We start from the raw sequence: 72,089 nt of genomic DNA on the forward strand, positions 1-72,089 counted from the left end.
CCTGTTTATTCACATTATTTGACTACCATTACAAGTGCTTATGATAAATCTTAAGGTCTTTTATTAAGTTACCAGTTCAACTTGGAGTTAAAAAAAATAATAATAAAAACACACATATCCAGGCCAAATGTCCTCTATTTAAATGTCACTAGCTAGGTGTTTAATCCACTGTTGTAGTTATTGTTTTCTTTTCTACCAATCTTTTTATGAGATAGAATATGAATTACTCAGTTCTTTCAGCACCTGAGTTAACATCATTTTATATTCATGAGACCAAGAGGTCAAATGATACCCAGAAAAGTTAAGTGATGTCTACACTTTCAGGCTTTCTGACCGAGTTATGGATGAAATTTGAAACTCCGTCCCTCGGTGTCCTTTGCCTTGACAGTAGAGAAGCACTATGAATTAAGTTTTCATGATGTCATAAAACAACAGTTTTGTTATCTACATTAACGTCATGATTCCTGACGGAATAATCACAGCCTATTTAATGTCATTGTGAGACATTCATGTTATTCATGATCTATTTATAACTTGCAGAGGTATAAATATAGCAGAGTTCATTTCATTAGTCATGGGAATCATCTAAAGGCAGCTTGGCTTAATTTTTTCAAACTTCCAAAGTTTTATGTAATTATTGAGTTTTTTTCTCCCCTAATTCACCTTACACTGTGAGCCCAGTGCTGTTAATAATCAATTCAACAGAAGCAGAGTGTAGCCACGCTAATACTGAGGGGAATTTAGACTTTCAGTTCATTAAACTACTTTATGGTAAGGATAGATTGAATTTAGACTAAGATGGGAAAGTCTGGGGCAGCCCGGGTGCCTCAGAGGTTTAGAGCCACCTTCAGCCCAGGGCCTGATCCTGGAGACCAGGGATCGAGTCCCACATCAGGCTCCCTGCATGGAGCCTGCTTCTCCCTCTGCCTGTGTCTCTGCCTCTCTCTCTCTATGTCTCTTATGAATAAATAAATAAATAAATCTTAAACAAAAGAAAAGAAAGAAAGATAGGAAAGTCTGGAGGATACAAGTGGATAAGTTTAACTAGTGACCAAGAGGAGGAGAGAGGGAGAGTTTCCCCTACTTAATTGATTTCAGCAATCAAACAGTTAATGGAAACAGGGAAAAATAAAAATAATATTCTGAAAAAAATTGTTCAGTTGGGAGGAATGTAGCCTCAAGCAAAACAAATGAAAGACAGAACATTGCTAGAGAGCAGACTTTAAAGATTTGATATATTTATGAGAGGAGGGGGAGAGAGGGAAAGTAAGGAGGACGAGAGGGGGAGGGAGAAGGAGAAAGAATCTGAAGTAGACTCCCCACTCACACAGAGTTGAAAGAGGACTTTCTCTCAAGACCTTGAGATCATGACCTGAGCCAAACCAAGAGCCAGATGTTTGACTAACTGAGCCATCCATGCTCTCCGAGAACAAACTTTAAAAAACACTTCTCTTGAGTTCTGCCAAATTCTGAAGATCCTGTGTGTTCTTTTATTTAGAGTTACATGAGGTTTTGGAATAAGGAAATAAAGCTAAGTGTGATCTCATATTTAAGTTATCACATGGAAGATCTTTTGCAAAATACAAAGCATCATCAAATGGACCACACCTTCTCCTAGGTATAAACCTTCTGTATGTCTTGACATTGACATTCATGAAAGGCATGAAAATGATCTCCCTTGACAAGCCTTTGGAGACCATCACCATATAAGTTAGCAGTTGAAGTCATGCTACCTACATGTTCTAAAAATCATTGTGGGAATGATGATTATGGTCCTGCATTAGAAGAGCTCTCAGGCAACAGGCAAAAGAAAACACAGTTTGTTTCTGGAAAAAAGTCCAACTTTAACCCTTAGATAAAAGTCTTGGTAAAATGTATGCATTGTAACTAATAAGAATAAGAACAAGAATACATAGTAGAAGCATACCACAAATGAAAACCGGCAGAATCAGACAAATGAATGCTTCAAATATTGACCTTATCTTTCACAGATAAGAAAAATGGAATCCCATGTTTCATGATATAAAAATGAAGCTTGAAAATAAGGCAGAAACTGAGCAAGTAAAAATCACCACGAGGATTTAAAAGCACAAAAGTGAGAAATGGAAAATATAATATTGAAAGTAAAAACTAAATGAATATGTTAGTCATTGTATTATACATACCCAAAGATAGGATTATTGTAGCTGGAAGAAAGGTTCAAATATTTTATTTTGAATGGATGGTAAGACAGATATAGAAAAGAGAGATTAAGAAACACATTTTTTTTCATATCAGAAAGTCAAATAACATGATTTCATATATATTATGCTATAACCATATGGATTTGCCATTTTTGAGGGGAAAAATGGTTAAATATCCAAGAGTTTTTGTAATTACCTCTTTAGGAAACTCCAAGTACTCAGTTATTGAGCATTAGTAAGTGAAAATAGCAAGATAATTGGATGCAAATCATTATGCAACAGATAACTGTATATATAACAGCATCATTCAGTGCAAGATTATAATTAAATAAATTATTATACAAATGGAAAGAAAACAACAAAAACATACTTGAAGATAAATTTGACAGAAAAGGAACAGATTTTAATGGAAAAAGCATTAAACTTTATTAGAAAATATTAATGAATTTCAAGATAAATGGAAGGGCAAAATTTCTAAACTGATCGCTCCTTCCTATCTCATTCACCTCTACACACCTACACACACACACACACACAGAGTACAGGCCACATTAACATTAACAGGTGAGAAAATATTATCTTGCCTTTTACATAAAATCTAGTCACTTCTTCCCACTAAAAAAGTATATAGGTAGGTTGTGTTAAATAATTAGATATTAGGCTACTTATGCACTCAAGCTTAGGATCCCAGGATCCTGGGATCACCACCTGAGCCAAAGGCAGACATTCAAACTGAGCCAACCAGGTGCCCAAAAAACCTAGATTTTCTAAAAGTATGTTTTAGACAGGAAAGTTTTAAAAAGTAAGAATAAACATATGGAGAAAATAATTTTAAAAACATTCAGAGTATACTTGTTCATATACTATAGATACAAATACCATATGGTCTGGGAAAAATAGTTAACCAAACAATAACATGCTTAAAAATTTACTTTTCGGGAATACCTAAGATATATGACAGCTATATTTAGGAAGTTGCTAAGATTTTCTTCTTTTAAATGTGTTATTTTCTAAAAGGGGCAAAACAATCTTAATGGTCATATCTCTCAGCTTTTGAATTTAACATAATTTAGTTGTCAAAGAATACTAATTTATTGTTATGAGAAGGCCCTCAATTGAAAGAAATGCTTGAATCCAATTTTGACAGCCAAAAACCTAATAGGGGAAATACATAAGCATCCACATGATTGAGATTATACCATCATTTTAAACGTGGCTCACTTATAAACTTACATTTTTCCTGTGTTTTTCCAGCTAGAGTGTGCAATTGTTTAAATAGACATAGCATCCCTGATAAAGCACAATGCAGAATCTAGGTTTCCATCATATGGACACTTAACAGTCTTTGTAAGATATAATTCAATAGGTGATCCTACCTACTGTACTTGAAGTCTTCTCCCAACCTTCATGAACTTCTCTAACTTCCTTTTAAATAAGATACAATGTTTGCTAAGCAATGCTCTCCAACCATGAAATTCTACTTGAGCAAAACTCAGATATAAAGTGTTATGTGCAGCTCTATAAAAAGTTTCCTGGCAAACAGTAACAGAATAAAATTTCTGAAGGTAAAATCAACAACTGTCTGTACCTCATGTGTGTGAGACCTCTTTCAGAGGTAGGTCACAAAAAGCTCATAGCTGGTAAGCTCTGTATGACTGAGGCTCACCAGACCCCATAGGTACATGGAATATAGGTGTTGGGAAGGTTTAATTGGCTAGTCATAAGTATTAAAACTTTGTAGAAATCACCCTTGTTTTATTTTTCTTTATACTTACAAAAGCACAAAATGAAAGAGGCATCTGGGTGGCTCAGCAGTCAGGTGTCTGCCTTTGGCTCAGGTCGTGATCCTGGGGTCCTGGGATCGAGTCCCATACTGGGCTTCCAATAGGGAGCCTGCTTCTCCCTCTGCCTATGAATCTGCCTCTCTCTGTGTCTCTCATGAATAAATAAATAAAATCTTTTAAAAAAAAAGCATAAATGAAGGAAAAAATGTGCCATTTGATCAGAACCAATCTTAAATTTCTATATAATCTGAAAATAGGATAAACAAAATGATACCTCAAACTGTAGTTTATTTTTCTTTATATTGATGTTTCCCAAAGTGGCACTGTTGACATTTTAGACTGGATAATTCTTTGTTGCAGGGAGTTGTCCTGTGCACTGTAAATGTTTATCAGTGTCCCTGGCATTGCTAATTCATTGTGCAGTTAGTTGCACATTCCCAATCCTGTGGAAACAGTCAAAACTGACTACAGATGTTAGCAAATGTCACTCAAATAAAGTCTAGCATATAGATTTTCTTTTTACAACATAATAGTTCCAATATGATTTGGAGATCATGGCTATACATATAAATAAGCAATTAAGAATTTTCTTGTTTGATAAGGAGACCTCTCTGCAGCTCCGCTATGGACTGAATGTTTGGATCCCACCCCTACCTCTCGAATTCCTATGTTGAAATCTTGATTCTCCAAATGATATTTTGGGAAGCAATTAGATTTAGATGAAGTCATGCAGGTGGAGCATCCATAATGGGATTAGTGCCCATAAAAGAAGAGGAAAAGACAAACCTTCCCTCCATAATGCGAGGATACAGAGAAAAGGTGGCCATCTGCAAACAACGAAGAGGGCTCTCTCCAGAATCAAATTCAACCAACACTTTGATCTTGTACTTCTCAACCTCTAGAATTATAAGAAATAAATCTTTGTTGTTTGAGTTCCCAAGTCTACAGTATTTGGTTATAATGCCCACAGTGACTAAGATGAGGCCTTCTTACGTAAAATATAAAAAAGTCATAGTTATAGGCTTTATTACAGGATGGCAGTTTATTATCAATAATGTAGATCACAGTAGAGCAAAGAAAAATCAGTCAAGTTAATGATTTCAAAATATTGATTCAACAATCAATACAATTTCTACATCTAAATAAAATATGCGTTAATTCATACTGATCATAGTTGGTCAATTCTATTGATCATGTTTTTTTTTTTTTTTCCCTACTCTGTAGTGAAGGATATAAAAACAGAACAGGAGATAACAAAAAGTATTCTCTACTCATAAAAGTATTAAAACTTCATGTCTTAAATGCATATATTCTTGATTTTTAAAAATGGCTACGCAATTGGGAATAGAAATATTTGTATAGTATGTAAATAAACTTATCTCAAATCAACAGCAAATATTGAAATTGCTATGAAATCATAATTTCATTATCATTATATTGAGAATAAAGTTGCTTCATTATATATATTTCATCTAATATTATTCTCAAAAGTCATAACACTGAAGTAAGAGACACATAACTAAAATAAGCTTAGATGAAGCACAGTGGAAACTCAAACAACTACAAAAAAACAGACTTGTGAATTTAGAAAAGATGACTACAGAATAAATATATGAAAATATATATTTTTTCTTTATATTAACATTAACCAACTTGAATACATAATAAAAACCTACATTTACAGTGACAAACATAATATAAACTAACTAGAAATAAAGATAAAAATAAATGTGTTGGGGGATCCCTGGATTGCTCAGCGGTTTAGCACCTGGCTTCAGCCCAGGGCATGGTCCTGGAGTCCCAGGTCAAGTCCCGTGTGGGGCTCCCTGCATGGAGGCTGCTTCTCTCTCTGCCTCTCTCTCTCTCTGTGTTTGTCATGAATAAATAAATAAATCTTAAAAAAAAAGAAATATATTGTTCCTAAAGAAAATAAGCAATAAAACTGCTAATCTACAGAAGAGAAGTTCTTCAAAGTAAGGAGAGTGACTATTTTCATGGATAGGAAAACTGATAACACAAGAATTATATACAATAGTAGCTAGTACCTATTAAATACCTGATATATGCTATACATTTTAAATATTTTATATAAATTTTCCAAAAAAAATGTTTATAAAAATTCTACCAAGTTGCTACTATGATGAAAGCTGAGTTTGGAGAATTATATCTATAAAATCACTAAGAACCAATCTATGAATTTAAACAAAGTCTGAGCTGCTAGCCACTCTTTTGTTGTTTCCATTTCAGTTTTTTTTTTTTTTTTTAATTTATTTATGATAGTCACAGAGAGAGAGAGAGAAAGAGGCAGAGACATAGGCAGAAGGAGAAGCAGGCTCCATGCACCGGGAGCCCGACGTGGGATTCCATCCCGGGTCTCCAGGATCGCGCCCTGGGCCAAAGGCAGGCACCAAACCGCTGTGCCACCCAGGGATCCCTTCAGTTTTTAATTATAAGATTAACCCTGGGAATTGGGAAAGGAATAGCTTTAACTAAATTCTGTCATAACATGATATTCATTTTCACATAATCTGAAAATAATTATAAATTTGTAGTCAACATATATTCAGTGTCTAATATGACCAGAACTGGGCTGAGCTTTGGTGATATTTAAAAAATAGCTGTGATTTGCTTTCTCATTTTTAAGTAATGGTTGTTTAGGAACCACATTTATTATATACAGATTTAATTTAATTAACCATAACTTTTACCAGTTAGAATAAAAACAAGCTGAATTAAAGGTAAATATCTAATATTATATATAAGATACATTAAATTGAAAATTCCACTTGTTGGGATCCCTGGGTGGCACAGTGGTTTGGCGCCTGCCTTTGGCCCGGGGAACGATCCTGGAGACCCGGGATTGAATCCCACATCAGGCTCCCGGTGCATGGAGCCTGCTTCTCCCTCTGCCTGTGTCTCTGCCTCTCTCTCTCTCTCTGTGACTATCATAAATAAATAAAAATTAAAAAATAAAAAAAAGAAAATTCCACTTGTCTATTTCAGCTTTTAAATATATTCTTATTTTCAACTCAATATTTAGTCATAAAAATCCCAAATATATGCTTCTGTTACTGATTCTTAAAAAATCATATATTCATTAACATTATAACTTCTTTTTTAATTAAAAAAATTAAGATTTATTTATTCATGAGAGACACAGAGAGAGACAGAGACATAGACAGAGGGAGAAGCAGGATCCCTGCGGGGAGCCTGATGTGGGACTTGATCCCAGGATCCCAGGATCATGACTTGAGCCAAAGGCATATGCTCAACCACTGAGCCACCCATGTGCTCCCATAACTGCTTTTTTTTAACTGAAAGATTAGAAGATAAAAATACCAATGAAGCAAAACTTGTGGAGAAAGCTTGAACACTTCCATAGTGATAAGTACCAATAAAATAATTGGCTTTCATATATCTCTCATTTAATCTGCAGTTTTCCTTGTGCTCATGAAATATATTCCTGGAGAAAGTGGGTACTTAAAATAATGGTCATTATGCAAGAAAACATGAGGGGAAAAACTGAGAAATAAAATAAGCCCTCCAAGAAATATAAATTTTCACTTTAATTTGAAAATTGTCTGAGATACATTTAGTGTCTTTTGCCTTATACCTTAATGTGGTCCTGAGGAATATTCTGTTGGATTTATTTATTTTTTTTAACCTTTTTTTAAAGATTTTATTTATTTATTCATGAGAGACACAAAGAGAGAGAGGCAGAGAAATAGGCAGAGGGAGAAGCAGGCTCCCGGCAGGGAACCCAATGTGGGACTCCATCCGGATTCCAGGATCACGCCCTGAGCCAAAGGCAGCCACTCAACCACTGAGCCACCCAGGCATCTCTATTCTGTTGAATTTAAATATGACATTATTTATGTCATTGTTGCTACAAATGTTGTTTTTAAGTGCTTTAATTAGTTTAAAAATGTGTCTCTAAAACCAATGTTTTACATAATTAAAATAACAATATGCAAATACATATAATGTTTCAAAATTTATACCAATCTCAACACTTCAAAATCCATACTAAAGAAGATTTTGTAAGTGGAAACCTATCAATCAGGACTTTAAAGGCTAAAACAAGTTTTTACTAAAATGATAATTACATTTTTAAACTAAGTTATATCAGAGACCAAGTGACAATAAAGACAGAATTTGGCTTTCTGTGTCACTTTGATCATCTACAATTGATGCCAGCTCAGCTGCCAGAAGAGAGAATGCTGATGGATAATCCGAAGTACTGCTGATGCCATTTTCAGCCACTTAAATATGGAAATGGAAAGACACAGTATAGTCCCTGATATTTAAAGTGTGGTTTACTTCTTATACTAATTCAGTCCAATGGCATTCTTCCTTGGATGGTCAAAGCTAATTCTGGGTTTCTCAGAAAGTTCACCTGCCTCTCAACAGGCAATACTCAGGAAACTTCAGGCATAGAGAGAGCTAATGGACTCTTTCTTGTGAGGTCAATGCTTTCGATTATGGTCACTGAGTGATATTGCTGTTAAGAAATAAATTCTTGCATTTTCTTCTCTGTATTGTTGTTTCCAATCTATTTGGAAAAACTTTTCAAATATCTTGGTAGAAATCATACTACAGTATTTATCTGTTCTAACTCCCCCCAAAATTTATTTGGCTGAATGTTTTATAAATTACCAAGCATTAGTTTGAAATCTGGTGCTAAATAAAAAACACCCCAAACTAAAGTAAAGTAATAGAAAAGATAGAGACAGAAAAACAGAAACAGATATCTATAGGGAGAGGCTTAATAAAACACAATTATAATTTTGAGGAAAGTAGATTTCTCGACTTCTTTCCATATCTTTGTGTAAGGTCATTAGTAAAATATGTAATGGATTAAACAATGATTATTAGTTCATGATAAATAGTAGTAAGTTCAATAAAGTAATTATATTTATAATTATGAAAGTATAAGTAGTTAAATTTTATTTTTAATTTTAATTTGGAATAGCTTTGTAATTGACAATCCTTTAAAGTTAGTTTTAATTCTCGAGATATTTGAATACAATATTTTTTCCAGTTTCTGAGATCGCTTGCTCATGACAAAATTGGTTGTGATAAACTCATTTTTTTATATTTAGATTCCCAAGATTTTTAAACATCATTGGAAATATCTTTGTTTTGTAAAATTTAAGTCTGTATGCAGATCAGAAAGTATCACACTTACTATATCTTTGACTTACCTGATTCCAAAAGAACGAAGTTTATTTCCCTATTAAAGCTACTACTATTATTATCATTTTGCATATATAGAGTCAAAGCAGAGGAGAGTAAGTGATTTTACCATGGTAAAACAACTAGTACAAGGAGGATCTGATTTAGACAAAAACTAATCAGGTTCCAAGCTGTATGCTCTTGGCCATTACACTATGCTACCCCACATTTTGTAAGTAGGCTGCTGAGACCCAGTGGAATCAAGTTACTTATCAAAGTTCGCTGAGTAAGGAAGTGACTTATTTGATACAAAAAGCAAGTAATTCTGATCCTCCATTATGCATGCATATGTTCTTAAACATGGTCAACTAGTACTGGTTTCAGTATTGTATATATGCTATAAATATGCTATCTCTCATTCAACATCTTTTCTCGTAATGGTTGTCATACCATTTCATACCAGGAAATATTTCTACAATATAATTTAAGTTTATTTAGCACATTCTTTATGAGAGTTGGGAAAGTTGACAGAAAAAAGTAAACATCAAAATGATTTCATGCGTTTAGCTGTTGTGAGAGTGGAATGGGTTTCTGGGAATACCTCCCAAGGTATCTGGGAGAACTTTGGTTCACATCATACCTATATGTCTGTTGAAACTGAAACTGTCACGAGAAAATGGTGTTTCTCTTACTTATTTAACAGGAGATGAGATTTGGTGTACTTTATCGAAGTGATTTTTGCAAAATTAAACAGTGTGATTTTGGCCTCCTAATGCAATTGCACTACCCACTCCCAATCCCCCCAAAAGAATTCTTTGTGGAATTTCTCCTTTCTGGAAAAAAAAAAAAAAAAAAAAAAGATACTAATTTAAGAGTTTTATTTTTAGCGACCATCCCTAAATATTATAGTAAACACCACTGATAAATCCATTGCATTTTGTGATTATTCCTATTCCTAAATGATAAATGTGTTTTTTTAAAAAAAGAAGTGATGGGGCAAGATTTATAAAATCTATGCATCCCCCGATTCTAATACCCCCCTAAATGATTCCATAATCTGAGCCCAAATCCTGCTCTTTTCACTTGCACCTGCCTGTCAATTGTCAGTTTAAACGAGTCAGCTATATATATTTTTTTCTATTCTCCCCATGAAAAACGATGGAAATTCTCGCATGACAGTTAGTAATTGCAGAAGTTCCACAGGGACTAATATTCAATGTGCTAGTTGAAGCAGGAAAGTCTGGATACAATTATTGAAGTCATTTCCCAGTGCACTGCAGGTACCCTCTAAAGATGAGGGGTGAATAGATTTATTTATTGCTCTCATCCAAAACTTCAGTTTGATGAATAAACCAGTTTGCATCCATGTGAAGCTCTCTTCCACATTGGATTCAGCCTCTGCGTACTCCATTGTCTAAAAATAGAGAAAAATTATCTTTCCCTTTCCCTTTGGCCAGACATTAAGGCCTTTCAAAGTGTAATACTTCCCTCAGATGCATATTTATTACGATTTGATATCACTACAACATATTAGAGAAATAGCCTATGCATTCTAGTTTATTTAAATAACACAATAAAAAAATCAGAGATCCAACAGTTATGGTTGGGTTAAAATAAACTGAAGAAACTTGATAGATGGAGATTTTTAGGATCACGATCTGATGTTGATTAGACTATAAACTTGGAGGTAGGGTGGGGTGAAGATGAAGAGTACAGATATTCCATGTTATGACATCCATTGGATGAACAAGATGTTTCAGATATTGCTAAGGAGTTTGATTATCTAAGCAATTTCATTAAATCTAAGCCATCTCAAGATAGGAAGAAAGAAAGAGAAAGAAAGAAGAAAGAAAGAAAAAGAAAGAAGAAAGAAAGAAAGAAAGAAAGAAAGAAAGAAAGAAAGAAAGAAAGAAAGAAAGATAGATTAGGGATGCCTGGGTGGCTCAGTCAAACATCTGCCTTAGGCTCAGGTCATAATCCCAGAGTCCCAGGATCCTGCTCTACTTTGGGCTTCTTGCTCAGCAGAGTCTACTTCTTCCTCTGACCCTCTCCCCTCTCATGTTCTCTCTCTCTAACTCACTCTCTCAAATAAATAAACAAAATCTTCCAAAAAGATAAAAGGAAAATAAGATGTATCCTACAGAAACTATTCTTTAAAAAAAAAAAAAGATTTTATTTTTTATTCATGAGAGACACTGAGAGGCAGAGACACAGGCAGAGGGAGAAGAGGCTCCATGCAGGGAGCCTGATGTGGGACTGGATCCGGGGACCCCAGGATCTCGCCCTGGGCTGAACACAGGCGCTAAACCACTGAACCACCCAGGGATCCCAACAGAAACTATTCTAATTCAAGACGTGTGTTGGCACATGCGACAAAACCCATGCAAATTGAAATCAAATCAACAAAACCAAATAGGACAAAGATATCTTAACCCAAACTATAACTTATGATATAATTTAGAATACAAAAACTAGATAAATAATGAACAGAATTAACATGCACTTTAAAGTATGCTACGTGTTGTTCTTGGTTCCTTTGTAAAAAATGTAATGGGGCAATAACCACTTTCCTTAACTTTTTCCTACATCATTCTCTTCTAAAAAATAATAGGTAAATACTTATTCTTGGAGTACATAAAATGTATAAGGCATCTGAAGTTTACTAAAAATTGAATGTAGATTAAAACTGTTTCAAATCTAGTTTCAGTATTAGACCCGACCCTAAAACTAACTTACTTAGCTTCTACTGTATCAGACAATTCCAAGTTCCACAAAAAGGGCTGAAAAATAAATTTTCTATCCCCCTCTGTCAATAGGGTGGGCTTTGAAGTAGTCTCAGATCTTATTTCATCAATCTCTTGTCCCTTCTCTCTGCCTCCACTGGTTACTCATTATTGCCATCACTACTTCTGCTGAGATCATTTATTTTCCTGGATTTCAGTTTTGTTAAAAAGCAGATCCGTATCAGCTTAGGAGTTAGTATGGTTTTTGGGAGCATGCTAATAATCAAAATACCTGGTTTCTAGACATGCTACTCGTCCCTGGAAGGCCAGGTGTTGCCGGAACTCCATTTAGGGCACACACTATATTCCAAGGACCTGGCATCATTCTTGGACCATAGAAACTCCTCAACATACATTTAAAAGGATGAACAAGGAAAGGAAGAAGTTGGATCTTGGAAAGTAATTTGATTCTTTTCACAAATTCATTCTAGTTGAGAAGAAATGAAATGATAAAAACAAATATACAGACAGGTAAGTTAAGAGCTAATGTAATATGTCATACAAAAAATAAGGAATCAACAAAAACTTAATAGGATAGGATAGGATTTCACAGGAAAGCAAGCCCTTCATTTACAGGGGAATGGAAGTAATATCTCTCGCGGCCTATTATATCTCTTTAAATGTCAACAAAAGACTCAGATCATCCCAGACCGAACCCCAGATCTCTCTCCCATTACCTACCACAAAATGTCCCTCCTCCTATTTTACCTATCTTAGGAAATGGCTCTCCTATTCATACAGTTATGGAAGCTAGAGACTAGAAAGCCATCTTTGCCACCTCATCCTCATTCAACTAACGTCCCCAGTGTATCACAAAGTACTAATGATTATTATCTCCCAATATTCATTTCCTTATATTTCCACTCTTATAACAATGTATGTCACCATTTTAGAAATTCACCTACATTTACAAAAATTCTTCTATGTATCCACTTTTTCCTCTTCTGATACTTTACCCCCACAGTAGCCAAAGTAATCTCCACAAAGGCAAATCTAATGATAACGACTTCCTCCCTTAAAACTTTCAGTGCCATCCTATTCTTCTTCATATAAGAAAAAAAAAATCTCTATACAGGGAACCATAAAGAACCACCATTCTACTCTACTTCTATGGGCTGACTATATCAGATATCTTACATATGTGGAATCATGCAGTATCTGTCCTTCTTAAACTGACTAAGGCAGCCTTCAAAAGGTGACGGGCACTGAGGGGGGCACTTGACAGGATGAGCACTGGGTGTTATTCTGTATGTTGGTAAATTGAACACCAATAAAAAATAAATTTATTTAAAAAAAAAAAACAAAAACAAAAGGTGCATCTCTTCTCCAAACTCACTTTCACAGAGACTAAGTTGCTCGGGCTTTTCAGGGAAAGATATCTGTCCATTGTCTTTGGGAAGCTCCCAAACACATTCCAAAGTATTTTCCCTTAAAATTGGAAAATATCGTGGTAATATAGAAACACTTGTAGCACAAAAGTTAGTAACACTTCTTTTTAATGCTGGCTATTAACAGGGGTGAGGGGGGAGCTGAATCATTTAGGAATTTAGGATAACTTTAAGGCTTGTTTTCTTTGGATTCAAGAAGAGTAAAAGTCACTCTTGGATTTCATCCATATGTTCCTTAAAATGGTTATCTAACACATTTTAATATTCTAATGCAGTGTTTTTGTAAACACTACTGACAGGCCTAAGCTAAGATACATATGGTCATATTTTTTGTTTTAAAAAGAGAGGAAAGAAAGCAGGCAGGAAGTGATTTAGTAGGTGGTCAGGATGGAATGAGTGTCAAATTACAATTAAAATACTCAATACTCCTACCCGACACTCTTATACGTGTAAACTGAACACAAAATAAATATGTGTATGATTTTTTTTAACTTTAAATAGTATATGGGATATATGTAAGTCACTTGTGAAGAGGTAATATATCTAATTTTTGCTGACGCTTGATAATTGTGAATGGTATGAATGGAAATACACTGGTTTATAAACATGGGTGATGAATAAATAGGAGATATTTTTCTTATAAAATTGAAGAATCTTTTTTTTTAAGTTATATGCAAATTTCAGGCACATTGTGTTTAAAATAGTTATTGAAATATATAGATTACTTAGATAACATGGGTTCTATTTTTATTCAGTTGGCTTATAATTACAATGGGGGTGATTTGTCCTAGCTTCAAAGACATAGCTTAAAAATTTTAGGAACTTAGAAAATTTTCTCAGATAAAAATCAATTCAACTTAGAGGATATGAACTGTTATTCTAATTATGTTTACTTAATTGGATTATTATTTGTATTATATTTCAAATTTCTGAAGGATTAGGTGCAGCATTGTACAGATTTTATTTAAATCAAACAACAGTAAGAGTTTAGCAGAAGGTTAGTCAAATCTAGTAAACTGCAGTAAGAAACACAAAAAGTCCAAGAAAAGTTGGAAAGTCATGCACATTAAGAAAAAATGAACCATAATGAGAGTTCTAAGTCCTTTAGGATAATTTTCAAAAGTTGCTAATAGAAAGGAGAAGAAAGAAAATGGTTTTCGTATTAGAATACTTGAGACAACTTTGGGGAAATCTCTATTCCTAAGGCAGTTTTCATAGAGCATCAGATGGTGCCCTTGACAAAGATTGACGTCTAAAATGAGAAAGTTATAGAGCAAGTAGAGTGATTCAAGTCCAATAAATCACCAGGACCATATGGTATATATCCAAGATTTCTGAAGGAAATAAGTGTGAACTAGCATAGATACAGGGGGAAAAAAAAAACAGTGTGAAACACAGTCTTAATGGTAGCATCTGTTTTTAAAGATTGGAAGATTACTAATTTGGTATCTAGACAATAAAGGGAAAATTTTTTGAAAAGTGTCATACAAGAATTTAATATATTCTGCCTTTATTAACTAGTGATGCTGAGTAATCTTGATTATTTCTATACTGTTCTTTCGTTATCTTTCCCTGATCCTTCGATAATAAAGCTCTTCAGTCATGTCTCTTTCTGATCTTGGCTGTTCTTCCAACCATGCATTGCTTAATAAACCAGCGGTTAACCACCCTGGATCTTCAAATTTATGCTCACCTGTCGAGGACAAAAACTGATATCATACCTGTCCCTCCTCAGAGAATTTGCAGGGGTTTTATTCTTGTGGTTATTTGCTTTTTGTAGTTGTTTTGCTTTCTTTCTTTCCTTTTCTTTCTTTTTTTTTTTTCTGTTTTGTTTTGATGACAATAAATTGGAATATACTGGCCTACAAATAGATCTGGTGTTGTTCCATTTTGTTTTTCAGCCATTAGCTCACCCTCTTACATAGCTATGAAATCCAGGTAGGGTTATTCAAAAGATCTGTTGAGTTCTAATTTGAGAAAGTGAAGATTCAAATGGGTTGGCTTATTTTTAATTGAAGTATCGAATACATACAGAAAACTGCACTAATCATAAGTGCATGTTCTCAGTGAATGTTTACACATACGTGCACTAATGTAAGCCCTAGCTAAGTCTTCATATAGTACATCAGAGCCCTTAATAAGTTTTCCTTTACCCTCTGCCAATCAATATTACCCCCAAATTAACCACTAATCTGAACTATAATACTATCAATCAGAATTGTCAGTTCTTAAACTTCAACTACATAAAAGCATACTGATTATTTTCTGGCTTCTTTTGCTCAAATTAATGTCTGAGATTTGTCAGTGCTGTAGTGCCAATCAGTAGATGAGTTTTATTTTATTTCTAAGTATAGCTTCATTTTAGAATATACCATATTTTATTTATCCACTGTTCTATTGATGGAATTTCAGGCTATTCATTTTTGTGTCTTAAGTGTAAAGAGACTGTATCATTATTCTTATTTTCATGTCTTTGCTGAACATATGCACTGTTTTTACTTGTTAATAAACCTAAGAGTGAAATTGTTAGTCATGGAGTAAGCACTCAAATAAATTCAGTAAATAATGCCAAGCTGTGTCCCAAAGTATTGATACATTTAACACTCTAATAGCAATACGTATGAGTCCAATTGCTTCACAAATTCACCACCACTTGGTATCAATAGTCTTGTCCTTTTTTTAGCTATTGGGTAAGTGGGTGAAAGAATCTCATTGTGGTATTGATTTGCATTTCACTGAGGGGTAATGATGCTCACACAGTTTATAATGTTTATTGGCTATTTGAATACCCTCTTTTTTGATGTATTAAGTTTTTTGCTCATTGAAAAAATCAGATCTTTTATCTTTTATCTTTCTCTGGTTTTTAGGAAATCTTAATATATTCTGTATTTGAGTCCTTTGTCAAATCTATCATCTATCTTTCCATTTATTTTTCCATATAAATCAATATTCTTAATGTTTGAGGTTCAATGAAGTTTCTTTTATGCTTGTGCTTTTTGAATTGTGTTTTAAAAATCTTTGCCTCCATCAAAGATCATACAGATATTTTCCTATAATTTAATTAATTCCAAAGCTTTATTGTTTTGCATTTCACATTTAGATGTATGATTCTTTTAAAAATAATGTTGAGGTCCAGAATGAGGAAAAGGTTAATGTTCATGTTTTTCCAAAGGAAAGTCAAATTTCTCCTGCACCATTTATTGAAGATACCATTTTCCCCTCACTGAATGTCTCTGGAATCAGTGAGAAATGAAACTGAACAGAATTTTTATAATATTCCATTACTCTATTGCCTATCCAGTGCCTATTGAGTATTCCACTGGAATTTGCAAAGATTATTCAGGAAAACAGCATACGCCCAGACACCCAGACATGCATACACATGCAATAAGAGAGACATTGAGAAAAAAGGAGAAAGATTGCATTCATAGGAATGCATTTGCCAGTTTATATCAACCATATGAAAGAAAAGTGAAAATGTCCATATGCAGCCAGGGTGATCTTTCAAAAGCACGTATTAGATAATAATACTTTCCTGATCGCACATCTCCTACGGCTTTCCATTTCACTTGGCCCAATATTTTACCATAACCAGTTAGTTTGTACGTATTGTGGCCTATGACAAACTCTCCAATCTCATCTCAAGCCACCTTCCCCTCTCCCTCTCTTCTTCTATCACTCGCAATGAGATATCCACAGTAACATTTTTTCTCCAACAAGGCATGCTTTTTGTTCATCTTAGAGCCTTGGAAATTCATATTTCACCTGGAATGCTGATACCCAGGTTTGTGCTTTGCTGAATCAGTTCCATCATTCCAGTCTCAAAATACATGTCCAGGTCATAGATACCATGGTTCATCAAATCTAAAATTTCAGCCCTCATATGTACCAGCCCAACCGCACTCTTCCCACCCCAGTATCTCTCTATTGCATCTTTTCATTTATTGTGTTAAAGAATCTGTCAGCCTCTGACATGATCTCATTCATGTATTTATCTTAAACTCACATATTTTTATTGTTGTCTGTGCATTTGCCTAGTTTTATTTTAGTATAGTAATATTTCCTGTAGATCATATTTATTGACAGTGTACATCTTTATTCAAGCCCAAGGAAATAAAATTGTGAACTATAAAATACTGAATACTATCTAACTGATTTCAATAAAAAAGATAGTTTTTTTATTATTTTAAAATACACTGTAAAATGAAAAGTAAATAAAAAATAGTGACTTTCTAATCATTTTAGGCTAGGCTGATTATGTAAAAGCCTTCAGAGCCTTCCTATCTAGACACTAGATACTTTAATCAAGAAAAGTATCAATACAGGATACTTAAATACTATGCAAATGGCAAAGAACTATAAAATAGCTTAGGATCCTTGCTTACTTTTTTAAGGATGCATGTTCACACATGCATGCATGTGTACTTGTGTGTGTGTGTATGTGTGTGTGTTTCCTTTTAGAATCTAAGCTCCTTGGGCTTTTTATTCTGAGGGCCAGATAGGGCTTGGCATATAGAGCTTGCTAAATAAACATCTGTTGAAGTCATAAATTAATTGGAATCTTAATTTTAAGTGAGTTCTAATCAAAGTGAACACACTAAATATTATTTAATATGTTTCTTCCTACACAGTATAGACTCACAAAAACTGTATAATTCTTTTTCTCCTCTCTATGTCCACCCTGTGATTTTTCTACCATGCTAATTTTTCAATAATTTTTAGTGACCTAAACGAGGCTCATTTGAATTCTTGTCATTAAACATATTCAAATATTTAATTTTTTTCTCAAAGATATGTGGTAAAATCCTTAAAGGCCCACTTTACAGAGAGAAGGCAATATACTGTGGCAGAAAACAGCTTATTCTTATTAACAGGATGAATAAGATGAAACTTGCCTTAGTTTCCTTATCTATGAAAACAGAACATTAGACCCTCACTCTTCAGTCAATTACTGCTCTAACATTCTTTGATTTTATACATTTAAAATGAATAACAAGGTACTTACTGATATTCTTCATGACTAAGATGAACTCTTACTTTGGATTAGCAAGAACAATGCTGGTGGCTTCAAATCTTCTTACCATGGAAAAGGCTGGCATTCCTCCAAAGAAAAAGCTGCTGCTCCTGCCAGGGATACAAATATCCACTAGTGAATGATTGTAAATGTTCCCTTCGCTACAGTTTCAGCAATGTTTCTCCAGAGTCAGTGGTGGAAGAGACACACTTTCAGCAGTGGTCCCAACTTCCTGGCAGTGACTAGGATAAGTTAATTGGGCCCTTGGAAGTTTCTACTCAGATAGGAAAACTGAGGAGCATATCTGGCAAAGACAGAAGACATTATAGCCAGTTAGGCAGTGAAAAGACCTTATAGAACTATGCAGAAGAAAACAGAGAAAGGTAAGTCCCATCTTTCCTTGTGAAAGACTAGAAACTGATAAAGAAATGAAACATAAGTCACTTTTAGAACGTGTCAAACAAAACTACTCGTAAAAAGAAGACTTCAACTTCATGGAAGAAAATGTCAATGTCCCAAATGTGATGGGCAGTAACAACAAAGGATATCCCCAAGGTACTCTTCTTTTAATGGGATAAGAAAAGAAAGTCAGCTAGGACAAAGAATCATTTTTAAGAGACAAGGCCTTATTTATTTATTTATTTGTTTGTTTCAAAGAGTTAAACTTTCTGAGTAACAGCATTTTTAAAATTGGGAACTGTCTTTTAAAGGAATACATTGAGTTTATCTTATCAGATAATGGTCATGCTATCAAGAAATTGTAAGACTTTTGGATGACTTTTTAAGCCAGGAACTTTGGATACTATATTTTTTTTGTTTTTCTACTACATAGTTAATCATTTCCTTGATGCTATAGAGTTTTTATTAGTAAGGTTAGAAAATGCCTCAGTAACACAAGCAGAGTATCATTATTTCATCCTGATTTTTTTTTCTATATATTAAACAAAGTCTCTAGTGATGTTGATTTCAAAGCCCATGTTTGATGAGCACCAGGTGATGAGCAGTAAGTGTTGAATCACTATATTGTACACCTGTAACTAATATTACACTGTATGTTAACTGGAATTTAAACAAAATCTTGAAAAAAAAAAGAAAACAAAAATAAATATAAGTAAGTAAATAAATAAATAAATAAATAAGGATTAAGGTATTTCCAGGTTCCATTCAGACAGAAATTTCTAAATGGACCCCAAGACTTAAACGTCTTTTACTAACCTTTAGCAATTTGACCAATGTTTCTTTATGCTACATTGTCCCTTTTGGAGATTCTAGGGTTTAAAAAATAATTTAAATATAAAGAAAGAAGGAGTTTATTGTTTGCTAAAGATTGGATATCACAAGTCAGCCTGACATAGGGAATCCCTAGAAAATATAAATGCTTATTAAAAAATTTGTTTAGGGGCATCTGGGTGGCTCAATGAGTTATGCATCCAACTCTTGATTTTGGCTCAGGTCATGATCTCAGGGTTGTGAGATTGAGCCCCACTTTGACCTCCATACTGAGTGTGGAGCCTGTGTTGGATTCTCTCTCCCTCCCTTTCCCTCTGCCCCTTCCCACCTCTCTCTTAAAAAACAAAAACAAACAAAACAAAGCAAAAAAAAAAAAAAATTCTTTAAAAATCATTAGGGTGAACTGACCTTGAAAAATAAGTGGTTCCAAAAAAGAAAGTAAAATAATAATAATAATAATAATAATAATAATAATAATAATAAGATAATAAAAATATATATATATTAACCTTACTTTGATTTTTCCTTTAATAGAAAGTTGGGAAAATCAGTCTTCTTTATTTAGGTAATTTGAAATGTCAAGGACATATATGTTGAATATTCTCTTTCTTTAAACTTCATTATTCTCTCCAAAGATATATCTAAGGGGACATTTCTCTTGTTACTTGTGAGAGACAGTATAGTCTAGTAGAAAGATCATTATCTTAGGCCTACATCCTTGATAGGTCTTAAAATACGTTGTCCCTGATCCTCCATTTCTTCATCAATATACACGGGAACATTAATCTTGCCCTTAGGTGATACTGAATTTTTGTAAAGACCTGATATGTTGAAAGTCAAATATAAATAATCAATAAACAGATCATTTTGTCTTTATTTTTATGTATTTTATAATACAATAAAAGCAAATGCCTTTGGACAAGAGAAATGTTTATCAAAATGAATAAATTTTAAAAACTGTAAGAAACTAGAAAAAAGAGAAAATTAAACCCAAAGTAGAGAGAAGAAAATAAGTAATAAGAAGTAAAGCAGAACTTAATAAAATTAGAAACAGGAAATCAATAGAGAAAATCAATGAAACCAAAAGATGGCTCTTTGAAAAGATCAATAAAATAAATTATGTTTCTAAAGGAAAAAGAAAGAGAAAGAAAGAAAGAAAAAGAAACAAAGAAAGAAAAGAAAGGAAGAAAGAAGCCCTCAAAAATACATATAAAATAGAAGTTAAAGGTCATTGGCATGGTGTAGGTGGAGAGACTCTGCAATTAAAATCATTCAAAGATACAGATTCCTTCCATTTGTTGTTCTGTTCTTTACTATGGTGTTTTTCTCACCTGCATGGTTAAATGAGCTTATCTCCACTGACCAGTTCAGCCTATGAAAGGGGGAGAAAAAGTTTAAAGTGAAGAGCTTGAACTTTATCTGGAACCTGCACAGATATTTCTTTCTAAGCCATTGGACCAAACTTCAATGTTGAAATCTGCTGGACATTCCCAGAAAAGCTGGGAAATCTGAGTAATCATATGCCCAACTAAAATGTGGGGGATCCCTGGGTGGCGCAGCAGTTTGGCGCCTGCCTTTGGCCCAGGGCGTGATCCTGGAGACCCGGGATCGAATCCCACGTCGGGCTCCCGGTGCATGGAGCCTGCTTCTCCCTCTGCCTATGTCTCTGCCTCTCTCTCTCTCTCTGTGACTATCATAAATAAATAAAAAAATAAAAATAAAAATAAAATGTGGAGGTTTTGCCTTCAAAAGATTAAAGAGAGCTAGAGAAAGAGAGAGATGATTAGTTGTCTCTATAAGTCCTCTGTTTCAATTCTTCAAATGGTTTTTTATTAAAATTACGATAAAATACGAACTCCTAACCATGACCTAGAAGGCTTTATATTTTCTCACCTCTCTGACTTCATCCTCTACCTTTGCCACTTAGACCAATACAAACTAATTATTTTTTTCTATTCCCTTCTGTCACTATACCAAGCTTGTTTTTAATGTAGGACCTTTACATGCTGTGATTTGCTATTCCTTGTACTGGTACCACATCTTCTCGCATGGTTGCATCTTTCTCATGGTTGGGACTTTTTCCTTATCCAGTTTTTAGCTCTTTAGAAACATTTTCCCTGACCACCTAAACTAAATTATACTAATTGCTATTGCTCTCATTGCCTTTTCTCCCCATCCAATATTAATAACCACTAACTGTAATTAGTACTTTCAACACAGTCTTATTTCTTTATTTACTTACTATTTATTTATTTACTTCTTTATTTGCTAATATTATTTATTAATGTTTTATCTGCAAAGAGTAATCTCAGTAAGAATAGGGATCTTATATTTTTCAATAGTCCTGACATGACACAAACAGCACATAATTATTTGCTGAACAAGTAAATAAAAATAATAATAAATGTGATGGGAAAGGTAGCACGTAGAACCACAAAAGCACAGAGAAGTTTGGGGTACCTGGATGGTTCAGTTGATTAAGCATCTGCCTTTGGCTCGGATCATGATTCCAGGGTCCTGGGATGGAGCTCCACATAGGGAGCCTGCTTCTCCATTTCTCTCTCTGCCACTCTCCCTTCTTGTGGTCTCTCATTTTCTCTCTCTCAAATAAAAAAATATATATATATTTAAAATTTTTTTTAAAAAAATCACAGAGAAGGAATAGTTTATCTAGGGTTGGGGGTAAGGAGAAAAGGTTTCTAGGTAGAAATGTCAGAGATCTAAAGTATGATTTTTAAATATATCTAACTGAAGGAAATGTAAAAGAAACAACTAAAAAGTCTAAATGATGAAAAAAAAAGTCATTCAAGGATCTTAAAGAAGTGTACTGAGGCTATATGATCGACTGCAAGGAAGGGAATGTTAAAAATCAAGACTGGAGATGTAAATCAGGGACAGATCATAACAAAATTATTTATAGAGTGGTTATCACAATAAAGAATATATCCACCCTCATCACATGTCGTATTCTTTCATTTTACTTAAACTACTAAAGGATGAGAGTTGTTGTGGTTTTTAAAAAAGTATCTATGACAAATGTAACAAATTTGCCTATCACAATTTTAAACTTTCAGGTAACATTGCTTCACAGTGTTTTGGTACTTGGTCTTATTTTATCAACCAGTGGTTTCCTCCAGGTGTTTACAGCATAGAATTCTAGAACATGCCACACTAAACATTATGAAAGAAACAGTTTTAGCACCTTATGCCCAAGTACAGCCCTATAGGACCTGGACATAAAATGCTCATTGCAATAGGTGAGAGAAAATGTTTCTGAAAATATTACACATGGAGGAAACAGAATCCCTGTAATCCCAGAATTTCCATGGCAGACGTTTAATTTGCTTTTTTCAACACTAGCTTAATCTTTTAATACCTATGTTCCTTTAACAATGCATAAAGCTGCTGTAAAGTCAGGGCTGAATAGTGTCCTTGTAAAGCTTCCTACGGAGAATTACTCCTAATAGCCCAGTAGTGGTGAAGGGTTTTTTTGTTTTCATTTTGGGATTTGTATTTGTTTTTGTTTTTCAGGTATTCAAGCCAGAGGCTTGAATCTGGGCAGATGAAGCTCACATTTTATCCTTCTGATGGGAGAGCACCCAAGGACTGGCTTTGCACTGATCTTCTGAATGAGATGAAAGAGCTTCATCTTTATTATGCATCCACATTTTAACTCACTTTTTTTAATGCTAAGGGACACTACATTAGAGAGCATGTTTCCAGACACATCAGGATAGGACTGAAGCTCCAAGATAAAAATGTGCACCAGCCTACTGTTTAAACTTAAATTATTTACCTTCTTCATTTTATTATTTATGATTAGAATGAGGCTTACATGTTTTATTTCAAATACAAGTTCACATTCTTTCTATATTTTTCCATTTTTTTTTCAGGAATAGCACTCCTCAGAGAGGTTCTTAGTCATTTCTGAGATAATTGCATGGTGCCATCCACAGAAAGTGAGGCCCAGATTTCTCTGTTGGTATCGCTATGGCCTTGTCACCTGCCATCGTGACCCACAGGAAATCTCTGTTCTTTGGCAGGAACAGTCCTGCCCTCAGGAATCTCTCACAGCATCATTTGGAGCAGGTATAAAGGAACTTCCTCTCTCTTCAAACCAGGTGTGAGATAAACCCTTTTCCACAGTACAGTAGTGATACCATAGTAACTAATAATGAGTTTTAATGAATGTTCAGAAATAATGATAGGGAATGTAACATGGGGAATAATAAAAACTAACTGCCACCCCCCCCCCCACGAAAGGTACCTCATCCACTCAGGCTTGATGCTTCCCTAAGTCCCAGACTCATGGGATCTTCATCTACAGTCAGAGATATACTTCAGTCTCCCTTACTTTCCAAGCCAGGCCAAACTGTCTCCAAATTCAAAGTTAAAAGAATGTTTTTCTTACATTTAGTCTAAAACCTTAGTTTTCTTGGCCTATTATTGGTGGCTTTCCAGAGTAATTAAGAAGAGGAGGATAATTTCCCTTCCAGAAAATCTGTTCTTCCACACGTAGGAATATTCTGTAGACTTATGGCTCCAGCTGAATGTAGTCCAACATTGCTTTTTTTCTCAAGTCTCAGTGAAGCAGGTTTAAATAAAAAGCTACATGTAGGACATTTGCAGCCCCGTTCAGCTGCAGCTGCAACAAAACTCAGCCTAATTTTTTTTTTAACATTTCTTCTCATTAAAAACTCTAAAAATCCTGGGGTCCAGAATCACTAGATTATGCTTCAATATACAGACTTTGGTAAATTATTATATTTTATACCTAATAATAATGAACAACATGATCGGTAAAACTCTTCCACAAGTCAGCTATATTGATTATGAAATGATTCAATTAATTCTCAGACTTTAATAATTTGTGTGCCTTTGCTAAAATTTTAAAAACAATTTCCACTTCACTATTTTTTATCTCCAAATTTATCTTTCAGTCAAGCCCATTTCACATTTTATATTTCACATTCCTGTGATCGGGCTTTTGAATAGATACTGTGACAAATAGTCTGTTCTGAATAGTTTCAAATAGAAGGATCCTTTCACTTCATTTGGCCATGGATAGATAAGAACAACTTACAGAATGCTATATCAATGTCCATGAGGCCTTCTTTTTGTCCTCAGTCCCCTTAAAGGAGTCAGCTAACATGATAATTTATAAAGCCTTTTAATTATCTAGAACAATCATTTTCACATTAAAACTTTAGACCATATCACCTTACACAAAAATAATAATCTCTTTCATCCTTTAAAATTTAAAATTTTGCAAATGAAGTTTAGGGACACAAGATCAGTGTTCTCACTTAACATGAACAGCTTGTGGACTCAATTATTTCACTTGAAAAATAGAGAAGGGAGTTTTATAAAGAAAAATATGTATACAAAGAGACAGAGATTTAGATAAGTATATAAAATAAAAAGAAATTCCCTTTTTTGGAAATTCATTTACAGCATCACATACGAAGAGTGTTTTTGTTTTTAAATCCCAATATTAAGTAATAGCAATTAAATGGCCCATCCAAAAAAATGCTCAAAATTAAGTAAGTAAAAGTTTATGGTTTTACAAAGATTCTCAGGATTCTCATACATGAACTAGAGAATTGGCTCATATAGGTTCATGTAGGTCGAATACACATGGGTCTAATACACTCATCCTTTAAAAGTGGAGCCTTCTGGAAAAAATACTGTCTCTATGACTTGTGGATTCTGGAGTGCTGCTTAAATAGACTGATCATAAATTATCATTGCAAACATTTTTGAGACTTACAGGATTATTGTTTATAGTTACACCAAGGCAAACCAAAAATACCCTACGTAGATCCTCTACCATTAACCTGCACTAGTCCTTGCAAACAAGTCAGCTATTATTATTTTTTTACAATGTCGGATATCAGCTATCATTTTAACATAACATTCTCTGAATGTCTCACATTTTCACAATTCATTACTCTCCCACCTCGCCCTAATATTAAATAAATACCACATGAAGCATATGTCATTCATTGTAAAGTTAATCCTTCTCTCATTCCTTCAACATATAATTATTGCTGGCTTTTCCTTAAAGCTTTGAAGCAACTTCCTTTTGCTAGTAAAGAAGGAAGTGTACAATTTCTTAAGCTTTTTTTTTTTCAAGTATTTATTTAAATTCCAGTTAGTTAAGATATAGTGTAATATTAGTTTCAAGAGTAAAATCTAGTGATTCATCATTTACATATAATATCCTCCCTTAAGCTTCTTAACACAAAATATATGAAGGTGAACATGCTATTATTTTCCATTGTTATAATCGTAATTTGAATACATTCATACAATAATTTTCAGGTAAGATTCTTCATTGTTAAACAAAAGTATTAGATAAACTTCAATAAAATATTACATAATAACTAAATATATACTGAGTGTTTGAATAAAATACTACAGTGTTATGAACAATTAAAAAATAAAGCCAAAGTTCCAAAAGGAACTTTCATTTTAGAACAAAACATAAGTGTGTATAATATATTGAAATCACAGTAGAATAGGATGCATTACCTGGGTGAATGCGTCCTACAAGATATAAAAAAATTATTTCTCCTGAATGATACAAAAAGTCACCTAAAATGAAATTTGCCTTTTGCCCATGTCTATTCTCCCTTCTAGTAATACCACTCTGATTTTCTTTTAAGAAATCATCCCTAATCCACTTTCAGGTCATGCAGTCTTAATAGGATTTAGTCTCTCCTTCCCAGGTCTCATTTTCTGGCTCTGGGAATAAACCCACGACCAAGGCCAAACCAATCAACAGTGTATATTTCCTTGGGCACATTCATTGTTTTAAGACGAGCACATGGCTCAAGTCAAATGAATGAGACCGAATTCTGGCTCCGGAAAATACAAGCACCCTCTCATTGATGAGACCATCAGCCTAGAATTTCCAAAATCCATCACATGGTCAAAACTCCTCTGAAAGTGAAAGCAGTTTAGAAAAGAAGAAGGAGGAGGAGTAGAAAGAGAAAAAGAAGAGGAGGAAGACCAAAGAGGTTTGATCTGCTAATATGATTTCTGTAACTGTAGGCAGATATGGCTAAAGAAACTGCTATATTTTTTAATTGTATGACATGATAAATTGTTTATTTTTACTGTTTGATTTCCTCCTCCCCATTTTGTATTTCTGATTTTTTTTCTATAAACATCATTTTTTGTTTTATGATGAAGAGCCCAGACCAGGCTAATGCTTCATCAGAAAGGAGGTAAGATTAACTTTCAACATACAGAGAAAGTTCATGATATTCCAAGGAAAAAGGAAGAGTAAACAAGGGAGATGAGGAAATGGTCCAGGGAAACACACTTAAGATGGGTGTTTACCCGGAATACAGCAGAGGGACAAAAAGGTTATCAGAGTAAAAACAAAACAAAACAAAACAAAACAAAACAAAAAACTGCAGAGTCAGTGGCAAGATTGTGTACATTCTTCAATGTCAGAACCAGAAGTTAGAATTTTATTTTGCAGGCAAAAAATGTGTCATAGGCTATTTTAGATAGAGTAGGAGAATGACACGAACAGCTCTGAAACTTTGGAAGATTATGCTGACGACATTATATAGACTGGTTTTAGAAAAAGAAATTCTAGAGAAAGAGCTGCAGAGCCTGTGGCTGACACAGAGGAATAAAACACTTTGGTGAAGTAGCTGTACCCAGAGGAGATAAAATTGAATGGGATGATAAAGTCTGCTTAACTCCGGACTTCTCCACTTACAAATTTCTGTCATTCCTTTTTACTTAATGTGACTACAAAGCATATTAAAGATTATGGTAGGTTTGATGTCAGTGAAAACTGATATGTAAAAGCATGAAATAGAGTATTAGAGTTTCTGTGCTCAGTTATTAGTAAGCAGAAACAAAAGACATCAGAGACCCCTCACATTAAACAGAGTTAATATTGGGGGTCTTTGTGGCTAAGTCAGTTAAGCATCTGACTCTTGATTTCAGCTCAGGTCTTGATAAAAAAAAAATAAAAATAAAAATAAATAAAATTGGAGTTAGAAATGTATTAAAAATCAGTTTGTCCACAGGAAAAAAAATAATGTGTGTGTGCATGTTACTCAAATTTTGTGAATGAGGGTATTATCATAAAACTGTTTCAAAACTCATGTATTATAGTTTGAAATGTCATTTGAAATGGCACTTACCTTTCAGAAATCTCTATTGAATCTTTGATTAGGTTTAAAACAACAACAAATGTATTGTGAAGAGCCCATTTAATTCATTTTGTTTTATTGAAATCACAACTGTCTCTATGTGATGAAAAGCACATTTAGAGACAGAATTATACAACATTCCAGGTAGAAATTAAGGCTTACACTAGGACACTAGTAAAGGAATTAAACATATGTGTAGGTGGATATGAGGACCGTAATAGAGGTAGAATTGTCAAAATTTCAAATGATTTGCTTACATTTGAAAAATGATCATGATAATGAATTTCCAGAAGGAGATATATATTCAATTGGATATAATGACCTTATATGTGTATGGTGCCTGGAATGACAAAGGCTCAGCTCCTCAAAGGATTAAAGGCTAGACTAATACTCCATGTGATCCAAAAATGTTAAGAGAAGGAAATACGATTATTAAGAAAGATTGATTAAAACTGAGGAAGAGAAAGAAGGACCTGGGAAGAATCAAAAAGCTTTTGTAACATACACAGAATGCACCAAATTCATGTTTTGAACCAATATAACTACTAAGATAAATAAATACATAATAAAGAACTATATAAAGAAATAGATACACAGATAGTAAATCTAATAAAGTTATAAAGGACATGAACTTGAATTCTAAAACATCTCTCAAATAGTACAAATGAGGTAAGGAAAGATGGGGTATTGGCCAGGGTTCTCTAGAGAAACAGAACATATATATATATGAACAGAACATCTATCTATCTATCATCTATCTATCTATATAGTTGGCCCTTGAACAATATGCACTTGAACTTGGCAGGTCCAGTCATCCATGGCTATGTTTTAATAAATGTAGTACCATACTGTAATGTGTTTTCTGTTTTTTTATAATTCTCTTAGTAATATTTTATTTTCTCTAGCTTATTTTATTATAAGATCACAGTATATAATACACATAACATACAAAATGAATGTTAATTGACAGTTTATATTATTGGCAAGGCTTCTAGTCAACAATAGACTATTAATAATTAAATTTGGCAGAGTCAAAAGTTATACATAGATTTTCTACTGCACGGAGGTTGGTGCCCCTAGCTCTCATGTTGTTCAAGGGTCAACTATACACACACACACACACACACACACAGATGGACTAAACACTCCAATTAAAAGAGAAAAATCAAAATTATGTGTCATTAAGGAGAGATATACATTTAAAATGTAATAAAAACATATTATATATAAATACACTATATATAGTGTATAATGTACACTACATATATATAAATACACAAGAGAGAGAGAAAGATTGACAGAGGCAAAGATTTATTATAACAAATTAGCTCATGTGATTATGGAGACTGACAAGTCCTAAGATCTGCAGAGTGAGTTGGTAAACTGTAGACCCAAGAGAAAGCCAAAGGTGGAGCTGCAGTCTGAAAGCTGGCAGTCTCAAAACCCAGGAAGCACCCACATACATTTTGAGTCCAAAGGCAGGGAAAAAAAAATGTCTCATTTTACTTAGGGGAGTAAAGCTTTTTGTTGGAGGAGGGTCAGCTTTTTGTTCAATTCAGGGCTTCAACTGATAGGATGAGGCCCATGTGCATTAGGGAAAAAAGTCTGCTTTGTCCATTTAAATTTTAATTTCATCCAAAAATTTCCTCACAGAAGCAGCCAGAATAATGTTTGACCAAATATCTGAGCACCCCAAGACCCAGTTGACACATAAACTTAACCATCAAAGTAAATAAAGGAAAAACAAAACTGATGTGGCAAATAGAAAACCTACAGCAAGATGAAACACTTAATTCCAAACATTTAAAAATGATATTAAATAGGGGTGGACTAAATCCTTCAATTAAAGAAGAAAAAACAAAATAAAACCGTGTGTCATTAAGAAGAGATAAATATTTAAAATAAGATATATATACATTAAAAGTAAACAATATTGAAAAGAAGATTTTTATGAAAATACAGATCATAAGAAATCTGGACAATTATATTCATAGCTGACACGGTAGCCTTCAACGTGTGCAGTATTACCAGAGATAAAGAAAGATATTTCATAGTAATCACCACAGTAAAATCAAGTCAACAACAACAAAAATGATGTTACAAACCTAAATATAGATGAACCACCTAATATCAAAACTTAATATATGAAATATAAACTAACAACTGAAAGAACCAAGAGACAGATATACAATTACAGGATAGTCCAATATTTCACAGAACAAATAGAAAACTGAGCAAATATATAGAAAATTTCAAGAAGACCTACAACGAATTCAAATTAATTAATAGAGATCAATATAAGCAACGATTGTAGAATAATTCTTTCTAAAGAAAGAGGAGTGACCAGCCAGATAAACTATAAACTGAGCTATAAACTAGTCTTAGTAAATTTAAAAGAATTGAAACCACACAGATTATGTCTTCTCATGTTGATAAAAGTGGCATTTGGTATTTATTTTAGATGTTAAGATTCTCCAATATACATTTTTAACCGATCTAAATTCATCTTCAAATAATCTATACCATTTCATGTATATAGTACAGATACCTTTTAACAGTGTTCACAATCCCTGCCTCCTGTTGATTATTCTACCATTCATGTAACTTAGTCATATGCAATAATCATTCGTTCCATTGGTAACTGTTACTTTAGGCAAAACTGTTAGCTATAAGTTTCACAGAGTGAGTGAAATAAGTCAATCGGAGAAGGACAATCATCACACAGTTTCACTCATACGTGAAATATAAGAAATAGTGAAAGGGATTATAGGGGAAAGGAGGGAAAAGGAGTGGGAAAAATTAGAGAGGGAGACAAACCATGAGAGACTCCTAACTCTGGGAAACAAAGGGTTGCAGAAGGAGAGGTGGGGGGGAAGATGGAGTGACTGCATGAAGGACACTGAGGAGGGCACTTGATGGGATGAGCACTGGGTGTTATACTATATGGCAGCAAATTGAATTTAAATAAAAAACAAACAAACAAAAACAACCAAGGAAACAACCTAAAAAGCTGTTGTAAAAGCAAGACTCACATCCTCTGCAAGAAATTGAGTGTATCAGCGCTCAATATTCTTCCCAAATTCCCTGCAATCTCGAAGAGGCCAAGCTCTGCTGATTAATCAGTTTCTGCTAGCAAGTCCAACATGAAGATATCTGATTTTTTTGTTGTCAACTTCTTGATAGTAAAAGCTTCCTGATCATGAATGGTTCCTGATTATAGCACCTGCTTGTGAATCTGAAACTAGCCGTTGTAGTAACAGCTTTTCAATAATCAGGTAATTTTATGATAGTAAAAAAGGCGGTAATGTTCTGGTGGTCCAATTCTGCGGTATCATTCTCAAGTCAATCCTGGTAACTGTATCTGTAGTGTATTTATTCAGAAATCTTCTTTACTTTTCTGGCCATTTACATTCTTTTTTCTTTCTTTCTTTCTTGAACCAGTGCATTATTTCGGGTATAGCCTAAGCTGCTTTCAAAATGAAAGAAAAATTCCAGTGTGTTAGCCATAATAAATATTTTCTCTTTCCCTCTCACTGAACAGTCCAAAAGTAAGTAAATAGCCCAGAAAAATCTGCTCTGCATGCCCCTCCAGAGAGAACCTGTTTTCCTTCTTTCTGTTGCTCTGTCTTCCCTGAAGGTACTGACCTCTGTTTGGCTAAAGGGGTTCATAAGGGTCCTATCAGCATTCCAGACTGGAAAAGCAAAAGTAGATATGGAGAAATATCCTTGTGTAAAAGACATACAGAAGTTGTGATTTCCAATTCTATCCGATTCCTTTGGTAATAACCTAGTCATACAGCCTCAACCGGTGCAAAGTAAATTAGGAAATGCAGTGTCAAATGGATAACGTGTGCTATGTGAGAAACCTCAGGGGATTCTATAACCACAACAAATAATGGGAGAATTGCAATATCTGTCTCAATAAGTTAAGATAAATTCTGTTTTTAAAAGTGGAACATGAGCAATACATGCTGAGTTGCCATAATTTCTGCCATGCAGCCCTTGAACAAATATATATTGGTGCCTATCATATTCTAGTTATGTAATGACAATGGTCCCTACCTGCAGGATGCTTAGAGAATAGTGCTTTGGACAAGCAAGTAGACAGTAAATACAATATAGTTATCTTTTGAGTCCATATATGTGTGTCATACTATTTAATTGCTTTATGTTTTTAAGTTTTATAAGCTTTGAGATTAATTACATAAGGAAGTACTTATTATTATACCAGCTTTAAAGTTAAGAAATCTGAGAAACAGCTCATACGACTTGTCTAAGATAACAGCAGTGTTTAAATTGGAGAACTAGGGACACTGGGTGGCTCAGTGGTTGAGTATCTGCCTTTGGCTCAAGGTGTGATCCTAGTCCAGAGATCGAGTCCCGCATCAAGCTCCCTTCAAGGAGTCTGTTTCTCCCTCTGTCTATGTCTCTGCTTCACTGCGTCTCTCAGGAATAAATAAATAAAGTTTTGAATTAATTAATAAATTAATTAAATTGGAGAACTAGAATTTAAACTCAGATTTCCTTAGTCCAGATAAATTCACTTAACCATTTTGTCATACTGACTTTCACTATGTGTTAAAAGGACACTAAATTACTCAGATGAAGTAATAACAGAACGTCACAGATACATGCAGAAGGGAAAACCAAACCAAAGGGAAGGTCGGGAGTTATTTGGGGTTGTAGTATATAGGCAGAGGCTGTGGCACACTCATACAGGGGAGTACTTCTTCGAGATAAAACGAACAGATTCCTGATACATGCTAAAGCAGGTATGTATCAAAAACAAAAGAGTATATACTGTATGACTCTAGTTATATAAAGTTTTAAAAGGGATAAGACTAACTTGATGTGAAAAATAAAATATCAGAACACCAGTAGTCTCATCAGTTTGTTCTCTATAGTTGAGTGTTTCTTGGTTTGCCTCTCTTTATTCCCCCCATTTATGTTGATTTGTTTTGTTTCTTAAGTTCCACATATGAGTGAGATAATATGGAATTTGTCTTTCTCTGATTGACCTAGTTTGCTTAGCATGATATATAAAATGTGAATAATGAAATTTAAAAATGGCATAGCCAATAGGGAAAAAATAATGATTAAAGAATGGTAAAAATGAATACTAAGAATAATTCACCATAAGAAGAAAAATAAAGTAAAGTAGAATAGAAACATTAAAATAAATTGACAGGAAAAAAATAAGAACAGCAGTAGCCTCTACGAGTGTAGCTGAATGACTAGGTAGGAGGAAAAGAGAAGTTCCTAGGGAATGACAGAAGTGTGCTATACTTGAGAATGTTAGGATTAGCTGTATTTTACAATTAAAATTTTGCCTTTCACTTTCACTTTTTTTTAACCTTTGATTCAGTTTTTGCATTTTAATGGCAGTGGGGATTAGACATTCTTTTATACCTTCTCTATATTCTAGGTCTGAGTAAATGAAGAAATATATTAAGGTTGAAAGATAGAAAATCATTAAAAGTGGTTTCCTTCTCAGATGTAGGCAATAGAGAAGGGGGAGATGATGGAAAAGAGTTAAGATTCGCTACCTGAGTTTTGGCTTTAACAACCAGACAATGTCAGTGGCAATTAGATGAAAGAAGAAGGAAAGAAGAGGGAGAAGTATCTCAGGAAACAGACATTGGTTGAATATTGACCCTAAAAGAGCAGATGAAATTTCCCAGAGAGAGGGTGTAAATTTAAAAAAAGACAAAGAGAATCTTTTGGAGTCAGGATATTTGTGAAAAAATATGTTACACGGAGAATCAGGATTGAAAATACCCCAGAATGAAATGTTAACAAGTCAAATGGAATGATTTTTTTAATGTGTGTTCCATAACATATTAGTTCTCAAACTAGCATGCCTCAGCATCTCCCAACCGAAAAGGTTTTTAAAATACAGATTTTCACATATTGTTGGATTGTACCTCCAGTCTCCATTCGGTATGTATGTAAGGTAAATAGAGGTGGCATTTGCTTCTAAAATGAACTTATATGTTGCACTTAGCTGATGAGTCAGTTTCAGAATAACTACACTATATGAATGATATTTTAGTGATGCTCCACTTTTGATGGATTAATCAATATCATTGTCATTTATCTAAAGTAAACAGAAGGAGGGACTTGTCATAGTAAACCTGAAAGAATAAACTAAGTGAAAATGAAGAAAATTATAAGACACATATGCATGCATATATGCATATAAATATATTCATAGATAATTTCACACAAACAATGACATGTATTCCATGGGGGGAGGGGAGATGGTAACTATTCATTTCTACAAAGATATCACATGAACAAATTATGACTGGATTATTTCACTTTATTTCAGCTATCATAATATTCATTGTCTCACCAAAGTAATTGGCTATAATTATAACTTATGACATCAGATTTTTAGTCATTTATTTTTCTAGTTATTAGTAAAAAAAAAAAAATAGTAAGCCTGGACAGAGCAAGAATTAAACACAATTAATGATTAAGAAAGCAAGAATATTGGAATTAGAGACAGTGTTATGACTCTTTTACAAAGAATAGGCCACAGAATTATTACTACATTAAAGATGTCCTTATTAATTTTACTAAATAGTCTTTTCATCTCCTGATTAGTATATTGGATTCTTCTCCTTTTTTCATTACTTTGAAGACATAGGGATTATAATAAATAGAAGATTCTTATCTTCAAATGTCCTCCTACAGCTTTTAGAAAATTTAGGAATAAAAATTAGTTGTAAATTTATATAAGGATTAATTGAAAAAAGTGAGAACTGGGAACCATGAAGAATCTACATATATATTAATGAAAAAGATAAAATGAATCTCAAATCAATAGTATAACAATAAGATATAGATATTCCTTCTTAGAAGGAACGTGCATCTACCATCTTAGTTCATAAAGCTCCTATCCAATATTGACATATAACACTTATAATTGTGCATGTGATTACATATGCATATATGTGTAGATGAATAGCCTTAGATACAATTTTTTTTTTAAATGGGGACATGACCCTTTTTTTTTTTTAATTTTTATTTATTTATGATAGTCACAAAGAGAGAAAGAGAGGCAGAGACACAGGCAGAGGGAGAAGCAGGCTCCATTCACCAGGAGCCCGATGTGGGATTCGATCCCGGGTCTCCAGGATCACGCCCTGAGCCAAAGGCAGGCGCCAAACCGCTGCGCCACCCAGGGATCCCAATTTTTTTTTATTAGATTCCTAGAATACAGCAATAGTGAGGTTTGAGGGGAAAAGTTTAAAAGTTAAAATTTTAAGAAGTAATGAAGCCATGAAATTCATAGGTACATTCTGAAATGATTTAAATCATATAATGTATTCAATCAGAAAAGTAGCAATAAAAAATGAAACAATTGGAAAACAAAGAATATTTTGCTATTGTTTGTTGCAAGGATTTGGCATTTATATGGATAAAAGTGGGGAAAGATACAAAAAAAAATTTTAGCTTATATATTCTAAAGTAGCCAAAATTTTACTTAGATGTTAAACACATGACATATGTATGTCACTATATAAGTTATATATTTCTTTTATTTGAATTCATTGAAGTATCAATGTACTAAATAAATTAGATATTATATAACATGTGTTTTATATCATCCTTATCTGTCAAAGCATCTTTAAAAATAATGTCTAATAAATCCTTGATCAGGTGACTGCTACTTGGATTTATGTATTTACATGGAAATAGAGGTTTAAAAGGTAAGGAAAGAAAAAAATTTTAGCAAACATCTGCACCTCATTGCGTTTGTTAATCACTAACATCTCTTTAAATGAAACTTAAAGCTAACCTGCTAAGGGCATGAAGGTGAAGAGAATGATATACTATTTTGTATTATTTGGGAACTCATTCCTCATCAATCATGTTTTTGGGAGAAATTTTATTTTTTCTAGAAACACAAGTTAGGATTATGAAGCATACAGAAGTTAATCCTTTTTTGAGGGAAAAGGAATCAAAAGATAAAGCTGAGGGATGTGGGTTTCTCTTGTGTTGTTTTAATATCCAATTTGAAATGTTATATAGCTTCCTGTTTCTCTTAGCAAATATTTGCACTTATGTTATTCATAAATTTGACTTATTGAGAACTTATTAGATATCAGGTATGTTTCTAAACAAAGGGACAAAACAAACTTTTCCTCCAATGGATGTTATTTAAAGCCATTCGTCTATATGTTAACAATTAGGGGATCAATAAAAATAAAGAAGAAAAGTTTTTCAAGGACTGACTACTGGAACAGCACAAAGTTTTGATAACTAAAGGAGCAATCACCAATGGAAGGTGAGAAAGAGAAGTGGGTGAAATAGGAAAAGATATTTTGATCCAGAATCCAAATAATGCAAATCTTCCAGTTGATGAACTGAAGCAAAAGTTGGTGATAGGCTAAGAAACGATCGAATGCAATTTGACCATTGTATTTATCAATGTAATGAGAAGGTGAGAAGAGTAAGTTACTAGAAATGGTAAACTAGTAGTCAGAATTGATTATATATATTAAAGAATAAAAGGGGCAGTTAACATTTTTAAGGAGTACAAAGTTAAAAGAGACCAGAGAAATGAAGTCAGGAAAGGCTTTATTTATTGCTGGTTTTATATTTATTTGTTTTAAAGCAGAATCTTTTTTGGGGGGGGGTTTGCAGCTTTTTTATACTCCTAGGAATATTCATTATTCTAGAGACAGAAAGATGAGAAGCACTGAAGCAATGTCTTTGATTAGGTGAGAGGAAATAGTGCATAAATAGAGGGGTGACATCATCTGGAAACATGAACAGTCATTCAAATTAACATGAGAGGAGGGAAGACAAGGGAGAGAAATGTTATAAAATAGACATCTCAGGAAGTGGCAGACTGAAAGGATTTGGAAAATATAATAGACGTTCCAAGCAGCTTGAAGGATCCACTTGAGGTTAATAGTCATGATTAGAATGTGAAGCTATTCCATATAAATTTGTTTGCCACCCAATCATGTTGAGCTGCATACGTCCTGCTAGAAGTCTGCATTTGTCTTTGAATTTTGCCAGCTGAGATGGACCATACTAGAGAAGCATAATTTGATGGTGCTTGCAAGGGTATGATTATAATGATAAATTATAGGTCATCAAGAAAATGAGGATATGATGTATGTTATAATGAAATATTTGATGTATGTCATAGAAATCATGTTGCTACAAGAAATAAGATCAAAACAAGTTAGTAACTGGAGAGTTGGGCCTTTGAATTTGAGGGTAGGGGGACAATATAGTTACTGGGAATAAGAAGGTTTAGAGAAGTGCTGCCCAGTAAAAATTTATGTGATGATTAGAAAGTTCATAGAGCCACAATAACCACTAATAAATGTGGCTACTGAATCATTGATATGTGGCTAGTGTAACTAAGGAATTAACTACTATTAATTAAGGACCTATATATAGCTCTTGACCAGAAATGAAGGGCTGAGGAAGAGTGAAGGAAGAGCACACAGCATTAGAGAAAGGCAAAGTGAGCTAGAGATGAGGAGGAATGGCCAAGGTGACAAGAGATGATTAGTCTTTATACTAATGGGTAAGGAGTGGTGTAGTCTGGTGATATGAAATTCAAAGCTGGGACATTTTTAGGGGGAAAAGAGAGAGAGAGAGAAAGAGAGAGAATGTTTCAGATTTTAGAACTGGCAATGGCAGCCAGTAGAATAAGATGTTGAGAAAACAAATGTCCATTCCTGGAAAGGATTGCATGGGAAGTCATGTCCTCAAGGCAGAGCCATGTTTCAGTTGGAATAATAAGATAATGACAATCTTCAGGGAGAGATAGGATATTTATCTGAAAAATCAACTGGGTTAAACATGTCATGGTAGAATCATTTTTTGAATTTAAGAGAAGGGTGGGATGCCTAGGTGGCTCAGGGGTTGAGTGTCTGTCTTTGGCTCAGGGCATGATCCCGGGGTCAGGGATCAAGTCCCAATTTCGGCTCCCTGGGAAGAGTCTGCTTCTCCCTCTCTCTCTCTCTCTCTCTCATGAATAAATAAATAAAATCTTTAAAAAAAAAAAAAAGAACTTAAGAGAAGGGTGAGTGAAGGGTGAGTTGAGATTATTTAACTAATTAACTAACTAGATGATAGATGCTAGCTAGATAACTAGATAGCTAGATGAAGGAAGGAAGGAAGGAAGGAAGGCAGGAAGGAAGGAAGGAAGAAAGGAAGGAAGGAAGGAAGGAAGGAAGGAAGGAAGGAAGGAAGGAAGGAAGGAAGAAGGGGTCTTATGGGGATAAGAATACAGGTGATGAAGAATGACCTGGGAGTCCTAGGCATCTCACAAAAACTGCTACAAATAGGGGTAAAGAACATAACAAAGTTAATCCAGATTTTCACAGAAAAGACATATTTTGCTATATTCTCATTGGATGGTTAATATATTATCCATTTCATTCAACAAATAATAATTAACAATCGGCTAGGTGACAGACATAATACAAAACTCCAAGGAACAAGTGGACACTATAAAATGGACGTGGTTTCCTCTCATAATTTCTGTCAAATACACCTCTTAAAGTACCAAATTTCATATCTATAATCTGCCATGTAAATGAATACATTGCATATTGTATATTTTTATGTTTTCAGACATTTTGCTCATGTCAATTATCAGACTTTACCTTTACCTTTCAAATAGAATGGGTGAGTTCCTTTACTGTCTCCTGAAATGATCACTCACGGTCTTAACCACTGAGACTGCAAATTATTTTAGTTGTTCTTTGAAAACCATTCTCTAGTTGCATTATTATTTTTAAAACTCTTTTTGATACCCTTGGAAAACAGGAAGAACAGATATCATAACTATTTGATAAGTAAGAAGAAGAAGCTAGGATGGAATAAATTGCATTATTATTTGAAAGATTATATCGAAGTGCCATTATTAGAAAAACTTCACATTATTCTAAATGCTAATCCAGCAGTTTTACAAAATGGTTGGAAAGTGTTTTCTGGGGATCCCGGGTGGCGCAGCGGTTTGGCGCCTGCCTTTGGCCCAGGGCGCGATCCTGGAGACCCGGGATCGCATCCCACGTCGGGCTCCCGGTGCATGGAGCCTGCTTCTCCCTCTGCCTGTGTCTCTGCCTCTCTCTCTCTCTCTCTTTCACTGTGTGCCTATCATTAAAAAAAAAAAAAAAAAAAAAAAAAAAAGGAAAGTGTTTTCTGTTTTATTTCCAATATAAAACATTCTGTTGTCTATTTTGGATACAGAAACAAACTGGGCTTACTTCCACAGAAAACCACAGTAGTGATTAACATCCTGTGTTGGTGAGTAACCATAGTGTGACAGACTTTCCGTAATTCCAAATCCTAACTGTCAATGCCAAGAATTAACTAATTGACCAACATAATAGACATTTTCTCCAATCTTTTTCTTAGTTGACCTCTCTTTAAACTTGAAGATCTTGACCCTTCCTCTCTGAAACTATTTCTTTAAACGTCCATGACACCATTCTCCTTGGTTTTCTTATCATTTTTTTCTTAATGTTTAATTTTTAATGCTTTCTTCTAAAGTTTAGTATTTATACAGATTCTTTTTCACTTCTTATTCCCAGGTATTCACATTCTCTCTTACTTTTGTAACTGTCATGTTGATGACTCCAAGTTAGAGATGATATCTTCTTTATCTTGAATTTCAAGCCTCCCTACTGGATATCTACAGTGGGATTGCCATTTCCAAACTTGAATATTTTTTCCCCTTCCAAATATGTATGTCCTCATGTTTATTGTCTATAGTGGGGCCACTATCTATTCAGTTTTCAGACCAGAAACCTGTAGTCTTCACTGATTTCTTTTTTTTTTAATTCTATTTTATTTATTCATGAGAGATACACACACACACACACACAGAGAGAGGCAGAGACACAGGCAGAGGGAGAAGCAGGCTCCATGGGGGGAGCCAGATGTGGTACTCGATCACGGGTCTCCAGGACCAGGCCCTGGGCTGAAGGCGGTGCTAAACCTCTGAGCCACCCGGGCTGCCCTCTTCACTGATTTCTATTGTTCCCTCTCCATCTATTATTTGTCCTCCTAGATATTTAACTTTTTCACAGAGAACTTTCTTCTTTTAATTTTCAGTGTCTGACATCTAACAATGCTTAAAATGTCTGCCACTTGATTTAATGACTGAAACTCTTAATACTAGTGTATTATGTAGAATTTCTCCATGATATTCTAATTTTCAGTTGGCCTACAAAGCATTCTCTAAGTTCAAAGATTTTTTTCACCTTTTTAAAATGTATTTTTTTCCAGAATATCTTTTTATATTATTTTTGCTTCTCACTTTTATAATAAATGAAACTTCCAGGTAGAACATAATACTGAACTAAATTCACAGATGGAAAATTGCTTACCAAAATGGATGACCTACTTTGGCCTATTCATCTAACTCCTACTCAAAATTTTTTAATACAGTATACCATGAGATGATTTGGGGATCTTTTGAAAAAAAAATAAAGGATAAAATTTAATTACAAAGAAAATATTTATTTTAGACAATTATAATAATAATGAATTATATTACAACCCACAACCAGGTGTCAATATAAGAGTTGTGTTAAAATATGGTGAAGGCTCAAATATTTCAAACTTGGCAAGATTATCAAAATTTAAACAGTTCTGTAAGTCACTAACTTGTTCTTATGTTAAATACCTACTTTTTCTGTTTTCTGAATAAAAATAGATGAGATGAGGAATAATTTAGTTTTCACTCACCTTTCTATACTTAAAAAAGTTCAATCTGACATCTACCCATTTGTTACCCATTAGAGAAGTAATTCAACAAAATTAAATCCCCTCTCTGTTACCATAGCACACTCAACCATGTGGTGGATAATATTGTACCAACTCCTTTTTTTTTTTAAGATATTATTTATATTATTTGAGAGAGAGAGAGAGCACAAATGGGAAAGGAGGAGAAGGACAGCGGCTGAGGAGAGGGAGAAGCAGACTCCTCACTGAGCAGGCTGCCCAACGTGGGGTTCAATCCTAGAACTCTGAAGTTAGGGCCTGTGCTGAAGGCAGACTTTTGACCAACTGAACCACCCAGGCACCCCTTACCAACTTCTTACTCTGTTGAGTATAAGCCTTGTGCTTTTAAGGGAAAGAGTTGTTTTCCTTCCTCCATTATTTCCTTTTTTTTTTCCCCCATTTTTTTTAGGTGACTTCCAATTAGAATGGAGTTAAAATATTAAGAAGCCAACCTCTGAGAAATTCACTAGTTTCTTCTTTCCTTTACATTGAATGCCATGAGGAAGTGATCATGGTTACATGTTTCACCTTGCTGATAAAAGCTTATGTCTGGGTGAACTCTCCCTAGGTCTAGTTTGAGATGAGGCCTGAGAATTGGTAATGGTAGGCAGTCTCTCTGTTGTTGCTGTTTTTGCTTTGCTTTATATTGTTCTAAGCAGGCTCCACTCCCAACATGGGGACTTGAACTCATGACCCTGATATCAGGAGTCACATGTTCTACTGACTGAGCCGGGAGATGCCTCAGTAATGGTAGGCAGTCCTTTTGGAAACACAAGCTTTATTCCCCAATGAAATGATCAAAATGATGATTGACAGCTTATCACCATTTGTCTGTCTCCCAAGGCTTATTTAAGAATTGGTTAAAAACATAGAAGTTAGAAAGCTGTAGCATGTATTGAATTTCTACAATTTTAGAATTGTGGAACTAACTAATAGGACAGAATGTTGAGAAAAGAAAAAAGAAGAGGAGCAACAGTCTTTTCTTGGCTTTTGTTCAATGTCAAGGTTAGAGTGTAAGTGGCCATTAAATTGAATTCAAAATAGCTTTGATGATGGCAGCTTGCTTTCAGACAAATATTCCTTGGTCAAGTTAGACATTCATTTAAATAGACATAAAATGTAAGCTTTTCTTTATCTAATACTTTGTATTGTAAATTTTTTTCATTATAAACTAAGTAAGCTTTGTTTTCCTCCTCTTTCAATAGCCTCAAATCTAATGTGAGTTAAATAATGACATTTAGCATTTCTAAAATACCTCTCTAACATTTCTTCATAAAGTCACCATTGATATTTCTATGAATACTTGTGTATTAAAAAGAAGACACGATTCCACTGAAAAACCAGTGCTTTATTCAACACCAGGCTTTCTTAAGAAACTTTATTTTTATAAATGCTTTTTTTGAAATATTTGTTATTATATAACCCATGTAGTTCATGCCACATGATAATTTACAGTATTGATTACACAATAAAACTAAACTCCCATAGATTGAATGCAAAGCCTTATTCCTAAACCCATTATATCGTCACTCTCATACCTCGGGATACAGCTAGGACCCAGAACTATATACTTAACAACCATATAACAAAATGATTAAGAAAGAGGACTTTGATGTTAGCCTGCCTGCATAGTAATCCAAGTTCTAAATATTTCTAGCTGTGTGACATTGGCTGAACTACTTAACCTTCTTAGTTCCCAGATGTTTAATCTATAAATAAAAAGAATCACATTACCTTTTTATGGACTTATTATATAAAAAAACAACAACAACTAGACAACTCAAGTTGAAGTCAGACACAAAATTAAGTGCTCAGTAAATGTTTGCTATTATTTGAAATATCGGGTTGGGGTATAAAGAATCATAAATTATTCATTTTTACTGGGTTAAAAGTGATTCTACAGAAACCAATGCATCTAAAGTGCTAGAAACAAAAACAACAAAATTAGATCACTTGCAAATTAATGTCCACACATTATTTTTACAACAAGCCACAAGCTAAATTATCATTCAATGTTGCCAACCTAAGGCAAGTAACTGCATCATTTAGATTCCAGGCAGGCAGGCAGGCAGGCAGGCAGGCAGGCAAGCAGGTATGCAATTGCATCAGGGAAGCCAGCTGCTAATTATCTGACTCTAGTGGAACTTTAAATATCAAACCAGTTTCAAAAGTAATGCTCTTTTTCATGGAACAAGCATAGATGTTTATAATAGGAGAAAACTGAAATTTATATTTGGATGCCCTAAAGAGACTGAGAAACAAATAGTCTATTAAAAATTAGGTACACATTAATAGCAAAGATAACCTGATGGTGTCTACAAATTGCTCTTCCTGACAAGTTACAGTGGGGCTGCACCAGACAGAAAGAAATCAAATTAAAAATGATGTGAATGTTGTGCCAGAAACCACTCTGAACCTCTATTCATAAGATTCTCATGTACATAGAAATATGACATTGAATGGTTTAGAACACTTAAATAATTGAAAACCAAAATATGTGTTCAAAAGTAGTCTTCATTTTTAAATTATATTTACATTAAGTTGTACAGTGAATGATCCAAACCTGATATAAACGTACTTTAAATAAATAAAACTTGACTGAGATTTTTAGAGAGAGGGTCTAGATTATGTATCTTTTACATATGTAACAAGTCTATTTGTCTTTGAGATGGAATGGCTGGTAGAGCATACTAGAAGGAATTCTGTTTATTGGAATAAATGAGAAAATAAACAAGAAGGATTATCTCTATACACCACTATTTCCACCAATACAATTATTTTCATCACTTTGAACAAGCAAATTAAACTCATTATTGGAAATGTGAAAATATTGCACATGATAGTTCTAGTAGCTAAATTAAAAAAAAAATCTGCACCTTTTTTTTTTTAAGATTTTATTTAGTTATTCATGAGAGACACAAAGTGAGAGAGGCAGAGACACAGGCAGAGGGAGAAGCAGGCTCCATACGGGGAGCCTGATGTGGGACTTGATCCCTGGTCTCCAGGATCACGCCCTGGGCTGAAGACGGCACTAAACCGGGGAGCCACCAGGGCTGCCCTAAAAATTTTTTAAAAAGCATTCTCAAAATGTTAAAATATACCAAACATAGTAGAATAATGGGTCAGCTGGACTATTTATGGAGAAATCATATAGGATCTTGAGTCATATGGAATGACATTGATCAAATCCATAAAGTGATTGCTTGATTCTCATTTGCATAATTTGTGGATAGATAAATCATAAATACCAAATAAAAGCATGAATCCACATTGGCCTAAGTTTGGAATCAATTTATATTCACTATTGACTGTGAATATTTGTGAATTAGTTAAAAGTACCTGACTTTGGAAGAATCAGAGCTGAATTTGATTCTCATCTCTGTCAATTTCCAGCTTCATCCCTGAAAAAACGATTTTCTTTTGTGAGTCACTATTTTCACTGAAATGTAGTCATATTTATAATAGAAAGTGTTTGTTGAGAACTTATTATCTGGCAGACTCTAAGCACATTTTTAGTGTATATTAGGTCATTTATATAGCACCCCCAAACTCTCGTAAGTAGTGGAGAATTTTGGAAATTACCATATCTGGCCCAGTAAGGAAGCCAGAAAACTGAACAGCAGACAAATTAAGAGCTTAGGTGGCAAGAAATAGGAGCTGAAATCAGACAATTAAGTATTCAATGGAATCTGAATAATTTTCTTTAATGTCTGGGAAGCTTATGGAAAAATACTGAATTCTCAGAATTAATAAGATAAAAGCAATAAAATTAAGGAAGGAAACACCATTACAGAATAGGTTTTGCTCATTTATTTTTATTAGTCTTAATTATTTATGATAATACTTCATAATATACCAATTAATGTCCTGTAGTATAGTGTATAAAATTAATGACAGAATATAAGACTTCTAAGTAGCACAAGGCTATTAAGTCTTTTAAGAGAAGTGGGAGAGTTTACTTTTTTTGAGAGAGAATTTTTGGCTTGCTGGTTTAGTGAAATTAAAATAATTGAGTTCTAACATATTTTAATTAAAATATATGCATTTATTAAGAGATACTTATAAAGTCTTTTAAGAAATTAGTCTTTATCTAAAGAACTTACCAGATACAATATAACTATAGCAATATGGGAGTTAAGTTATAGTAGACTAAAAAAAGTGATCAGATTTTTTTTGGGGGGGTGTTGAGTTGTATAAGTTCTTTATATATTTTAATATTAACCCCTTTTCAAATATATCATTATTAAATATATTCTCCCATTCAGTAGGTTGCCTTTTTTTGTTGTCATTGATGGTTTCCCTCACTGTGCAGATGCTTTTTATTTTGATATAGTCCCAGTAGTTTATTTTTGCCTTTGTTTCCCTTGCCTTGGGAAGCATAGCTAGAAAAATGTTGCTTTAGTCAATGTCAGAGAATTTATTACCTGTGTGCTCTTCTAGGATTTTTATGTATAGGTCTCACATGTAGGTGTTTGATCCATTTTGAGTTTATTTTTGTGTATAGTGTTAGAAAGTGGCCCAGTTTTATTCTTTTACATAGTGACATTCTTTTACATACAGTTCATTGAAGACACTATCTGATTGGAAAAATGGGCAGGGGAACTTAAAAGACATTTTTTCAAAGAAGACATAAAAATGGCAAACAGACATGTAAAAAGTTACTCAACAACATCAGTTATCATCAGGGAAATACAAATCAAAACCACAATGCAATATCACTTTATACCTATCAGAATGGCTAAAAAAAAAAAAAAAAGACAAGAAATGACAATTGTTGGCAAGGATGTGGAGAAAAGGAACCCTCATACACTATTGTTTGGAATGTAACTTGGTACATCTCCTATGGGAAACAACATGGAGGTTCCTCAGAACATTATAAATAGAAGTACATGTGATCTAAAAATTCAACTACTGGGTATTTGCCCAAAGAAAACAAAATATTAATTCAAAAGAAAATACATATCTCTATGTTTACTGTGGCATTATTTACAATAGTCAAGATATGGAAGCAACCCAAGTGTCCATCAGTGGATGAGATCCTGCCATTTGCCACAACATGGATGGACCCGGAGGGTATTCTGTTAGGTGAAATAAGTCAAACAGAGAAAGGGAAATGCCATATAATTCCACTCATATGTTGAATCTTAAAAAAAAAAAAAAAAAAGAATAAACAAACAATTATAAAGCAGAATCAGACCTATAAATACAGAGAAAAAACTGATGGCTGCCAGAGGGAAGAGGGGTCAAAGGATGGGCACAGTGAATGAAGAGGAATGGGAAACTCAGGTTTCCAGTTATGGAATCATGGGAATAAAAAGCACAGGAAAAGAAATATAGTCAATGATATTGTAATAATGTTGTATGGCGACAGATGGTAGCTACACTTGTGGTGAGCACAGCAAAATGTCAGAAATTTGTTGAATCACTATGTTGTACACCTAAAACTAATGCAACACTATGTGTCAGCTATATGTTTCTTTAAAAATCCCTTTTCCAGGAATTACAAAGCAACTGCAATAGTCAAAATTCTGCGAAAATTAAGATTAAGATTTATTATCTTTATGTTATCTCTTTTATTTTCTACTGCTTTGAGAAAACAAAAACTAAAATTACACACAAATTTACCTGAAACGGAGGGTGTATTCCTGGGCAATGTAGTACATACAATGTCAAATACACACTTTTTTTTTTTTCTCCTTGTTCTTTTTAAACTACCTCATGGATACCTATGAATGGTATCAACTCTTATGTGACTGCTGAAAATGTATTTATGAAAATGTGGAAAATCATCCAGTGAATGGGAGATTTAGTTACACAATATTTGGAAGATATAGTTTAAATGGGTCGGAAATGAATGAGTATGCATGAATGGAGGATAGGTGATTGAGGACGATGGTCAATAAAGAATCACAAATACAATGTATTTAACTATTCTAATTGTTCAGAGAAACAACAAAATACATAGATAATATGAACCAGAATAAGATGATCTTAACATCCAAGAGGTAGCATGTTTCTTCTTAAAAAGCTTTGTTGTGGGATGCCTGGGTGGTTTAGCAGTTGAGTGTCTGCCTTTGGCTCAGGGCATGATCCCAGGGTCCCATAATTGAGTCCCATATTGGGCTTCCTGCATGGAGCCTGCTTCTCCCTCTGCCTATGTCTCTGCCTCTCTTTCTTTGTGTCTCTCATGAATGAATAAATAAAATATTTTTAAAAATAAAGCTTTGTTGTAACAATGCGAGCTAAAATAAAATGTTGCAACTACTTGGTCCATTCTTAAGGGGCTTCTAAGAAAAATAATTAGCCTTTTCAGAGCTACAGTACATGTAATACTCTTGAGGGGAGTTATATGAAGTACAAGTGGTAGAGGAATGGTACTGTGGAGTAAGAAGAATGGGATTTATTAAAAGAGTGAATTTCACAAATCAATGAATTGAAGGTTCCAGATGGCACAGTGCAACAGAATAAAAGAGAAATAGTGCAAGCAAACCATAGCCAAGAGCAAAGGCAGAGCTTATGAGAGGATGCTGAACAGAGGACTTCTGTTTTAAGTTGCAGCCTAAGATGGCAGGAGTGATGTGGCCTAAATTTGAAAATATGTGTCATGAATAGAAGAAATTTCAGATCATGTTACAGAGGCTCATTGAATATAACAGTCACCAACCTGCTGGCTATTTGGTAGCCTTTCCTCAGAAGCAGGACAAGCAGCCCCAGAGGAAGAGGAAACATGAGTGATTACCTCGTAGTGTGCTAAGAGCATTAGATGAGATAACAACTGTGTACATGCTTTGTGGATTTAGGACAAAAATGAGTCCTCCCAAAATAAAAAAAAAAAAAAAAAAAAAAAGAGTCATCCCTGGAAGGAAGCATGCATGGAAAGACCAGGAGTTCTACAGTCAGACAATGAGCACCATAAGTACCCAACCAACACATACAATTGCAGCACATGCAATCTTAGCAAGGCTACTTACGAGATCTCTCAAGTTCAGTTACTTTTTTTTTTTTTCTAAAACATGGATGAAAAATTACGGTGCTTCTGAGGCAATGAAATCAACTAATAATGACAAAACACACATTTTCAATAAGTCTCCATCCTTACACTCATGCTGCGGTACTCTTTTATGATCTCTCATATGTACTTTCTTCCTGAGCAGAACATCTTTTCACTTCGTCAGGATGGTCAACTCCTCCTCTCTCTCCTTTAAATGAAATTCCAGTGTCACCTCAAGTGTCACAGTTTCCATGTCCACTCTTTGTCTTATCATAAATGCTTATTCTGAATGCTATTATAGGACTTACCACACTCTATTGCAATTATTTGCTCACAGAGGGTATCTTACACTAAATGGTGAAATTTTTGAGGCTACTGAACATATGCCATACATATCTGGAATTTTCAGTTCCTAGCAAAGCATCTTAAAAAATGTGTATCCCTAAAAGGTTTATTAAGTAAATGAAGTGAACCACTTATTCAACAGGTCTCTATTTCACTTGGACTAATGGTACATGGTGGGCTTCCAGAAAATAGGATAAAGCCAACACAGTAACTCAGTACATGTTGAATGATCTGATTGTTTATATTACAAAAAAAGCCAAACTGAATAGTGTTGAAACCACTGTTATTTGTTCTAATAGATGTTTTAAAGTATTATCATGGCTAAAATAATTGACTGTGAACTTCAAAGGAAAAAAAAAAACAACTAGAAATCCATCAGTTTTTTTATTAAGAGTGAATATTCATGGGACATCTGAGTAGCTTAGCAGTTGAGCGTCTGCCTTCTGCTCAGGGTATGATCCTAGGTCCGGGAATCAAGTCCCACATCGGGTTCCTGCACGGAGCCTGCGTCTCCCCATGTCTGTGTCTCTGCCTCTCTCTCTCTCTGTGTGTCTCTCATAAATAAATAAATAAAATCTTTAAAAAAAAAAAAGAGTGAATATTCGATATTAGCCAAATTTGATGGCGCACATTTTAACTTGTCCATTTCAAGGCAAGAAAAATGCAAATCATTTTGTATAAAATGATGTATACAATTGTAAGAAATTGGGGAAGAAAAACATAATTTGCTTTGTTGTACCTAATTAGAATGAATAAAGCAATTAATCTGGAAAACAGTGAGCATCGCAACTGAGTGAAAACATGAGCATGCTGTAATTGACCCAGCAACACGATTTATATTTGGAAAATTTTCCAGTTTCATCAAAAGAATCACTTCACTAAGAGTTATGTTTTATTCATTCAATGGTGTGCTGAAACCCTGATGATTTGGGATACTTAATTGCATTGGTCCACTTACAAACAGCATGTGCAATTGAGCAAGTGACAGGAGACTTTTATTTATTTTAGATTATCTTAGCACAATGTTTGTCGATGTTGTATGAGGATGAGTTGTACTTAAGTATGAGATTTGGGTGATATTTTATGTGCCCCCTGAGGCTCTCTCTCTGCCCAAACCATAATGAAAATGGAACACTTCCAAATACCTATATTTTAAAACCACAATGTTTGACTCAGTGGTAAATTAAAGAAAATTGATAAACAAGTAACTCTGAAATCAGTTTGAGGAACAAAGCTTTCTCAGCAAGACACAAGAAATGTACTGATTTTTTGCTTCATGAAAACAATCCCATTTTGTGACTGTGGTCTTGCTCTTTTAGCATTGCGATATTTTCCTTCGAATTTACGGACCATCAAGACATTTGTGTGAAGAAATATTGCTTCAAATCCCTCTACAATATCCACATTAAAATTAATCACAATAAGTAAAATGAGCCAACATGTGATCTCTAGGCCAGGAAAGCAATCAACCATCATTATAATCAATCATATTTTGGGGCACCTGGGCGACTCAGTGGTTGGGCATCTACCTTTGACTCTTGCTGTGATCCCAGGGTCCTGGGATCGAGTCTTGCATCAGGCTCCCCACAGGGAGCCTGCTTCTCCCTCTACCTATGTCTCTGCCTCTCTCTCTGTGTCTCTCATGAATAAACAAAATAAAATATTTAAAAAGAAAGTCAATCGTGCTTTCCCTTGAAAAAGCATTATTCTTTATTTGTGTTAAACCATCCATTGAAGTAAGACTTTACTAGATCCATAGCTTCCACTGTGTTTATCTTAGCTTAAAAAAGAGTGTAGTTCAGTTCTTTGGGAAAATTCTCAAAAATCTTATACAATGCTATGTCTTCTTCTAACTTCTAGAAAATATGATGTTATAAAAAGCAAATAAAAGGTTAACATCTGGGGTGTCTGGGTGGCTCAGTTGGTTAAGCATCTGCCTTCGGCTCAGGTCAGGGATTGAGCCCTGAGTTGGGCTCCCTGCTCAACAGGGAGCCTGCTTCTCCCTCTGTCCCTCCCCCTGCTTGTGCTCTCTCTTCAAATAAATAAATAAAATCTTTAAAGAAGAACTCAACATCTATATGGGTGTGGTAATCTCTAGAGTTGCACTTACAGTAGAAAATAACACACTCACTGTTACCACTCACCCTATATGTCCAGTGTTCCCCATGGTACAACCTCCATTCTAGTAAGGCTAGAATCAGGCTTCTATTTGGGACAAATAGATCAGGAGTACAAGCGGTATGTGTCACTGTCTGGCAGAGATGGTTTAGAAGGCGTGACACTTTTTTCATTTTTCTCCTTTATCCTACATGGTAGGCCACATGTTGGGATCAGCCATTACAAATGGAGGGAGTGTAGGCCCTTTGGATCACTGCTTGGAGAAGATCTGTCATCAGATCACACCTGAGTTTGTCTTCAGGGTAAGCAATTATCCACGTTTCCCAGTTGTGTTGTTCTTCCAGTAGCACAGGTTACCCATACTGAGGAATTGCCAAGGTAGAAATGAAAGATGAGGTCATGTACCTACCTAGTCATTTGTGGAGCTACTTCATGAGAGTTGTCTTCTGAATTCAAATCCCATGCTTTTCAACTGTGCAGAAACTGAAAGAAGGGATCATTGAAGACATGTACATGTTATATCAGGCCTGAAATTGTAATTATTGTCTTGAAATCTTTCACCCTCCAATGTCTTCAGGGTCTTTTGGGGGTGGGGGAGAGTTTCAAGTTTTATTTAAATTCCAATTAGTGGGCAGCCCCAGTGGTGCAGTGGTTTAGCTCCGCCTTCAGCCCGGGGTGTGATCCTGGAGACCCGGGATCCAGTCCTACATTGGGCTCCCTGTGTGGAGCCTGCCTGTGTCTCTGCCTCTCTCTCTCTCTCTCTCTCTCTCTCTCTGTGCGTCTCTATGAATAAATAAATAAAATCTTTTAAAAAATAAATTCCAATTAGTTAACATACAGTGTAATATTAGTTTCAGGAGTAGAATTTAGTGATTCACCACTTATATACAACACCCAGTGTGCATCACAACTCCCTTCCTTAATACCCATCACTCATTTAACCTATCCCCCACCCACTTTCCCTGAAGAAACCCTCAGTTTGTTCTCTATAGTTAAGAGTCTCTTTTATGGCTCAACTCTCTTTTTTCTCCCCTATGTTCATCTGTTTTGTTTCTTAAATTCCACATATGAGTGAAATTATATGGTGTTTTTCTTCCTCTGGCTGATTTATTTTGCTTAGCAAAATACTGTCTAGCTCTATTCACATTGTTGCTGTAATATTCCATTGTGTGTGTTTGTGTGTATTTATTAATTTTAGAGAGAGAGAGTGAGCATGGAGGGGGCAGAGGGAGAGAGAGAGAGAGAGAGAGAGAATCTCAAGCAGACTCCTGGTTGAGCATGGAGCCTGAGGCAGGGCTCAGTCTCATCACTCTGAGGCAATTTAAGAGTTGGACACTTAACCAACTGAGCCATCCAGGTGCTCTCCATTGTGTGTATATGTGTGTGTGTGTGTGTGTGTGTGTGTGTAATCAGTTGATAGATATTTGGGCTCTTTCAATAGTTTGGCTGTTGTGGATAGTGTGCTGCTGTGAGTTTGCTGGGATGCATGTGTCCCTTCAAGTCAGTATTTTTGTATCTTTTGTATAAATGCCTGATAGTGCAGTTGATGGGTAGTAGGATGGTTCTATTTTTAACTTTCTGAGGAAGCTCCATACTGTTTTCCAGAGTGGCTACACCAGTTTGCATTCCCATCAACAGTCTAAGAGGATTCCCCTTTCTCTGTATCCTCAGCAACATCTGTTGTTTCCTATGTTGTTAATTTTAACCAGTTCTGACAGAGGTGAGGGATATCTCATTGTAGTTTTGATTTGTATTTCCTGATGATGAGTGATGTTGAGCATCTTCTCAAGTGTCTGTTAGCCGTTTGTATGTGTTCCCTAGAAAAATCTTCTGCCCATTTTTAAATTAGATTATTTGTTTTTGGGGGGTGTTGAGTTTGATAAATTCTTTATAGATTTTGGATGCTAACCCTTTATCAGATATGTCATTTGTAAATATCACCTCCCATTCCATAGGTTGCCTTTTAGTTTTATTGTTTCCTGATCTGTGCAGAATGCTTTTATTTTGATGAAGTCCTCAAAATTCATTTTTACTTTTGTTTTCCTTGCCTCAGGAGACATATATAAAAAGAAGTTTCTACTGACTATGTTGAAGAGGCTACTGCCTGTGTTCTCCTCTAGGATTTTTACAGTTTTCTGTTTCACATTTACGTCTTTCATCCACTTTGAATTTCTTTTTTGTGTATGGTATAAGAAGTGGTCCACTTTCATTCTTTAGCATACTGCTTTTCCAGTTTTCCCAACTCCATTTGTCAAAGAGACTTTTTTTTTTTTCATTAGATATTGTTTCCTACTTTGTTGAAGATTAGTTGACTATATAGTTGTGGGTTGATTTCTGGGTTTTCTATTCTGTTCTATTGGACTATGTGTCTTTTTTTTTGCACCAGTACCATACTGTGTCGATCACCACAGCTTTGTAATATAACTTGAAGTCCGGAATTGTGATTCCTCTAGCTTTGCTTTCCCTTTTCAAGATTGCTTTGTCTATTCAGGATCTTTTGTGATTCCATACAAATTTTAGGATTGTTTGTTCTAGTTGATGGTATTTTGATGGGAATTGCAATCAATGTGTAGATTGCTTTGGGTAAGATAGATATTGTAATAATATTTGTTCCTCGGATCCATGAGCATGAAATGTTTTTCCATTTCTTTGTGTCATGTTCAGTTGTTGTTTTTTTAATCAGGGTTGCATATTTTTCAGGGTATGGATATTTTATCTCTTTGGTTAGGTTTATTCTTAGGTATCTTATGGCTTTTGGTGCAATTGTAAATGGAATTCCTTCCTTGATTCCTCTTTCTGCTGCTTCATCATTGGTATATGCAAATACAACTACTTTCTGTACATTGATTTTAAGTCCTCCTAACTTTACTGAATTTGGGCATCAGTTCTAGCAATTTTTTCATGGAATTTTTTAGGTTTTCTACATAAAGTGTCACATCGTCTGTGAATGGTAAAAGTAGATTTCCTTGTCGCTGATTTGCATGACTCTTATTTATTTTTGCCATCTGATTGCTGAGGCTAGGACTTCCAGTACTATGTTAAATAACAGTGGTGACAGAGGCCATCCCTGTTGCGTTCCTGTTCATAGATTAAAAGCTCTAAGGTTCCCCAATGAGGATGATATTAGCTGTGGATTTTTTGTATATGGCCTTTATGAGGTTGAGGTATGTTCCCTCTATAGATGCCTACTTTGTTGAGGGTTTTTATCATAAATAGATGTGGTGCTTTGTCAAATACTTTTTCCTGCATCTATTCAGAGGATCATATAGTTCTTATCCTTTCTCTTATTGATGTGATGTATCACACTGATTGATTTGTGAATATAAAACCACCCTTGCAACCTAGGAATAAATCCCACTTGATCTTGATGAATGGTTCTTTTAACATACTGTTGGATTCAATTTGCTAGTATTTTGTTTAGAATTTTTGCAGTCATGTTCACTGGGGATATTGGCCTGTAGTTCACTTTTTTAGTGGCGCCCTTGTCTCGTTTTGTTATCAGGGTAATGCTGGCCTCATAGAATGAATTTGGAAGTTTTCCCTCCATTTCTATTTTTTGGAGTAATTTTGAAAAGAATAGATATTAACTCTTCTTTAAATGTTTGGTAGAATTCCTTTGGGAAGCCATATGGCCGTGGACTTTTCTTTTAGAAGATTTTGATTACTGATTCAATTTCTTTGCTGGTATCAGTGTGTTCAAGTTTTCTATTTCTTCCTGTCTCAATTTTGGTAGTTAATATGTCTCTAGGAATTTATCCATTTCTTCCAGATTGTTTAATTTGTTGGCATGTGTGTGTCTCATGAATAAATAAATAAAATCTTAAAAAAAAAAACAACAACAACAAACGAAGAACAGCTGCTAGGTTTCATTGATCTGTTCTACTGATTTTTCGTTTGTTTCTATATCATTTATTTCTACTCTAATCTTTATTATTTCCCTTCCACTGCTGGCTTTAGGCTTCATTTGCTGTTCTTTTTCTATTCCTGTAGCGTAAAGTTAGGTTGTGTACTTGAGACTTTTTCTTGCTTCTTGACGTAGGCCTGTATCGCTTTATGCTCCCCTCTTATGACAACTTTTGCTGCATCCCAAAGGTATTGGACCATCATGTTTTCATTTTCATTTGTTTCCAAGTATTTTTTTTAATTTTTTCTTTAATTTCAAAGTTAATCCATTCATTCTTTAGAGGGATTTTCTTTAGTCTCCATGTATTTGTGGTCATTCCAAACTTTTTCTTGTGGTTGATGTCAAGGTTCATAGTGTCGTGGTCAGAAAATATGCATGGTATGTTCTCAATCTCTTTACTTGCTGAGGCCTGATTTGTAACCTAGTATGTGATCTACTCTGGAGAATATCCCACATGCACAGGAAAAGAATATGTATTCTACTGCTTTAGGATGAAATGTTCTGAATATCTGTGAAGTCCATTGGTCAAGTTTGTCATTCAAAGCACTAGTTTTGATTTTCTGCTTAGATGATCTATCCATTGACATAAGTGGAGTATTAAAGTCCCCTACTATTGATGTATTATTATCAATGAATTTCTTTATGCTTGAGGTTAATTATTTTTGTATATTTGGGTGCTCTAATTTGGGACATAAATATTTATAATTGTTAGATCTTGTTGGATAAACTCCTTTATCATGATATAGTGCTCTTCTTCATCACTTGTTACAGTCTTTGCTTTAATATCTAGTTTGTCTGATATATGTATGGCTCTCTGGCTTTCTTTTGACATCCATTTACATAGTAAATGGTTTTCCATCCCCTCACTTTCAATCTGCATGTGTCTTTAGATCTAAAATTAGTCTCTTGGGCAGCATATCCATGTGTCTTGTTTTTGTTTTTGTTTTTTTAATCCATCCTGACACCCTATATCTTTTGATTGGAGGATTTAGTCCATTTACATTCATTCAGAGTAGTTATCAGTAGACCTTAATTTAGTGCCATTTTATTACTTGTTTTGTCATTGTTTCTGGAGATTTTCTCTGTTCCTTTCTAGTCTTTGTCACTTTTGGTCTTTCCCATTTAAAGAGTCGCCTTCAATATCTCTTACAGGGTTGGGTTAGTGGTCAGGAACGCCTTTAGTTTTTGTCAGGGAAACTCCTTATCTCTCCTCCTATTTGGAATGATAGCCTTACTGGATAGAGTATCTTGGCTACAGATTTTTCCTATTCAGCACAATGGATATACCATGCCATCCATTCTTTTCTGGCCTGCCAAGTTTCTGTGGAGAGATCTGCTTCTAAATTCATTTGTCTTCCCATATAAGTTAAGGGCTTATTTTGTCCTGCTGCTTTTAGGATTTTTTTCTTTATATTTTGCAAATTTAACTACAGTATGTCTTGGTGTTGCTCTACTTTTGTTGATTTTGATGGGAGTTCTCTGTGCCTCCTGGATTTGAAAGTCTGTTTCCTTCCCCAGATTAAGAAAGTTTTCAGCTATAATTTCCTCAAATAACCTGCTTCCTTTTCTCTTTCTTGTGGGACTCTTATGATATGAATGTCATTACATTTCATGAAGTCACTGAATTCCCTAAGTCAGCTCTCATGATCCAATATTTTTCTTTTTTTTTTTTTGATCCAATATTTTTCTTTCCCTCTTTTTTTTTCTTTCCCTCTTTTGATCAGCTTCATTATTTTTCATAATTCTATGTCACTTGTTAATTTCTCTCCTTCTTCCATCCTTGAAGTCATTAAAGCCAATTGGTTTTGATTCTCCAGCCTTTGAGCCCTACTGGTTGTAAAAACTCATGAAAATCAGCCCCTCTCATTATCCCAGCCAATGCCTTTGGGGAAGTGTTCTTATTTGATTCCCTGTGTGGGTCCTCTCTCTCCTTTCTCTGACCAGGGCTCCTCCCTCTGGAACACTTGTGATCCATTTCTCCCCCAAACCACATCTACACACTTCTACCTTCCACAATGTGGCCTCCTCTCTCCTAGTTGTGCACTTTGTTCTGTTAGACCTCAGATCAGTTTCTTGGGTATTCAGAATGATTTAATATTTATCTAGCTGTGTTTGGGGGATGAGGCAAGCCTAGGGTCCTCCTACTACTCTGCCATCTTAGCTTCTCCATGAGCCACCAACGTCTTAACTGAGTTGCCCTGTTCTCACCAGATATGCTCCCCACCCAGGGTGAAAGGCTATCAGACCCTTTCCTCCATTCTTCTGACCAGTTATACCTCATAAAGTCCTCCCCCTGATGGGCTTTATCTCCCTGTTATTCAAATAAGCCAATGAAATCCACCCACCCACCCACCCCCAGCAACCAGACGACACCTTACCACCTTGGTACTGAAAAGCTTGCCTTACAGCACCTTTGCTGATTCACTCTCATCCTGAGTACAACCCCTCTGTTGCCATGCAATGTCCTTATTCCCCAGACTATGAATATTTGTGACTAAAAAAACTGCTGCCAGTCTCATTTGTCAAGTGTAAGGTGTTGTGTATTAGGTCACCTCATACCTTTTAGGGTGGGGACCTTTTCAGTGCCATCATGGTAAATAAAAGATGATCAGAATGAACACACACACACACACACACACACACACACACAGCCAATCTTATACAGAATATAACCAAAAAAAAAAAAAAAAAAAAGAATATAACCAACACTTTTGCTAAGTACAGGTACCAAGAGGAAGGGGAAAAAATAAAAAAAGGAAGAAATATATTCTATTGGAAATGTGACCAAGAGTTAAATAAAGATAAACAACTGAGAAAAGGCTGCCTAGTCGCTTTGGGGGAGATGGAGAAGTGGCTGATTTCAGTAAGTATAAGGTTATTTTGGGAAAAACAAAAAAACAAAGGATAGTGGAAGGGGAGGCGGGCGGGGGGATAGGGTGACTGGGTGATGGGCACTGAGGGGGGCACTTGATGGATGAACACTGGGTGTTATACTATATGTTGGCAAATCGAACTTCAATAAAATATATTTATATTTATATACATAAAGTTTTATGATATTTTCAACAATATGCTGCAGTACTCAACAAATAAAAGGCAAAACAAATGATCAGATCTATTCATAGTTGGGTAGCATTGAAATCGTTATAACAGAGGGACATTGAAAAGACAATTTCTTAAACTTACATTAAACACATGATAACAAACATTCTGGAATATGTCATTTATCAGGGCCACAAGACAAATAGAAAAATTCCTATTTTTGTTAGACTGAGATACCCTGAAGGTGTTATCATTTACCAGGTAGGGTACAACCCACCCTGTGTATTTAAAAAGATAAACACTATCCATCTATAAATTATACATGTTGTTTATGCACTCCTAAACATATGTTTTATATGATGTCTAATATAATTTTTTTTCAAATAAAGTGGTTCCATGAAAATGTAGATAAATAAATTATAATTCCATATAGTAATAGAATTGAATATACTTACCTTAAGCAAGATTAACAATACTGAAGTTGGGAAAAATCCAAAGTTATACTAATGTTTACATCAAAAAATAGTCTAGCAAAGAAAAAATCCTTTACTAAACTTACTTCTAAATGTTAGGACAATATTATAATGAATCATAACTGTATTCATATGTATCTCTATGGATGAAATCAATACTTTTTCATTTGATCCATCTGATCGAACTTCTTAATATAACTTCCTGCCTGAGAAATAGAGGAAGTTAATCTTCAAGTGATTTCTGTGGTTGCTATACTTATGTGGGCACACTTAAGTGATTCTAAGGTTATAAGTTAAATACTTATTCAATTCTTCCATGCTATTAAAATACAAATTATAAATAAGTAATTTTTACTTATGAGCAGCATGAAGAAGCAAACTTAGGTAATTTCTCTATGACAACTGGTAAATTCATTTATTCAAGCTTTTGGTCCACATGCATTTATATGATAATGAAACAATGGTAAAATCTAAAAAGTGGAATAAGTGTAAATCAGTTGATGGACTTGCATGTTACCACTGATGTCTCTGTAATATTCCTATATTTAAACACCTAAAAAGCTAACCATCAAACTCTGTCATGTTAGAGTGGCAGGAGGTATCTCAGGCAGTAAACTAAATGAGTCAGAGTTACACTAGGACTTAGATTCCCCCATGGGAATTTATGATGGTCATCTAAATTGTTGAGTACACAGAGTGTTCCATAAACTTCAGTCATCCCTGTAGTATTCTGGAATCGTCCACAAAACCCTTAAGGTGCTATATAGCAATAACATTTTACAGATGTATTTGGAATAGTTCTGATGTTCCTAAGATGCTTGTGAAGAATGATTGAGTTCTCTTATGGATTGATAAATATCACAATAGACTGTTAGTAGCTCTTGTAGGAGTTTTTGGAGGTATTTATAAAGATCTGCCTTATGATGTCATTTATTTAATGCTCTTTGGTTTAAGTTTAAAAAAACATTAAAATAAAAGCTAATATCAAGAAGACTAGACAATTTATTCAAAACCTCTTGCTCCATATCTGCACAAGCTGTTAAGAAAGGCCACATACCCCTCCATTGGTGTCAGCAAATAAAACCCATAAACCACAGCCCAAGTTTGGAAAGATATAAAGATATAAAACCTAAGTCAGTCTTTTCTCCCTGTTCTCTCGGGCCACCCTCAAACCTTCTTAAAAGCCTCTCTACTTTCCTCAGAAAGCCTCATTTTATGAGTAATAAGCTTTTTCATACTCCTGTGCATGCGTGGTGTCTAAGTATTGACACTTGAACCAAATTTTGGATGGTGGGGTCATCCTGACGCCATAGGATGACTACATAATGAATGAATAATAAATGTAGGAATAGCATACTAAGAAAAATGTGCAAACCAAAATAATTCACTACATAACTATTCTCTATTTTCAGCACTATTTCTGTCTCCTATTTCTTCAAAACAAAGCTGAATATAGTTGCTTCTGGATTTCCTTTTGCTTAGGATATAGTAATCTCAAGAATATCATGCCCATCTGAAGAACAAAAAAAAGTATATATATTCTGTCCCAAGAAACAGGACAAAAATCCATTGCTTCTCGTGTGTGTGTGTGTGTGTGTGTGTGTGTGTGTGTGTGTGTGTTTTCTCTAAAGGAGGGCCAGGAAAAATCTCCTGGACTCAGGATACTGAACCAATACAAAAAGATAGGCAACAACTGATCTACAACTGATAATTAATAATTATCATTATTCTTGCATTGTCATCAAAAAATGCTGTCTACCTAATTTCAAAGTTTTGTTATTTGTTGAGTGCATTGTTTTGATATGATGGAATGTACTAGCATATTTCTTTTCTCAAGATGATATGTTAGTATGTTTTAATGAAGTCAACACTTTTAACTACGTTATCTTATGTCCTTTAGATTTTATTCATTTTATCTTCTTTATTAAGGATCATGATAGTTATAAAGATATTAGTAATATGTTTCTTTTACATTTTTAGCTTTTTTTCATGGAATTTAAAGTTTTATAGAATGTTGCATAGATATCCTTGACTGTTTCGTACAATTACAAATTATTCCTCAAATATTATTATAAAGTGCCATTTTAAAAAAGCATGTATATTTTTTGTCCAATTTTAATGTAATTAATAATGGTTTCTGTTTTGTTTGTTTTTTGGTTTTCTTTTTTTATATTTGCCTGCTGTACTTTTCCCAATCCTTACATTTTCAATATTTTTGAAGGACTTTTAGAATATTATAACCAGAGGAAAATTGAAATTTTGCCTTGAGATAGAAAATGGAAAGCTAACTTTCAATAAGTGGGTTCAGACTACATATGTTCACTGATAGACATTGTTTTATTGTGTCTTATAGGTTTATTATAATTTCCCCTCTGAAAGCTTTAAAAAATTCACAAAAATTATTTCCTTTGTGTTTCAATATGTTTATATTTATTCTACTAGTTTGTTTGGTTTCTACTGTTTGTTTTACTAGTAGTTAACTTCATAATACTAAGTCTTCATGTTACCTTTTTAAATTTTTTTAAATTTTTCTTAAAGATTTTATTTATTTATTTGACAGAGAGAGCACAAGCAGGGAGAGCAGCAGGCAGAGGGAGAGGGAGAACCAGGCTCCCCTGGGATCAGGGAACTGGATGTAAGCTGGATCCCAGGACTCTGGGATCATGACCTGAGCCCAAGGCAGACACTTAATCCACCGAACCACCCAGGCGCCTCTCATGTTTCCTTTTAATCCTCTATTTTTTAGACAGAATCTATCAACCTCCTACATGACTATTGGTATAATGAGTATATTTTCTTTCCCACTGTCTTCCTATTACTTTCCTCTGGGAAAAAATGCAAATTTAGTTAGTTATATTGGCTTTCTTATCTTTAATTTTCTGCAACATAGTTGATATACATTATAGGGAAATTACTTTCCTTTCTGGCAATATAACTGGGGAAATAATCATATTATCTCATACTTACACTTCTTTTCCCCTGATACTTTTTAGTTTATCTTCTTATTCAATTAACACATTAACTTCTCTTAAGTATAACAATATTATTAATATGGCTTAAATTCTCATTTAATACTATATATTTACATTTATTTTGGGTAAGCTTCAGTCTTTTTGCTTCAGTGCTCTTCTTAACAAATGAGTTGCTTGAAGTTTGAACTTTAGATATTTCTTCAAGAACACCTGGGAAAGTTATATCCTCAACTAATGTATGGCAAAAATGTGTATCTATTGCCCCTTACATGAATAATAGCCTGAATGTGCACATAGTATTTGGGTCACTTCCTTTTCTTAAGGACGTTGTAGGTTATATAGCACTGAATAATGCTATGTAAAAGAAATCTAGGGTTGCCCTATATTATCTTCATTATAGTCAGCTTCTTCTTTACAGTGGTCCAAGGCATTCTTTTGCTATCTTTAAATTCCAAGAGTTTTTAAGGCCATATCTTTGTGACAAATACTTAGTTTCAAAATGTTATTTTCCCAACTTTATGTTTTCAATCTTTTCTGAACCCAAATGGAATCAGTTCCTATACTAAAGAAGAACATTTTGATCACCAATAAGGTTTGCAAATATAATGGATTATAGTGCATTAAACATCTTAAACACACACATTCCTAATCATACACACACACACACACACATTCGTTCCTTGATCACTTTTGTAATATACTAGGAAACCAATTCATTATTTGGAAAATTGACAAATTATTGGAGAGGATGAACCATTTATCTTGTTTTCCTTTATGAACTTTATCTAAGTGTAGCAAAGTAGTTGAAGAGAGGGAGTTTCTCTTTATAAAAATATTCTCCCTCATATCTGAAAAAAAGAATTTTGTATCACATATGGATTAAATCTGGACAATGGTTATCAAAGGCTGCTAAGAATATAAAAATAAATAATATATTTTATACCTTCTAATGGAAACACATAACATCTATAAAGTAATTTTGCGAAAACCTTAAACTTAGTAATCATTTCTTTGGATTTAAATACTAATTTTTAGGATATACTTCAAAAGAAAATTATGTGAACCCATTAGATAGGGAAGCAAATCCAAATTGTGGGAAACTTTACAAGAAAAGCTATTTGGCTTTTTCAACAAAAACAATTTTTAAAAACTGCAAGGAGAATAAAAGGGAATGTGAAGGATTAAAACAGACTTTTAGACATAATACCTAACCCTAACATGTGGACCAAAAGTAAATTTGTTTTAAATGATTTTATTTATTTATTCATGAGAGACACAGAGAGAGAGGCAGGCAGAGACATAGGCAGAGGGAGAAGCAGGTTCCACACAGGGAGCCCAATGTGAGACTTGATGTGGGACTCGGTCCTGAGACCGTGGGATCATGCCCTGAGCTGAAGGCAGATGCTCAACCGCTGAGCCATCCAGGCATCCCAAAAATAAAATTTTTATATAACAATTTGAATAATGTGAATATTGGTAATATTGTGAAAACTGGTAATGGAGAATTGTTTCATTGCTGATTTGTGATGTGGACAAAAACAACATTGGGGTTATGTGTACAAAATGGAATCTTTGCCATTTATAATACATGATAGCCACTTTTTGATAAAATAATATGATTTCTGAAATTTGATTTTCAGTAATGTTGATAGGCAGCTTGTGGCTGGCGGTAGATGGGAAATTATATTGTTTTTCTTTTCACCTTTGAAAGCATATTGCTTATGAGTTTATAATTTCTGAAGTTTTGTAAATTTTATATAGGTTTTATTTTACTATTCTTCTTTAGTACATGTTTTAAATTTTCCATTAACAAAGGAAAAAATAAATCATCCCTCATGAAAGAATTTGTTCTTTTGTTTGAGAATCACAACACAAAACCAAATAGAATAGGCTGTGTACTCTTATGAAAACAATTTCTCTGTGTACTCTTATGAAAACAATTTCTGAATCCAATCCCACAACTTTGATTGTAATTATGTGCTATGGATTCGACCATGGATTGAATTTATGTGAAGGAAATGACAAAAGAAGTTATCTGATAATAGCAATATCAGATGATGTTATTGTTGCTATTGGGTGCTTAGATGTTCCTGATATTATTTGGACATCTTATTGAAAAAGCTTCAAGATTAATGATGAGGGCAATCTACATAAAATTCATAAATATTTACTAATACTTTTACATGAGAAGAGATAAAAGAGTTTTATAATATTTTAAGAAAAAAAAAGTATTTTAATAAGAAAGCACTTATGTTAATTATCCTCACACCTCATGTATTTTATTTTCTCACTTAATTTCTACCAGATAGTATAATTGCATTTCTAGGATGTCTTTCTGGGAAAACATAAATGATTCAACAAACTATTCTAATTCTTAGAGTTTTTATCATAATTTTAGGATGCATTTAAATGTGTTTTAGTATATATGTATCATACACTTACCTCTTTTAAAATAGGTTTTTGGTGTCTTGCAATACACAACAAAATAAAGACACTTAATCATGCAAGCATCTTATTATTAACAAGAATATCTCTTGTTCCTTATATTAAAGGAACAAGAGATATTCCCAAAAGTCTTCTTTAAAGAACAGAAACAAGGCAAACTGGGCAGCTCAGTCGGTTAAGCATCTGACTCTTGACTTCATCACAGGTCATGATCTCAGGGTTGTGAAGTCAAGCTCTGCATTGAGCCCCCAGTGAGCCCACATGGGCATGGAGCCTGCTTAAGATTCTTTCTCTTCTTCTCCCTCAGCCTCTCCTCACTATCTAAAAAAACAAAAAACAAAAAACAGACCAGAGATAAAATGCCTGAAATAGTGATAAACAAGTGCCAAATTATCCTTTATGTACCCAATAATTCTTTCCAGAGCATCTAATAATTTAATACATAATAACTTGTACTTTTTAAGTACTGGTGGATACTATGTTAATATAATAACTACATTTTCATAGCTAATCTACAAAAGTGTTTATGGCAACCATAATGATATTAAAATAATTTTATTATGTCCTTGTTATATAAAAAGAATTCATTTTACAGGTGCCTAGGTGGCTCAGTCAGTTGAGTGTGGGCCTCTTAATGTCAGCTCAGGTAGTGATCTCAGAGTCATACTCTCAGTGTGCTGAGATTGATTCCCACGTAAGTCTCCATACTCAGTGGGAAGTCTGCTTGAGATTCTCTCCTCTCTCTGCCCCTCTGCCCAGCTCATGTGCCCTCCTCTCTTTCTTTAAGATAAATAATCTTTTAAATAATAATTCATTATGATTTATGGCATTGAGATACATTAACAATGTTCTATGATGAAAACAGATTAAAATATGATGAAAATTTGAAGAGATCAAAATATACAGAATGAATGCAAATTTTCAAGACATGAATTTATGACATTATGATTATTTTAATCTTCCACACTTAAATTATCACTTTTAAATTAATGATCATTTAGTCATGTTGGGTGTGTATATCTGTCTGTTTTGACAGAGGAAGGATGGGTGAGAAAGAATAGTGGAAATGATAAATTGATGTTCAACTTAGTAGCTTTTTTAAATATCAATAAAGATCAGTTATTAAAGGTTATTTTTAATTTTATTTTCAAGATATTCCTTGGAATTCTGTTTTCAAGAGAAGTCAAACTGCAAATGCTTTTAAAAAACTATTTTAATCATTTTGGTAATTATTTCCTTACCAATTCTCTGACTTTATAGGCAAAACAAACAAACAAACAACAACAACAAAAAAAAACAATATCCCTCTCCATCTATACACAGAATTACAATCCTTCATAAGTAGTTATCTCTGAGGCAAGCTTCAGTAAACCATTTTGAACATAAATATGACAACCCATCCAGCCTCAATTCATCTCCGGCTTTTGCAACATTTTTGTTCCTTGTATTCTTTTTAATAATATTATTGTATATTATTGTCATATTTTAAAGATATAGTTTAGAAACCAGACAAAAATAAAAAATATATGTAAATCACTGGATTTCAAAATAGATAAAGCTAGAGTGTGTTATGCTAAATGGAACAAGTCAATCAGAGAAAGACAAATACCTTAAGATTTCACTCATATGTGGAATTTAAGAAACAGATGAACATAAAGGGGGGAAAAGAGAGGGAGGCAAACCATAAGAGACTCAACTATAGAGAACATACTAATGTTTGGTGGAAGGGAAATGAGTGGGAATGAGCTAAATAAGTGATGAGTATTAAGGAGGGTATTTGTTGTGATGAGCACTGGGTACAATATGTAAGTGATGAACCACTAAATTCTAGTCCTGAAACCAATATTACACTATATGTTAACTAACTAAAATTTAAATATGAACTTGAAACAAACAAGCAAACAAAAAATAGATTTTTTTTAAATCTTTAGCCACAGCAACAGTAATTCTAGAACCAATTGGGTCAGCCATTATGACATTTAGTTTTTAACTTTCATTACTAATGAAAGGCCACTAAACAATCATTTAATAGAAAAATGGTATTCCATTATTCACAACTTTCTTGAAACATTTATCAGTGAATGTGATTTTTTGTGTGTGTGTGTGATCATTTCACAGAAAATTGGATCCAACACAGCACAAAATTGAAAAAGTACAAAATGGGATGCCTGGGTGGCTCAGTGGTTGAGCATCTGCCTTTGGCTCAGGGCGTGACCCTGCCGTCCCAGGATCGAGTCCCACATCGGGCTCCTGTATGGAGCCTACTCCTCCCTCTGCATGTGTCTCTGCCTCTCTCTTTCTCTCTCTCTGTGTCTCTCATGAATAAATAAATAGAATCTTAAAAAAAAGAAAAATCACAAAATGTTAAAAATAATGATCTCTACTTGTGACAAATGTAATCTATTTAAAAGATTTATTTAATTTAGAGAGAAAGAGAGCAAGGGGAGAAGGAGAAAGAAAAAGAATTCCAAGGAGACTTCCCCCTGAGTATGGATGCAGGGCTGGTTGTGGGGCTTATTGTGGGGTTTGACCCCAGGACCCCAAGATCACCGCAAAGCCAAAACCAAGAGTCAGATGCTCAACCCCTAAGCCACCCAGGCGCCCGTACTTAAGAAAGTTTTCTACTGGGAGAGTAGCATTCATATATAAAAATACATACATTAGCCTAGGAAGTAAACACTGAGAAACTAATAATACAAGATAATACTACTCATCATTGTCTTGGTGACTCTAACTTTTTCTTATATTAACCTAATCAACTGGGTTATAAGGTTTTTAGCTGGCCACTGGAGCATATACATTCACATGCATACCTTATACCTAATTATTTCTGTTTTCTTTTTGCTATCCATTTTTCTTTGTATGCTGTGAAAATAAAAAGACAAAGAGTAGGGGATACCTGGGTGGCTCAGTGGTTTAGCACCGCCTTCAGCCCAGGGCGTGGTCCTGGTGAACTGAGATCAAGTCCCACATCAGGCTCCCTGCATGGAGCTTGCTTCTCCCTCTGCCTGTGTCTCTGCCCTCTCTCTCTCTCTCTCTCTCTCGAATAAATAAATAAACTATTAAAAAAACAAACAAACAACAAACAAAGAGTAAAGAAAATACTTTCAGCAGACCGGAAATAGTTTGAACATAAGATGCATTTCCATTTTCCGTGCCAGTGCTGAAAGTTGCAGTGAGCAAAACCTTTTCAGGATAAATCACATTGACAATCCCTAGTGTGGAGATGGTAACAGTTTATCACTTCAGGTTGTCAGTGTGTTTGCTTCTGGGAATGAAGGGAAAAGATCAAGTTGCCGAGATCCCTAAAGTGTTGCATCACCATCCGTGCACTCCCTTGAGCAAGCAGAGTATTTGTTCTGATATCAGCCTTGTTGGGCTTCTTATTTAAGTGGGTAAATTTCAACTAGATACAAAGTGTCATCTTTATTATCCTGAATGCTAAATGTTCCCCAGAACGTTGTAAAATAAGTAGCTATGATATGAAGACGCTAAAACACTAAACTAATGGTTCACTTTTTAAAGCATCCTTTTACATATTTAAGCAAAATAATCAGAGTACAATAAAATAAATAGGGTAGAAAAAATGAATCACATGAAAAACAAGGAATAGAAAGAGAAATACAAGCAATACTGCTGTACATGATTAGAAACACAGCGGGTGCCTATGAAGCACATGGAATTGGTCATTGAGATCCTTGATTAGCTTTGCCCAATTGCTTGGGTGGTTGAGCAGAGAAATTTGATTGCTGATTGGTTTATCCAATCTGGTTGCTAGGATGACCAGACCAATCATTTACAGTCCAGTTATTTTGATTACCTCATGACTCAAATTGCCCATTTCATAAACTTATCCAGTGCTCAGATCTCAAGTTGTAAGTGATTGAGGTGATCAGCCACATAGAAATGATCAGCGTACTCAATTTTAGAACATAAAATTGGTGAATGAAAATGAGAAAATGGAAAGAACTCCTCAAAATTTAAAAACTGATATAATGAATAAAGCCTTCCCCTCATAATATAATTGTTTTCGGCATCGTTCTTATTTCTAAATTAAAATCTAGATAATCTTTTTGAAACTTTTCTCAGCTGACAAAAATGGGTTTACTGAGAGAAGTCAGAACATTAGTTCATTGCAGTGCATATGAATGAAATGCACTGCATTATTCATGATAGTTGAGTGGCATTATTTAACTGATTATAATTATGCAACAAATTAGGTATTTGTTTAACTGAAATTTGTCCAAGGAAACATTTCACAAATTTCTTACAAATCTGGTTACTACTAAACTCAATTGCCATGGAATATAAAACAGCTAACCTCATATCATAGGTATAGTGACACTTTCCCCCTCCACAGCTTAAATATTTAACATTTATTAATATATTTTTTTCTTCTGAAGAGATATTTAGGGGAAGAAGGATATTGTGGACAGAGACTGATTCTTATATATTCTGCAGGCACAAATTTACCTTGGGTATATCTTTATTAGCATTCCAAAAGTCAAATCATAGGTTATATCCCTGTATATGTTAAACCTTAAATGTATAGCTCTCTCCTCCTGCAAACCCTGATTTTGGTATCTTTTCCTTTAAGAAGAAGAAAACCTCACAATACATTCAGATATGCTCATATGCTTCAGTCTTCCTACTTGACAATTTCTCAAGAAAACTTTTGTGAAATAAGTTCATTTTAAACAGTACAAAATAAGTCCATTCAGTAAGGTAACTGTTAAAACTTAAGAAAAACATCTTCTGTTGAATATCTTGTATTTATATCACTTTGGGATTATATTTAACATTAACAAAATAAATGTTTTATTTATGTAACTTGTTAAAAAAATAGTCAAGAAACTGAGGCACAGAAAATAAGGTAAGAAATCTTGCATTTTTTAAAAAAGGAAAAAAATGCACTCACTCGATGCCTTGTCCCTCTAGTTTCCTTATCCATTTCCTAGAATCAAATGACAAGAGGATAGTTGTAGTCTCAAGCAAGAACACAATTTACTTTTCCAATATTGTCATCTTTTTGGAAGAATAGAAAACAAACATGCAGACCACAAACCAGCAATGAACAAGTCAACATTGGGAACATGTGAGGGAAACAGAAGACCAGAAACGACAGGGCAGGAATGATTGCACCAACCCTTAGGTTACTGGTTCTGTTTTATAAAAGTCTGTATATTCTGAGTCAACTGCTTTGACTGATGGTTCTTACTCAAAATTATAGGTAATTTGGGAAAGGCGCTATCTCAGTTCAGAATTTAGGAACTATTTTAGTTTATAGATCTGTTTTCACTTTAGGTGTTACACAGAGATGCTTATAAATAGAGAAAAAGTTACTTAAACTATTGTATAACCTTCATTAAGTTATTTGGGTTCCTCAATAGGTGGATTTTTCTAGAAATAGTCTCAGAAAAAACACCTGAGGGGTATGAAAAGAAAGCAAAATCAGGCAAAGAGAAAATTTGGGCTACGATGTAGTGAAAGTATATGAAGTGACCCCACAAGAATTTGTGAACCTAAAATAGCCCCTCAGAGTTATTTCAGATGGTAAAGGGGCCAAGCCTATATACCCCCACAAACATCAGGCATTTTAAGCAGGCTATCCCAAGAAGGTAAATTAACTCTGTGTAATCAAAGGAAAATTCAAGAGAGGACTGCTACTGAAGGCTTATAGCAAAACCATTCCCAGACACTAGATGAACATTCTTTCAGTCCTGAAAGGGGATCTCTTCGGTGAAAACTAATATTCATAAACACAATGTTTATGCCCAGACTAGAGATGAAATTGTTAGAAATTAGAATAGATTATGAAGGGGTGTGCTGCAGAACTTGTGTGGGATGGTTAGGGAGTATAAGCTAAATGGGGAAAATATTGGATTGACTTAAATCTAATACTAATGCATAGAATTTGAAAATAACTGCTAATCTACTAAAAAATTAAGATGGCTCTGCAAAGTTTTGAAAATAAAGTTAAGATTTAAAGATTCAAGCACTTCCATATCCCAGACTCAAAGAGGAAAAAAAAAGAAAAAAAAGGAAATTAAGAGTCCAATGCCTAACTGACTGAGCCACTCAGGTAACCCTCCATTGGCATATTTTTTAAAGCCTTCCAACTACCCCCCTTTTTCATTCTTCTTAAAATCCACTTTTCATAACTCAGACAGGGAAATTTTTTAAAATATAAATTAAACTTTATAAGTTTTACCTGACTTTGGTCATTACTATATTCTTAATTTATAGAATGAGTTTTATTATATAGTATATAGTAAATATTCAATAAATATCTGTTGAATAAGTAAATATTATTCTATTTCCTAAAACTCTTGAAAGGTTTTCTATCATACTGAGGCTAAAATATAATGTAATGGTTATAGTCCTCAGTAGGATGTATTACACATTTTTTTTTTTTTGCCTATCTCATCAGCCTTATCTTGCACAGCTCCTAACTTTATTCAATTTATTCATTTTTGTCTTAAGACCTCAGCTTTAGCAGTTCCCTCTTCATAAAACATTATACTCTCCTTTCCACACCTGACCACCCAGACCCTTGCATGGCTTATCCCTGAAATCCTTGTGTCTAATATTTAAAATTGCCTCCTCACAGAAAATTTCCGTTGCCACCCGAAATAAATAGACTTCCAGTTACTTTAGAGCAATTCATTTTGATTTTCTTAATGACACTTACAATGTTCTTATTGTAATATGTGGCTCTTTGTTATAATATATACCCTAAAAGGTTAAATTTTCTATCAATCTTCCTTTCCATTGTACACCTAGTTTCACACATGGGTGCATATGTGTGCACACATGCATGCACACACACATCAGGTGATTTCACTGCATTCTGATTCAGTTAAAAATAAGAATTGTCTGCTGCATTGATTGTGTGAGATGTGGGAATATAGTCCATGCTATTTCAGCTTTCTTAAATGTAAGTGCATAGAACTGTATATTTGTCTAACTCCTATAAATGCTGTGAAAATCAACTAAATTATATTAATAAATACAATCCCAAAATGTACAAGGAAAGTGTCTTCGTCATCCGAAACTGCTATAACAAATTACCATAGGATGAGATATAATTATATATATACTGATGTCAACACAAAGGCAATCTTTTAAGGAGAAACACATCTCTAAAAAAGATTTAAAAAAATATGCTCTTAAGACTATTTGGTCAAATCACTATTCATTTCCATGACCACCTAAGACCTAATATGAGATATGAGATAAATATGAGGTCTGAGATAAGCATTTTTAAGGTAGTAAATCATTTAGTCCCAGCTGCTAACCGTGTAGTAGCTCAAATTTAATAATGTAATAACTTTTATTATTTAACCAAATATGTTTCTCCTTAAAAGATTGCCTTTGTGTTGACATCACTATATATATATATGTGTATATATATATATATATATACACATATATATATATAATTATATCTCATCCTATTTTGCCTAGTGGGGCTTCCTTGCCACTACTACTAAAACATTATTTTGAGGGGCTCCTGGGTGGCTCAGTGGTTGAGCATCTGCCTTTGGCTCAGGTCATGGGTCCTGGAATCTAGTCCCACATCAGGCTCCCCAGAGGGAGCCTACTTATCCCTCTGCCTATGTCTCTGCCTCTCTCTCTGTGTCTCTCATGAATAAGAAAATAAAATCTTTAAAAAATGCTATTTTGATAATTTGAGATTGGTCCTAAATCAACCTCTTTAAAAATAACATTTCCCCTTTTGTTGCCTAAATTGTCTTTCCTGTTGTAGAAAATTCAACCAGAAAACTTGAGGGTGACTAAAAGTGCATCAGAACCAAATGAGGAATTAAGTTTGGTTTTTGAATCAATTTGCCAATTGGGAAACAACCCCAAATAATTCAACTTAATTTTAAAATATAATTTGTAATAATTTCAAATTTATAGAAAGTTGCAAGTCTAATTCAAAGAATAATATTTGTTATAATTATATAATTATATAATTATATTAAACTATTCCCAGATTCACCAATTTCCTCAATTTTAACACTCATATATAAAATTCATTATATAATATGTATTGTTATTATATACCATGTATACTATATATAATATATAATATATTACAAATATATAAAATTATACTTATATGTGTATCCATATCCACACATTTTTATGTATTCATGTACATTTTTTCTGAATTATTTGAGAGTAGAACATATATAGTAATATGCCTCTTTGTGCCATAATTTTTCAGTGGTTACTTCTTAAGAAAAAGTTTATTGTATTCATCAGGGTTTTCTAAAGATAAACAGAAACAATAAGACAGTTTTACAGAATAAGAGATTTATTGTAGGGAAGTGTCCCATGAGACTATGGAACCTGCGAAGTCCTATGATTTGCCCTCTGTAAGGTGAGACTCAGGAAAGCCAGTAGCATAGATTTGAGAGCCAGAGGGCCAATGGTATAAATCTTAGTAGAGAGCAGAAGAGTGATATCCTCAGGCAGAGAGTGAAATCTCTCTTTCTTAGTCTTTATACTCTATTCAGGCCCTCAGAAGATGGGATGATGCCTACATGGGGAAGAACATCTGCTTTACACAGTCCACCACTGCAAATGCTAAATACCCTCAGGGACACCTTGAGAAATAATATTAATCTGGACACTTCATGTCCTAGTCAAGCTGACTTGGGAAATTAAGCACCAAAAGCCCACATCTCATCAACTTGGCACTCCTACACATCTCAAGCCATACTTAACTCCTAAAGACAATAACAGGGTCATGATTCCATCTACCATGAAATATCTGTTCTGCCTACTGCCAAAAATTGCCACTTCCCCTCAAAAGGAAATAATGTCACTTTGATATCCTATAATTTAAATATTATGATATAAAATTAACAATACTTAAATATTATCATAAAAGGCAACCTATATTATGTTACATGATAAGACAATAAAAGGAGAGAAGACAAGGATATTGAGAGACACTTGGGGGGCTCAGCGGTTGAGTGTCTGTTTGCCTCTTTGGCTCAGGGCATGATCCCAGAGTTCCTGGATCTAGTCCTGTCCCTCATCAGGCTCCCTGCAAGGAGCCTGCTTCTCCCTCTGCCTATGTCTCTGCCTCTCTCTGTGTGTCTCTCATGAATAAACAAATAAAATCTTTAAAAACAAAAACAAAGATATTGAATATATATACACACATACAAATGAATTAATAACAAAATAAGGACAAAATATTTATGACAAGTGCAGTCCTTATTTCTGTAACTAGTCATGGGGCTGTAGCTGATTTTTATAACTACCTTCCTCCACTAT

General features: G+C 34.3%; 1 long non-coding RNA gene across 1 annotated transcript; it reads right to left on the reverse strand.

The window, feature by feature from the left end:
* Nucleotides 1–10,422: 10,422 nt before the first annotated feature.
* On the reverse strand, nucleotides 10,423–47,697 carry LOC118350029 (uncharacterized). The gene is made up of 5 exons (XR_004803105.2): nucleotides 47,605–47,697; nucleotides 43,845–43,906; nucleotides 22,018–22,159; nucleotides 18,319–18,437; nucleotides 10,423–10,556 (listed from the first exon to the last, which is right to left on the reverse strand). It is a non-coding gene; the product is annotated as an uncharacterized LOC118350029 (long non-coding RNA).
* Between the last annotated feature and the right edge of the window lie 24,392 nt (nucleotides 47,698–72,089).

The sequence above is a fragment of the Canis lupus genome, chromosome 13 (genome assembly GCF_003254725.2).
Source record: "Canis lupus dingo isolate Sandy chromosome 13, ASM325472v2, whole genome shotgun sequence".
Classification (NCBI taxonomy): Eukaryota; Metazoa; Chordata; class Mammalia; order Carnivora; family Canidae; genus Canis; species Canis lupus.